Genomic DNA, 72,089 nt, shown 5'->3' with positions numbered 1-72,089 from the left:
GACTTTCGTCACTGTCTGGGACTTTCGGCCGCCGAAGGTGCCGCCGAACATGCATGAGTTTCGCCTCTGTCTGGGAGTTTCGGCCGCCGAAGGTGCCGCCGAACCTGCCTGACTTTCGGCTCTGGAGGGACTTTCGGCCGCCGAACCTGCCGCCGAAAGTGCCCTGTCCAGCCATTTCTTGCATGTTTTTATGTAATTGTTTCATGATGTTTTAGGGGGTTTTTGGGGAATAGTTTAGAGTTATGTTCAGGTATGTTTGGTCCCTCATTTGAGTCCACCTGTGTAGGTTCGGACCTGAGGAACCGAGGACCCCAGCAGTGAGTCCGTTGCCCCAGTGTCTGGTCAGAGCTATCCAGAGGTGAGTAGAATAAACCTTATGTTTTAAAGCAAATGAATTACACAGTTAAGCATGTTCATACATCATGAATGCCATGTGATGAATTAGGTTGTTTGCATTAGAATTCACGAATATGTTGCATTGCATTTATGATGTTGATGTGGATTGGTTATTGGATGACCCTTTAGTCCTCATATGATATGATGATGCTACGGCATGAGATGGTATGGAAGTCCAGGTTGTACCCATTCTACGTCCCTGGCACGATGTAAGAGAAAGTCCAGGTTGTACCCATTCTACGTCCCTGGCACATTGGTATGTTATGATATGTTATGTTAAGAGAAAGACCGGTTGTACCCATTCTACGTCCCGGCACAGTTGGACTATGTAGAGGACTATTGGTGACAATACCATCCGAGATGTGATTAATTGTGATGTGTTGCATTACATAATGGCATGAGATTTTAAATATTATTTTCTATTATTCTGCTCACTGGGCTCTTGTAGCTCACCCCTTTTCCCTAATCCCCCAGGATTGCAGGTACGGGCTAGACAGAGAAGTCAGGAAGAGTAAAGTCTTATGTTTGTAATAGATAGATAGTGGACATGATGAATTGTAAGATGATGTATAACTGAATAGTTATGTTACGTGTAAGGATATTGAAGTTTAGAAATTGTGCTTGACTATAGTTCATTGTAATCCCTTGTTGATACATGATCTTAGATATTTGATGATATATGTTAGCCAACTCAACACATGGATATCGCCTTTGAGGCATTGTTGAAATCCCACAGAGGGATTAATGTTTATGTATATGCTATGTATAGTGCATGCACAGGTTGAGCTTGGTGTATGAGGAATGAATGAAAAAGGAAAGTTTTAAATTTTATGTATGATTGTTGATCATGTATGGGATTAAACAGGTCTACAGGATACATGTCAGGCTTGCTACGGGTCCCGGCGGCCTTAAGCCGATCTGGATCCTAGCGCCGGTAGCGGTCCGATTTTCGGGTCGTTACACCTAGTCATTACTAGGAAAATCATTGGTGTCAATTCCCTGTGGTTCGACCCTATTGCCACTATCTACAAGTTTATTGTTGATTGTTTAATAGGTTTATTTTTGACGGCTTCGACAACCGCTTATCAAAAATTGGCGTCGTTGCCGGGGAATTGATCTAACTAACGTATTTTCCTTTTGTGACCAGGGCTGATCATAAAGAAGCTCTTCTTTACGATCCTGAAATTGAATGCACTGCCAAGACCTTACAAGCATGGCTACGGTAAGTATGTCTTTTCTCTCTTCTCAAATTTCTGAACTAACCTCTATGGTGAGAAATTATGGTATAGGTCAAGCCCAACAACTTCAACAAGCACATGCAGGATTCTATGGACAGCCAAGACATAATCCCTACCTTGACACATACAATTCAGGTTGGGGAGACAATATGAGCTATGGCTATACAAGGACAGACCACTACCATGACTACCAAAGAGATCTGCAATACAATCCATGTTGGGGGGACAATCCGAATTATGGCTATGCAAGGGCTGACTACTACCAAAACTATCAAGCCCAAGCAACACCTCAAAACTCCAATATGGAACTTGAAGAGATGGTAAGGAAATTGGAAATTTCTGGGAAAATTCTCCAACAGCAAGTGGATCAAGCGGTCAATTCAATGAACGCGCACATATTAAGAAGAGAGGAAGAGCTTTAAGATCTATGGGACGATGACGAAGAAACAGACCAAGCTACTGAGTCTGCTGCACAAATCACCACTACACTTGAAGCTGAACCAGATACCCGATTCCAGGTTACTGCAAAATTTTCTGCACCAGCAAATTCACCCAATGCCACACCTGCCACTGCTGAAATTGCACCGGCAATTGCTGAACTTGTTGTCCAAAAATCAGCAAGTGTTGAATCTGCCACCATTGCATCCCTTGTTGCTGTCCAAACACCAGCAACCTCAAAAATTGATACAACTGAACCAGAAGATGTTGCACTTACTGAACCGGCAACATACACCACTGAATCAGCCACTATTGCATCCCCTGCTGTTGTCCAAAATCTTGAGCAACAAGTGAGCCAAATGGCCACTTCAATGAGCAAATTTGAGTCTCAAGGGAAGCTACCCTCCCAAACTGAGATAAATCCAAGACAAAATGCTAGTGCCATCACATTGAGGAGTGGAAAAGAGCTACAAGACATCAAGGCTAAAAAATTGCAAAAACAGGCCATGGAAGAAATTCTGCCAGAAAGTGATCAGGGCAGTGATTTGCCCAATTCAGAAACTGACCCGATCGCTGGGCAAACTGAGTTGTCCAGCAGTGATTTGCCCAAATCACCAGAGAAGGCAGAGAGTGATCTGCCCAAATCAACAGACCAGGCAGAATCCAGTCAAAGGCAGAAACAACAACTTATGGAGAAATTCAAGGTACCTCCTCCCTTCCCAAAGAGATTTGCAAGATCCCTAAAGGAGAAAGAGGAAAAAGAGATATTGGAGACACTTCGCAAAGTGGAAATCAACATACCCCTACTTGATGCTATCAAACAAATACCAAGGTATGCTAAATTTCTCAAAGAGCTATGCACCAATAGGAGGAAACTTGCTGAACATAAAAAGGTAAGTGTGGGGGAGTATGTCTCAGCTGTCATTCAAAGGAAACTTCCCACCAAATGCAAGGATAGAGGAATGTTTGCCATTTCATGCAAAATAGGCAACATAGGAATAAAGAAGGCCATGTGTGACCTTGGAGCTTCAATAAATGTCATGCCTCTTTCTATTTTTGACTTGTTGAATGCAGGTACACTCAAGGGTACCAGCATTATGATCCAATTGGCTGATCGATTTGTTGTCTACCCCAAGGGAGTGCTAGAAGATGTGTTGGTGCAAGTGGACCAATTAGTCTTTCCAGCAGATTTTTATGTTATTGACATGGAGGAAGACAAGGGTAAAATCACCTCTGATATCCTACTTGGAAGACCATTCTTAAGTACAGCAAGAACTAAAATTGATGTGCATGATGGCACATTGACTATGGAGTTTGAAGGGGAAGTTATCAAATTTAATGTTTATGATGCCATGAAATTCCCCAATGATGTTTCTCCTGTTTATGGCCTTGATGTTATTGATGATTTAAGTCAAGAAATTTTTGATTTTGATCAAGAAAATTTACTTTATGATGGTCTTTGCAGGAAAGGAGAAGTGGACAGCAACATCACTGAAGCAGAAAAAACAGCAGACTGCTGTAACTTGCTGGATGTGGGTGATTTGCCCAGATCACCAGATAATCTGCTCAAATCACAGACCAAATCACTGGAGCAGATAGACTTGACAGATAGTGATTTGCCCATATCACCAGATAATCTGCCCAAATCACAGCCCAAATCAGACAGCAAACAGCAGAAATCAGCACAAACAACAACTGCACCAGAACTGAAACCATTGCCCAGCCACCTCAAATATGCCTACTTGGGAGCTGGAAATTCACTTCCAACAATTATTTCTAACCAGCTCAGCCAAGAAGAAGTGGAAAAGCTCCTTGATCTGTTGAGGAAACACAAGAAAACAATTGGGTGGACCTTGGAGGACATAAAAGGCACCTCAAGACCATTCGGTGGAGGCTCAAGACAGGATGCAGCACATAGAAAGCATGTTGCAGCTGCTGGTTCAACATTTTCTGCCCACAGACCAGCCACGACAGTGATTTGACCAGTGATTTGCCCAAATCACCTGCTCAAATCACCCACATCCCAGGCAGTCCCTTTCCTTCTCCTTATTAATTTTTTCATATTTATGTTTAAACATTGAGGACAATGTTTGGGATAGGTGTGGGGGTATTTGCTGTTAGGTTTAGGTTATATTTTTTCCGTTTACATTATCTTTTTGCTTTCTTTTTATTTCTTTTTGCATCTTTTTGCCCCATAAACACACACCAAAATTTTTTTCACACATTTTTTTCACTTTTTGCACACACACACAGAATTTTGACTTAGCTTTCGCTCTACTCAGCATAGATAACAAGGTTAAAAGAGCTTCCTATCTCATGACCCCATTGATTTTCCACCCCTTTAAGCCTAAATTGAATCAATTATAGTGTGCTACCTTCACTTTGGAAGTTCTTTTCTTAAATTGAATCTCTAAATTTGCATTGGTCAAGGGAAATAAAAATATAAATACATCCAAATAAAAAGTTAGTGTAACTCCCTATGAGGTGATTTGCCCAAACTGTCATGAAATGAAAAGAAAAAGAAAAACCAGCACAAAGCACAAATCATAAAACCTGTTCCTATGGCCAAATAAGCTATGAACAGAGCTAGTAGCCACTTGAAGAAGTGACTAACTGAGTAACTGGGGGTGGGTATCACCAATATGCACCTTCGCGTAAAAAGGTTAGTGACTTTTTCAGGCAAGAATAAAAAAAAAAGTGCTGCTGAATAAAATAAAATAAAATGCTCAAAGAAGGGCAAGTCTCTCTTAGAGGTTGCATTGAGCTTATACAAAGAGAATAAGCATGAATGAATCAAAAACCTTTCCTTTGACCATGATAGGTAAGGGGAAACAAGGAAAAGAGAAGAACAACCTTGGTGCATGTATTCTATACTGTGATACTTCAATTTAGGAGTCTAGGGGGGGCTGATTAAGTGGTACTTAGGCTCAAAAGAAAAAGGAGCTTAATTGACTAAGTTATTTGTTGCTTGAGGACAAGCAAAAAGCTAGGTGTGGGGGTATTTGATCAATCATAATTTAGCCACATTTTTATCATAATTATTATTGTTTATTTACACATTTTTTAGTTTAATTTATGGTTTTTATCTTGTTTTTACAGAAAAGGAAGAAATTGAAAAATTGGAGAAAAAGTGCAGAAAATTGACAGAAAAGTGATTGGGTCAGTGATTTGCCCAAAACACTCAAATCACCGGGCAAATCACTTTGACAGCAGAAACCTGGAGGCAACAGGCAGAAGTGATATGGGCAAGTGATTTGCCCAAGACACTCGAAGACACTGGCCAAATCACTCGCAGAAGACAGAGAGCAAAAAACTGGACTGACTCACAGAAAAGTGATTGGGTCAGTGATTTGCCCAAAACACTCAAATCACCGGGCAAATCACTTTGACAGCAGAAACTGACAGAAGAGCGGGAAATTGGGCAGAAAACAGAAATCTGAATTTTCAGAAGTCCAATTCCAACCCAATCACTACCAACATAAAACCAAGAGCCACGAAAGAGCTTCTCATCCAAGAAATTCCAATTGCAATTAAATTCAACATCAAAAGAGGAGTCAAACACCAAATCAAAAAGGGATTTTGAAACCCTAGATGGATGGAATTCTTCAGCTATAAAAGGAGAGCCTCCAAACCAGCAGAGCATCTTCTGATCATCTCTCAGCTTCAGAAACTCTCCAGAAACGCAGCAATCTCTTCTTTCTTTTTTTTCTTCTGTGATTTTGTCCACCATGAGTGGCTAAACACTTTCCTTTCTAGTTGAAGTTGGAAAATTCAGATTTGTGATGAATTGGGAGATTTAAATCTCCATTGTTAAACTTCTATTTATTTTCAATATTTATGCAATTTGATCTTTCTATAATTGTTGCTTTGATTTTAGAATCAATTTAGGCCTATTGCTTTTAATTGCTTGAGTAACAATTGTTTGAATAATTTAAGTCCGTAATTGCTTATATTATTTGAACACAAATTTAATCAAGTTGCATGATCTAAACTTGACCACGCGGTTGGCAAGGTTAGAATTAGGTTTCTCTAAGTCTTAATGCAGTTAACAGTTGTTCGATGCCAAAGGCCCCAAGGACGTTCCTTGGCAACTTGTTAACTAGTGTTTGATTAGCGAACGTTTCCTAATCAAACTAGAACTAAGGAGGAATTTGAACTGTGAGAAGCGTCTTCCATATCCTAAACTAATTTATTGAGATAAATAGGAGTATTAAAGAATCAATGATCAATTCTAAACAATCTGAAATAGATCCATACTTCAACTAGAAGCTTTTCTCTTATTGATATACTCATCTTTAAATTATTGCTTTCTTTTGTTATTTAGTGTTAATCCATCAACTCAAAACCCCCCTCTTTTAATTACTTGTTATTTACTTGACCTAGTCATTATTAGGAAAATCATTGGTGTCAATTCCCTGTGGTTCGACCCTATTGTCACTATCTACAAGTTTATTGTTGATTGTTTAATAGGTTTATTTTTGACGGCTTCGACAACCGCTTATCACAATGGAAAAGGTAAAATTGTTGGCATAGGTAAAGTCGGTAAGGAAAACTCTCCTATTCTTGATAAAGTTCTATTAGTTGATGGTTTGAAGCATAATTTATTAAGTGTAAGTCAATTATGTGATAAAGGTTGTAGAGTTATCTTTGAACCAAAATCATATTTTATTTCTAGAATGTCGGATAACAAAATATTGTTTGTTAGTGAAAGAGTTGAAAATATTTATCTTATTGACTTACAAGCTATGACTAACCAAGATATGAAGTGCTTTGTGTCTATTAGTGATAACTCTTGGATTTGGCATAGAAGGCTTTCTCATGCTAGCATGGATCTCCTCAAAAATTTAAGCAAAGATGAGCTAGTTGATGGCCTTCCAAAGATCAAATATGAAAAGGACAAAGTATGTGATGCATGTCAAATGGGTAAGCAAGTTAAGAGTTCCTTTAAAGCTATTAATAAGGTAATTTCTTCTAGACCTTTGCAACTCTTGCATATGGATTTATTTGGTCCAACTAGAGTAGCTAGTCTTGGTGGCATGCATTATGGTTTTGTTATAGTTGATGACTACTCTAGGTATACTTGGGTTGTGTTCCTTGCTCATAAGGATGATTGTTTTGATGCTTTTAAAAGTTTTACAAAGAAAGTTCAAAATGAAAAGGGTTTTCAAATTTCCTCAATAAGGAGTGATCATGGTAGAGAATTTGAAAATGAAAAATTTGAAGTCTTTTGTAATAAGTTAGGGATCACTCATAATTTTTCATCTCCTAGGACTCCCCAACAAAATGGTGTTGTTGAAAGAAAAAATAGAACTCTTTTAGATATGGGGAGGACTATGTTAAGAGAATATAATTTACCTACTTATTTTTGGGCGGAAGTCATAAATACGGCTTGTTATGTTTCAAATAGAGTTTTAATTAGACCTCTCTTAAATAAAACTCCTTATGAGCTTTGGAATGGAAGGAAACCTAGAGTTAGTTATTTTAGAGTTTTTGGTTGTAAATGCTTCATATTAAACAATAAGGATAATCTAGGCAAATTTGACTCCAAAACCGATTAAGGTATCTTCTTGGGATACTCTATTTCTAGTAAATCATTTAGAGTATTTAATAAAAGAACCTTGATAGTTGTAGAGTCAATGCATGTTGTTTTTGATGAATTTAATCCCTTTGCTCCTAGAAAGGAGGTATCTTGTGATGATGATCTTGTAGGTAACCTTGATGAGTTGACCTTTGAAGATCCTCAACCTCATGGAGATCAAAGTCAACCCAAGGAGGATTCAATAGAGGCAAAGGAAGATGAAGTTGGACTTCAAGAGCAACAAATGCAAATTACACAAAGTCAAGGAGTCCAACATGACTTGCCAAGGGATTGGGCCTACAAGAAGGATCATCCCAAGGATCAAATAATTGGTGATGCATCACAAGGGGTAACTACTAGATCTTCTATTAGACATGTATGTAATAATATTGCATTCATATCTCATATAGAACCTAAATCTATAGATGAGGCTATTAGTGATGAGAGTTGGGTTCTTGCTATGCAAGAAGAACTCAACCAATTTGAAAGAAACAAGGTTTGGACCTTAGTTTCTAGACCAAAACATCACCCCACCATAGGCATCAAATGGGTGTTTAGAAATAAGCTTGATGAAGATGGCAATATCATTAGAAACAAAGCTAGGTTGGTAGCTAAAGGCTATAACCAAGAGGAGGGCATAGACTATGATGAAACATTTGCCCCCGTAGCTAGATTAGAAGCCATTAGAATCTTGCTTGCATATGCATCATACATGAATTTTAATCTCTTTCAAATGGATGTGAAAAGTGCTTTTTTAAATGGTTTTATTGAGGAGGAGGTTTATGTTGAGCAACCTCCGGGGTTTGAAAATCATGACCTTCCAAATCATGTTTTTAAATTGTCTAAAGCTTTATATGGTTTAAAACAAGCTCCAAGAGCTTGGTATGAAAGACTAAGCAATTTTCTTTTGCAAAATGGTTTTTCAAAAGGCAAAGTGGATACAACACTCTTTGTAAAAAATCATGAAAATGAAATCCTTGTAGTACAAATATATGTTGATGATATTATATTTGGTGCTACTAATGTGTGTTTGTGTGAAGAGTTCTCAAAAGTTATGAAAAGTGAGTTTGAGATGAGCATGATGGGAGAACTCAAATTCTTCCTTGGGCTTCAAATCAAGCAAGCTAAGGATGGCATCTTCATCAACCAAGCCAAATACACAAAGGAGCTAATCAAAAGGTTTGGAATGGAGAATAGCAAGCCAAGTAGAACTCTAATGAGCACAAACACCAAGCTTGACAAGGATGAAAAGGGTAAGCCTATTGATGAAAAGCTCTATAGAGGTATGATCGGAAGCCTTTTATATCTCACCGCATCTAGACCGGATATCATGTTTTCCGTATGCTTATGTGCACGTTTTCAATCATGTCCTAAAGAGTCTCATTTGCATGCCGTTAAACGCATTCTTAGATATTTAAATGGTTCATTGCATTTGGGGTTATGGTATCCTAGAAGTACATCCTTTAGTTTATGTTCCTACTCGGATGCCGACTTTGCCGGAAGCATTCTTGATAGGAAAAGTACCTCGGGTACTTGTCAACTTCTAGGACAATCTCTTGTTTCTTGGTGTAGCAAGAAACAAAATTCGGTTGCACTTTCAACCGCCGAAGCCGAATATGTGGCGGCGGGTCTTTGTTGTAGTCAAATCCTTTGGATTAAGCAACAATTAAGAGACTTTGAAGTGTCTCTTGATCACATTCCTATTAAATGTGATAATACAAGTGCAATCAATTTAACCAAAAACCCCATTCAACATTCTAGAACTAAGCATATTGACATTAGACATTATTTCATTCGTGATCATGTGTTAAATGGTGATGTTGTTCTTGAATTTGTGGATACAAACAACCAATTAGCTGATATTTTCACAAAACCCTTAAATGAAGAAAGATTTAACTTCATTAAAAGGGAATTGGGAATGCTAGATGGTGTTGCTTGTTGAGTGTTTTTATTTTTTTTTTGTGTGTTTATCTCTTTGAAAGTTTGTCAGATTGTTTGACATAGTTTTTAATTATTTATTTTTAAAAATAAAAAAAAGGGAGGAAGCCCAAAAATTTCAGGTTCAGAGGCACATTCGGCCCCCTAACCTTCAATTTCAAGGGCAATATGAAAAGCGGGAAATTTTTTTTGTCTTTTTCTTTTCTCTTTTTCGGCCGCCTAACATTTTATTCGGCCGCCAAAACTTGTTAATTTTCGGCCGCCGAAGATTAAGTTTGGCCTCCTAAAATTGCCCATTTTCGGCCGCCGAAGCTTAGTTCGGCCGCCGAAACTGCGCGTGCCTTAAAAGCCCCCGCGACAGCTCATCGTCTTCCTCGCGCGACTCTCTCTCTCCCCCGAAGCTTTCTCTCTCTCCCCGAAGCTCCCTTCGTTCTCCCTCACAAAATCTGCTGTTTCTGAGCCTTTTCCCTCAAAAACCTCCATTTTTCATCTCTCCTTTCACTCAAACGCCTCAAAACGCCTTATTTTTCTTCTCAAGAAACCCATTTCGAGCTTTTTCATTTGGGTAAGTTTTCTGTTTTCTCTCTCCGTTTTTATGCGTTTTGGTTTATTTTGTGTTGATTTGATGTTGCTCTTAGCTCTCTAATCTGCCTAAGCTAGATTTTGATGTTATTGTTGATATTTTTTTTGGCATATAAAATCTGCTGGGTAAATTTTTTTTTCTTAATATATGCATGTTGTTAGCTGGGTTATGTTATTTGGTTTGTTTTGGGTTACTATTTTTGTATGGCTCTGCAAATTATGAATCGATCAGAATTTTTTTTAATATGGATATGGTGCAATAACTGGTTAGCTGGGTTATCCTATTGTTAGCTGAGTACATATATATATATATATATATATATATCAATGCCTGGTTTTGAATATGAGACTGTGATACTTATTGGTTGTGATTTAGAATTTTTGCTGTGATACTTATTTTTCTTCTCTTTGTAAGCTGGGTTATTGATAGCTGTGTATATATATATATTTTAACTGTTTTTGTTAATTGGGTTGTTGATAGCTGGGTTATTTTATTGCTGAGTTTTTGTTGATTATGGGTTGAGTCTGAGGTAATGCTGCTTATGGTTAGTTCTTTTATTTTTATTTTTTTTCTCATTTGCCTCTGTAGCTGTTATTTGGTTAAAATGGGTAGAAAATCCACAGCCCGTAGACACCCATACTTTAGAGGTCAGTCTAGTAGGCAGTCTGAGCCTCCTAGGTCCCCCTTTCCAGACCCTCCTGCCTCTCCACCATTTGAGTTTCCTGTAGTTAGAGAGGAGGATCCAGATTTTGAGCCTTTTTCTCTCAGGTTTGTTCATCCTGGGAGAACAGTTCATGCTAATAGTGTTCAGCTCTTTCGCTCTCAGGGATTCCTTCAGCCCTTCAGAGTCCAGGGTTGGGAGCACCTTCTTATCACTCCATCAGATACCCATCCTAGGATTGTTAGGGAGTTCTATGCAAACCTACACACCTTTACCCGTCACACTCCCCCCCACCTGGTCAGTTTTGTAAATGGTCAGAGAGTTTTCCTCACTCCTGACATCATTGCTCGGCATCTAGGTGTCTCCAACTCTGGGGCTGTTGTCTCTACCACTCATAAGTGGATCACTGGTGAGGTCTCTTCCCTTCACCAGACTAGGATCATTTCAGGAGACGTAGATCGTGAGGAGTCCTCTAGGCTTAAGGCCTGTGACCTCAACACTCTCCCTAAAGTTGTTCACCACATAGTCACCTATGAGATTCTCCCTAGATCGGGTCATAGGACTGCACTCTCCTACTCTGACATGTTTGTAGTATCTTGTCTGCTAGAGGGTCGAGCCCTTAACCTGCCACATATTATGATTCACTCTATAGCAGACTCCCTTAGGCTGAGTCGAGGTTGTCTCCCCTTTGGCCGTCATCTCACTCTTCTTCTTCGAGCCCTAGGGGTTGACCCAGGTACCGAGTCGGCCTTACCTTTGTCTAGTGAGTACACCCCCTATACTGAGGCTACCCTCCACCACATGGGTCTGACTAGGAGAGGCAATGAATTTTATAATTCTAGGAGAGATTTTGCAGCCCGCAGAGCAGCACATGCAGCAGCACAGGCACATGATGGTTCTGATGAGGAGTCAGATGATGCTTCTCCTACTGATCTTGAGACAGAGCGAGCTCCCCGAGGCGATGCTAGTACCGGGCGGTCCACCGAGCAGGGTACATCTTCACGGACTGCATCTGATCTGTATGATGCCATGGGTCGTCTGGAGCTGCAGGTTGCTCAGATGTTTGATCGCCAGGCTCAGATGTCTGATCACCAGACTCAAATATCTGATCGCCAGACTCAGATATCTGATCGCCAGACTCAGATATCTGATCGCCAGACTCAGATGGAGCAGCAGTTGGCACGACTTACCGACCAGCAGCAGACCCTGATCGAGCAGCTGTAATACCCGGCTAGACTCCGGTATCGGAATTCCTACCGTCCGGTGGAATCTCGGATGTCGGAAGCCTCTAATAGGGTAGAATCATGTTTTTATAAAATGTTTTACGGTATTCCACGGTTTTAAGTAAAATGGAAATGAGTTTTTGCATAAAAACAACCTTGGAGGAAAACTTAGGTTCGGCCGCCGAACATGCATGCCTTCGGGAGCGCCTTTAGGCCCCCGAAAGTATAAGTGAGGAAAGTCCAGGTTCGGCCGCCGAACCTCATGTTCGGCCGCCGAACATGGTATGCATGCGGAGGCACATTCGGCCCCCGAACGTGGCCTGGCCAGCCGCTATAAAAGGGTCCCTTAGCCGAAAACGGGCGAGTTTTTCCCCATTTTCGGCCAAGGTGAGCTTTCCGCCGCTCCTCACCGATCTTGAGTCTTTTCCTTCAGATCTTTCAAGTTTTTCACTAGTTTTCATCTTGTTTTGAAGATTTCCAAGTTTTGAGCAAGTTTAGGAGCTTTGAGGTTCAAGAACTCGAATCTCTTCCAACTCCAAGTTTGGTCGCCTCTACTCTCGATCTTCAAGAGGTAAGAGTCGATCTCTAGCTTATGTTATGTTTTAAGTAAGTTTTATGAAGTTCATGGGGGTAGAATGCATGTTTAGGTCATAGTTATGTTTATGGATTTTATTTGTGTTTTTGAGCAATGTGAGTTGCTTGTGTGTTGTAGTTGGGGTTTTTGATGGTTTGATGCCCCTAGGAACTTGTATGTTTGCTTGTGTATGTTTGGGAATGTTGTAGAATAGGTTTATGCATGTTTGGATGAGATTGGAGGCATAAATGCATAAGGGAGCTGAGTTTCTGCCATTCTGGGCGAAACCAGGTTCGGAAGCCGAAGGAACTTTCGGCCGCCGAACATGTTTGTGGAGGCAGCCTTCGGCTGCCGAAGCTTGCCCCCGAAAGGAGACTTTCGTCTCTGTCTGGCACTTTCGGCCGCCGAAGGTGCCGCCGAGCATGCATGAGTTTCGCCTCTGTCTGGGAGTTTCGGCCGCCGAAGGTGCCGCCGAACCTGCCTGAATTTCGGCTCTGGAGGGACTTTCGGCTGCCGAACCTGCCGCCGAAAGTGCCCTGTTCAGCCATTTCTTGCATGTTTTTCTATGATGTTTTAGGGGGTTTTTGGGGGATAGTTTAGAGTTATGTTCATGTATGTTTGGTCCCTTATTTGAGTCCACCTGTGTAGGTTCGGACCCGAGGAACCGAGGACCCCAGCAGTGAGTCTGTTGCCCCAGTGTCTGGTCAGAGCTACCCAGAGGTGAGTGGAATAACTTATTATGTTTTAAAGCAAAGAATGAACTTTTTAGCATGTTTCACGCATCATGAATGCCATGTGATGAATTAGGTTGCTTGCATTAGAATTCACGAATATGTTGCATTGCATATGTTAAATGTTGATGTGGATGAATGTTGGATGATCCATAGCCCTCGATCTATGATATGACGATATGGTATGTACGGTACGGAAAGTAAGACCAGTGGGACCCATTCTACGTTCGCTGGCACTATGTAAGGGAAAGACCAGGACCCATTCTACGTTCTGGCACAGTTGAACACTGTTATGTTATGATATGTAAGGGAAAGACCAGGACCCATTCTACGTTCTGGCACAGTTGGACCATGTAGAGGGCTATTGGTGACAAGTTCATCCTTGATGTGATTAGCTGTGATGTGATGCATTCCATGATTCATATGATTTAAATGTTTTATTATTCTGCTCACTGGGCTCTAGTAGCTCACCCCTCTCCCAATTTCCCCAGGATTGCAGGTACAGGGTAGACCAGGAGGTTTACAAGAGTAATGAAGTCGTTTATGTAATAGATAGTGTGGACATGATAAATGTATTAATGTTATGTAAGTACAGTTTCAGCCATGTATTGATATTGAGGAATAAATATTGTGCTTGACGTTGTGTATGAGGTATCCCTTTTATTACATGATCAAAAATGTTTTATTATGTTCATGAAAACCAACTCATCTCATGTTGTATCGCCCATTGGGGCATTGATGAGATCCCACAGAGGGATCACGATTATGATTATGACTATGTACAATGTATGTTCAGGTTGAGTTGGATGTTTGAAGAAAAGTTTTAAATTTTTATGTATGTTGTTGATCATGTATGGGATTAAACAGGTTTTCAGGATGAATGTCAGGCTTGCTACGGGTCTTGGCGGCCTTAAGCCGACCCGGATCCTAGCGCCGGTAACGGTCCGATTTTTGGGTCGTTACAGCAGCAGAGCCAGATTTTGCACTTCCTTCAGCAGTCATCTGGAGTGCCACCTCCCCAGCCTCCTCAGTGATCTTTTTGTTTATATAGTTGCTCTTATGTTTTTTTTTTTCTTTTTTTTTTCTCTCCTCTTTTGGTATTGTGATATTTTTTGTTTTTGATGATGTCAAAAGGGGGAGAATGGTATAATGGTATCATATATGTATATATTTGATGTTTTGGATATTGGCTATATTAGTTTAACTCTTTTGGTTTTATGGATCTATTCTTTTGGTTTTATGGATCTAGTTGACTCATGATTATTGTGCTTAATTATAGCTCTTCTTGAGATGCATTCCTTGTTAGCACTCATTCATTCATATAGGATCCACTCATTCATTCATATAGGATCCATTGCATCTCATTGCATTGAGTCAAAACCTCCCTTATGTGCCTTCTCTCATTTTAAATATGGCATAAATTATTTTTAACAGGGGGAGCACATTAAGGGGGAGAAATTTTTAAAATGCACACACTACACTTATGATTATTATTTTATTGTTTACCAATTATTTGTCATCATCAAAAAGGGGGAGATTGTTGAACCTAAATGTTCTAATCCTTGTTTTGATGATTAATAAACAATTGGTATGCTACTAATTATCTTCAAAGGTGTTTGTGTTGAGCTTGTAGGTCCCTTACCAACAAGAATGAAATTGCTTCTATCTCAAAAGAGAAAAGTGCCTAGTTTGGAAGCATACCACAAGAAAGGGATAAGAAAGTATTTTTATTTATACTTTGTTTAATTCTATTCATTTTGAATTTCAATTAATTAATTGTGATGGCTCAAGGTTGCTTTCATCTCTAAAAGTTTTTTTTAGATATGGCAAAATTTTAAGAAATTGTCTTTTAGGGACTAAAATGATATTTTCCAAAAGTAATGATTTTGGAATTATTTTTTATCAAAATCAAAGATCTAAAAATATGGGTTACAAAAATTCAAACGGATTGAAAAATGGATTTTTATAGCCTAAGTTATGATTTTTCAAAGAATTTAATGAAATATTTTTTGCCCCCTAAAGCCAACCTTCGGCTTCCGAAAGTCAGGGACAGAGACGAAAGTCTCACATGTTCGGCTGCCGAACATTGACTTTCGGCCGCCGAAAGTGTGTTTTCAGCTTGCCCCCTTAAGTGCATCCTTCGGCTTCCGAAAGTGAGGAACAGAGACGAAAGTCCTGTATGTTCGGCCGCCGAACATTGGCTTTCGGCCGCCGAAGGTGGTTTGCTCCCTAAGCAAAATGTTTGGCTTCCGAAAGTGAAGGACAGAGGCTAAAGTCACCTATGTTCGGCCGCCGAACATTACTTTCGGCCGCCGAAAGTGTGCTTTTAAGTCAGCCTCCGAAGCCTAAAGTTCAGCTTCCGAAAGAGAGGGACAGAGACGAAAGTCCCACATGTTCGGCCGCCGAACGTGGACTTTAGGCCGCCGAAAGTCCTTTTTCAAAGTATGATGTTCTTCACCTCAAGAGGTTCGGCCGCCGAACTTTAGCTTAGGCCGCCGAACCTGAATTTTTTCTGAGAACGATATAACCGTTATTTCTGAACATGAACGGCTCTATTTGCATTTAATGCATCCCCAACGGCCATATTTATGACTGAACTATAAATACAATGAGTTTTTGATGTGAAGAGGTTACAACAACCATCTAAGCAAATATTTATTGAGATCACAGCATTTTTCATTCTCTCTCTCTCAAAACCTTGAGCCAAAGTATTGATTTCTTGAAAGCTTATTTTGAGTTGTAATTGGTTGGCTTTTCAAAGTGAGTAAAGGTTGTTGAGAGATTCTGTTGTTGAGAGATTCTGTTGTTGTGAGTGTGGCATTGAGCAAAGAATTGCTCTTGAGTGAAAAAGAGATTTGTAAAGAGCAAAGACTTGCTCTAAGATTGTAAGGGTTTTATTCTTCACCCAAAGAAGAGTTGATAGTGGAGTTGAACTCTCAAGGTGGACCTTGAGGAGAGGACGTAGGCTTGGGATAGCTGAACCTCTATAAATTCTTGTGTTGATTATCTTCTTCTTTATTGCCTTCTAATTTGTGCTTTTTCCTTTAAATTTTTTATAAACCCAATTCACCCCCTCTTGGGTTGCGTCAAGGGACAACAAAAATATTTTAATTTTATTATGATTTAATTTCTCTATATTATTAAAAAAATATATTATATCACTAATTGGTTCGGTTCGATTTGTTCAGTTTTTTTTTGATTAAAATCGAACCAAACCAAAATAACCGAAATTCCTGAAATTAAAAATCGAACCGAACTAAAATGTATAAAAAATCGAATCAAATTTTTAAATCGATTCGGTTCGATCTAATTTGTGCTTTTTCCTTTAAATTTTTTATAAACCCAATTCACCCCTCTTGGGTTGCGTCAAGGGACAACAAAAATATTTTAATTTTATTATGATTTAATTTCCCTATATTATTAAAAAAATATATTATTATCAGTAATTGATTCGGTTCGATTTTTTCAGTTTTTTTTATTAAAATCGAACCAAACTAAAATAACCGAAATTTCTGAAATTAAAAATCGAACCGAACTAAAATGTATAAAAAACCGAATTAAATTTTTAAATCGATTCGGTTCGATCAATTTTTTCGATTTGAACCGAATACTGCTCATAATATTTTTATGTCATTTAACTACAAAGTTAAACCCACTATTAATAGTCTTTTTTAAGATTTTAATTGTGTATTTGGAGAAATTCAAAATATCCTCATTTAAAGAATTAATTTATTTATTTATTTATAAAATTAAGAAATGAATTAATATTTTTTTATGTTATAAAAAATAAATAATAAAATATTTAATATTTAAAATTAATAAAAAATTTATTAATAATTTTTTTATATTATAAAAATTAAATAATAAATTATCTTTAAATTTAAAGAATAAATTAAGGATGAATATGGTGGTGGAATGTAGATACACCTTAGGAAGTAAAAGGTCAAAAGAGTAATTTCCAATTTAACATTACGTGGCATTTCGTTAATCACGTGCGCACCATCCACAGGCTAAGTGTAAAACAAGAAGCAAGAATATATGACAATCGAGTCTGAGGGACAAAGAGTAACAGACTAAAAGGAGGAAACACAATGGGCATATCAGCTTCTAAACGAGTCAAAAGGACACTCGCCAACTCGCCTGAGTTCGACTCTGCCTGTCACTCAGCCTACACCCACTGCCTCTCTCTAACTCAGCACGCTTTCCCAGGCGCCCTGCCATACCAACTCCCCACAGCCTCCGATCAAATCTATGCCGCCGTCTCCACCACTCGTGAACCCCGTCTGATCATCAAGTGGGTACCTTCTCCTCCAACTCGGACCCAAATCGACTCGGCTCTCCGGGTCGTCGCTCGTCAACAGAACAAAAAGAGTGAAGAGGAGTTGATTCTGGGGCCGGCACAATTTAAGGAGTGGGCGCTTGTGCTGTACGCGGAGGCCGTCGTGGGCAATGCCGGCAAGGCGATTATAACCCGAGTTCCAATTGGAGCGGCCGGGATAGTTGGGATTGGAGCGGTAACGAGGTCCGGGACTGATTTGATCGGAGCGGCGATTGGAGTTTATGCGATTGGGGTAGCGATTTCCGTTTATCTTGGTTTGTCTGGTTAAGAATTTTTTTCTTTTATTTTCAGTTGTATTTTTCTAAAATATTCAATTTAATGCCGATTATATACATACAGATATCTTTTGCCGTCTACATCATAGCTGTTATACAAGTAAAATAACCCGCACGTTGTTGTAATTTATTTATTTATTATTTTTTAATATTATAATTACAAGAAAAATTAACTATTAGTTTCTAGCTCTTGAACTCATTAAATCAGTCATTACTTATCTACTAGGCAAATCATTTGCAAATTCAACTTAAGTTAATATCTCTAACTTATCAAAGGCGTGTTGATATGTCAATACAGATTCAAGATTAAATATATCCAATTTCATCTAATAGGATAATCTAATTATAAGTATGATATCGATTCAAATAAAAAAAATAATTAAATTAAATTAATTTATAAATTCGATTTGATTTTTTATTTATTTTGATTCGATTTGATTTTTAATTTAAAAATTTTTAATTATTTTAATTTAATTCGATTGTAATTAGAAAAAAATAAAAATTAAATCGATAATAGTATATTATTTTTAATAATATATATATTATATTATATTAAAATTTGAATATTTTAATTAAATTTTAAAATATTAAAAGTAAAGTATACAAAATAAAAAATTTATTAAAAATTTAAATTGATCAAATCGAATCAAATTAGATCAGTTTGATTTTTGATTAAAATCAGTTTGGTTTGATTTTTATAAATAGTAAAATTTTGATTTTCAATTTATTCAATTCGGTTCGATTTTGAATTGAACTGTGAACAGAATTAAAAAAATTAATATAATTGAATTAATTTAAAATTTCAGTTTGATTTTTTAATCATTTCGATTCGATTTAATTTTTAATTTTAAAAATTTAAGTTATTTAGATTTGATTTGATTTTAATAAAAAAATTAAAAAAATTGAATCGAACCGATTAGTGATAATAATTTTTTTAATAACACAGTAATTATATCATAATTATAAAATAAAAAAAATAAAAAGTTTATTAAAAATTTAAATTGATCAAATCAAATTGAATCTAGAGTAATTCGATTCGATTTGATTTCTGATCAAAATTAATTGAATTAAATTTTTATAAATATTAAAATTTTAACTTTTAATTTATTCAATTTAATTTAATTTTAAAACAACGAATCGAGCCGACCCAAATAAAAATATTTACAAAATATCAGTTAAACAAATTTCAGTATAAACTAAGGTATATTATTGTAAATATGTTTAGTTTGAATAAGTCTTAGTGGTTAGGATCCCACGGGTAATGGGTTTAATTACCTGAAATAGCTCAGTCATTTTCTCCACTTTCTTCGCTTTCTCCTATTTAGTTGCTACAGCAGTTGTTATTATTTTTTTATTTAAAGCAGTGTATTATAGCTCATTGGATTATTGGAGCTACATTCAATATTATATTATTCACTTCTTCATAATTTCTTGCTTGGTATCAGAGCAGGTTCTGTCCGCTCCCATGGCTTCTCCTACTTTGAATGTAGCTAATTTCGTAACTCTAAAACTTAAACAGACAAATTACCCACTTTGGAGAGAACAGGTCCTGAGTTTAGCTGAGAGTCAGGAATTATCCGATCACCTTGTGAGGGATTTTCCAGAAGATCAGAAGTTCGAACCTTCTCCAAATCCAGTTCCAGAAAATTATCAACCACAACAGTCAGATGCTTTTAAAACTTGGCAAAAGTCCGATCGATTGCTTCGAGGGTGGATCTACGGGACTCTCAGTGAAGAATCTCTGGGACTTGTCATCGGATTAGAAACTGTGAGAGATGTGTGGAGCGCTTTGAAAGAAGCCTATGCTCAAGACTCACAAAAGAGAGAGTTTACCCTTCGACAACAGTTAACGTATTTTCGAAAAGACGACAACAACTCTATAACAGATCACTTACGCTTGTTTAAAGAGATTTGCGACAATTTGACTGCAATTGGTAAAAAAGTGCCCGATGGTGAGAAAGTCTTATGTCTTCTCACTAGCTTAGGTCCACAATACGAGACCTTCACCACTACTATGCTCAAGCCACCACGACCTAACTATAATGAGTTAGTGTCACAATTGAAAAATCATGATCAACGGCAGAATTGGTTCATAAGTCAGACCAATACTTCGCTGGAACAGATCGCGTCACATGTAGCTTTCTATGGGAATCAACAGAAACACACAAATCCCAGCTCAGATCGACGCTCCAGTTTCGATTCGCAAGGACGAGGATTTCAAGCCCAGCAGACCCGAGGTCAGAATCAGAACAAAGGGGGGGTATTCTGCCCAACGCCGTCCACCACCACCAGGCCAGAGGCGAATGACACCGGCTAAACAGGAACTTTATAGGGATGAAATTTGTCAATACTGTGGCAGAGAAGGACATATTGCTAAAATTTGCTGGTGGGTTTCTAAAGGACAACGTGAAAGCCCTCCACAAGCTCTTGCAGCTCTCACACTCGACAATGGAGTTCACGATGCCGACTGGGTAGCTGATTCAGGTGCGTCCAATCACATGACAGGTAACAAACATTTGTTAAAAAATATTAGTAGTTATCTTGGGTCTGATTCTATCACAATCGAAAATGGTGCGTTCTTGCCAATTGATGGTATTGGTACATCTTTTTTGAAACAAAAGTATAATCTGCCTCTTTCTAATGTGTTGTCTGTACCTGATTTAAAACAAAACCTGTTGTCAATTAGTCAACTAACTGATGAGTATCCAGTAAACTGTGAGTTCTCTAATATTTCTGTTTGTGTTAAGGATCGGGAAACAAGGCAGGTACTTCTGAAAGGGCCAAGGAGGCGTAATCTGTATATATTATCTGGAATTCCTGAGGCCTACTTCTCGAATCGGTTTAAGGCTGGTACTGCTGAGCTTTGGCATCAGAGATTAGGACACCCACAAGCTTTGGCTATTTCTGTTTTATTCAATAAAAATCTAGTTAATGTAACAGGTTCTTTGTGTTCTAAGTTTTTGTGTGATAGCTGTCAGTTAGGCAAATTAAGTAAAATGCCTTTTAGTGCTTCTGAACATACTAGTTCTTCTGTTTTTGATAAAATTCATTGCGATTTGTGGGGACCAGCGCCTGTTATTTCTTTTGCTAAGTTTAAGTTCTATGCTTGTTTTGTTGATGATTTCTCAAAATATACCTGGATTATTCCTCTAAAACGGAAATCTAATTTCTTTGCTACTTACTTGGCATTTGAACAATTTATATTGCGTCAATACGGAAAACAAATTAAAGTTTTTCATTCAGATGGAGGAGGTGAGTTCGTTAATAATGCTTTGTCTTCTCATTTTTCTCACACATGGTATTAAGCATCACATTTCTTGTTCATATACTCCTGAGCAAATAGGTGCCGTTGAACGGCGACATAGAGTAATTCGTGAATTAGGATTAACTATGATGTACCATAGTCATGTACCTTTATATATGTGGGTTGAAGCATTTCAAACAGCTGTCTTTCTTTTAAATAGATTACCTACTACTGTTTTAGGAAATGAGACTCCTTTTTATATGCTTCATGGTTTTCATTTTGATTACAGTTCGTTGCGTGTCTTTGGTTCCAAATGTTTTCCGTACATTTGGGACTCTAAGGCACATAAGTTTGATCCAAAGTCTTGCTTATGTGTTTTTGTTGGTTATAGTGAGAAACACAAAGGGTATAAATGTTTTAATCCTAGAACTAAGAAATTTATTATAAGTCGTCATGTGTCTTTTGATGAGGCTGTTTTTCCTTTCAAATCTACTTCTGCTGATCCATCTTTTGCTCTTCAAGTTATGAATTCGTGGTTGCCTGCTTCTTCTAGTTTATGTACCGACTTTGATGAAAGTAATCAAAATGAGACTGTTTTTCCTTCTTTACAGGGGAGTGTGCCTTCTGAGATTGCTACCTCGCCAGACTCTTCTCATGCTCATAACACAAGTATTCTGCCGTCTGAAGGTGAAGCCACACAGGTCCAACAGCCTGCCGCAGTTGTGCCTTCTGCGGTGGTGTTGCAGCCCTCATCTACATCCTCAGTTCTGCAGCAAACAGCAGCTGATTTCACTGCTGTTCAGTCCCCAGTTCTGTCACATGTTACTGTTCCAGTGCCAACGGATGTTCCGGAGACTAGTTCGTCAGTTTTAAACCAAGTGGTGGTGGTGGCAGATTCGTCTGCTCCTGCACAAAGTTCCTATCAAGGTCCAGAGGAGCTTCGGATTGCAGACCAGGTGCAACAATGTTCAACAATACCAGACCAGCAATTGTTTGTCTCGAATGACCTTCCAGAGCAGCCCACAGAGACACATTCATTGGACAATGACCTTCCAGAGCAGCCCACAAAGACACATTCATTGGACTGTTCAGTAAGTGAGTCTCTCGTTTCTCAATTTGAAAAATTATCATTAACTGCACCAGGTAATTCTGCTTCTCTTGATGATACTATGTTTGATGAACATGCTTTGAATTTACCTTCTTCACATACTATGATTACTCGGTCGAAGTCAGGAATTGTTAAACCCTCTTTGCCCTTTCTTGAGCTCTGTCCACCAACTTTCTAAACCTTGGAGCTAATCCACAGACAAAATCTTGAGCTCTACGTCCCTCCCCAGAAAGATCTGTCAGCTTGTCAACTTTCCATCTTCTCACAAGGAATTCCAAAATATCAGCATAATCTTTAGCAGTGTAGACTCCAAGACGCTGAGCAACAGCTGAGTAGTGGTTGAAAAGGTTGTAGTCCTCGCCATCGTACATCAACTCAGCTGGCATTGATACTTTTTTCCTCATCATGTTAGCAAATGCCAAGATAGTAGTGTCTGGATCGATCTCAAATAGCTTCTCTACAATCTTAACATATGCAGTTTCATGGCGTTTCTCATCTGCAGCTATGGTTCCACAAATCTGTGCCAGTTTAATATCTCCCAGTTCTTTAGCTAGTTTTGCTGTGTTTCCATGGGAGATAAATGTAGCTCTCTCCTGGAACGAAGTGTAAATGAATCCAAAGTATGGGTTGCTCTCAAATTTAGAATCCATTCCACAGCCTATGAGATACTGAATTGTCTTCTCATCAATCAGAGAACATAAATACAAGTTAAGAATGTTTTATTTGGAAATGATCCACTTACGAGAACACTACAGGATTTTTCTCATGTCTACACGTCCAGAGAGATAAAGATACTTGTTGAGAAGATCTCCATGTCTATTCTCTTCAGCAGTCCATGCCCGAGTCCAAATTGCCCAAGGAGAGAGAGATGCACCAGTCTTATCTTGAATTCCATCCAGGGAGTTAAGTATTGATGGGTATGTTGGGACTGCTTCTTCTGTGATCATATCTCCAACTAAAACAACAAAATATTCATCAGAAAGTTCCTGAGTTCTTTCCCTTAGCTCCTTAATCTGATCGTAGAAGCCTTCAGAGTCAGGTTCCGGCAGAAAATCCTGCGGCTGCCAACATTTCTCAACAGGCTTTAGAAGGTTCAACAAGTTCTTCTCAGCCCAACCCTCCAAGGATTTGAAAATCTCAATCTTTTGAGGTGGCAGAGAATGAGTGACTTGAACATGCACCTTCTCTCTTGCAGCAGTAGTGGCCATCCAGATTTTGCAGGACTTAGCATTTTGGGTTGAGAAGGCTAATGGGTGGAGATTTAGAATCATTTTTTCTTCCTGATTTTCTGTCTAGATATGTGCTAAAGCTAACAATTTCTTAGAAAGAGAAAACTGATTTTTGTGATTGAATAAAGAAGTTGAACATGTCTTGTAAAGGAATGTAATAATAGTGAAAATTAGACGCAGTAATATTGTAATTTAATTAAAAATTAATTTAAACTATTCGAATTCATTTCAAATCTGATTATTATTATTTGAATAAAATTCTAATTCATTTAATTTTATATATTTTAATTAATAATTTATATAAAAAATATTTGCTTTAATAATTTTTATTTAAAAAATTTAATATTTCTAAAAAATATTTAAATTTTAATTTTTTATATTAAATTAATTATTTATATAAATGGATTCAGATACTGAATTTCCTACATATAAAATTCCAATCCGATCCGAACACATAATGAATATTAATTTTTAAATTTAAATATTTAAAATATAATTATTTAAATTCGTCCTAATAAAATTCAATCGAATCGAATATCTAAAAATATCAATCTGTTACCATCCTAGTCTTATATAAAGAGCAACAAAATTGGGAAGAAAGAAAAGAAATTATACAAGTCTTCTTTTCCATAACAAATGTTCTTAAATAAGTTATTCAACTCATCTCACTCTTCTTCAACTCTTTCTCCATGTGTTGTAATAAAAGCTGAAAGAAAGACAATTTTATATCCATCTTCTCCCTATAAAGGTTTGTATTAATTTTAGCCATTTAAAATTAAAATTGCTGACATGTTACTCACGTGGCTTTGGTATTATTTAATATATGGTTGCCCATGTGTCTGATAATAAAAAATCTAAACCATGTCAATTATAGTCCAATTTAAAAATTTCATCCCTTTTATTTACGGATTTACTAATTAAATTAATATTTTATTACTCTATTCAATAAAATTAATATTTTATTTCATTTTTTAAAATAAATTCTTATTATAATTAACATAATAAACAATATTATAAATAAATTTCCTATTATAAATTATTTTATTCAAAAAATAATTTTTATTTTCTCATTAGGTATCCAGCTGTTCTTAATTTGTTAAAAAATTGCCAATCAAGACTTGATACCAATTTTTATAATATATAATTTTAATCATTTCGCTAAATTTTTTTTGATAAATTATTATATAAATATGGTTTGATTCAGGTGAAGCTAACAATTTTAATAAAATTAAAAAATAAAATAAAATGATAAATTATATAAAGAATTAACTAAAATATATGATTTAGCTTTGATAATGGTAATATAGGTTTCATAAATAAAAAATAATTATTTTCCCTATTAATCGAGCAACCATATTAATATATTTTATTTCCTTTTCATCAGTTAAAATTATAAAAAAATTAGCTAAAATTATAAAACCACATGTATATTTAGCTAATAATATAGTTTATTATTATTATTATTTATAATTATATAATTAATATAATTAGCCGTTAAAGATTTTTAATTATATAATTTAATTAATTATATATGTTCAAAATCAAATCGAACTGAATAAACTAAAATTTTAGTATTTATAAAAATCGAATCGAATTAATTTTAATCAGAAATTGAATCGATCTGATTCAGTTTGATTCGGTTTAATTTGATCGATTTAAATTTTTAATAAAATTTTTATCTTTTACACTTTATTTTTAATATTTTAAAATTTAATTAAAATATTTTAATCTTAATATGATCTAATCTCTCAATATTATTATTACTAATCGGTTTATTATTTTATTTTTTTTATCAAAATCGAATCAAATCAAAATAATTAAAAAATTTAAAATTAAAAATCAAATCAAACTGAAATAAATAAAAAATTAAACTGAATTTTCATTCTATATATAATATTTTTATTTTAATTTTAATTATAAATATATACAAAATCAAGTTGTTTAGATTTGTTTAATTAATATGTATAATAGCTTTATATAATTTAAATTAAAATTAAATGATAATATATTAAGTATAAAATAATAATATATTAATAATTTGATGCAAATAATATTTTCTTTAAGAAAATAGTATCATAATTCTAGCAAAACAAAGTAGTTTTAAAGATTTTTGTAAGTTGCTATAGCAAGAAATTATGAAGAAGTGAATAATATAATATTGAATGTAGCTCCAATAATCCAATGAGCTATAATACACTGCTTTAAATAAAAAAATAATAACAACTGTTGTAGCAACTAAATAGGAGAAAGCGGAGAAAGTGGAGAAAATGACTGAGCTATTTCAGGTAATCAAACCCATTACCCGTGGGATCCTAACCACTAAGACTTATTCAAACTAAACATATTTACAATAATACACCTTATCTCTCCACAGCTCTAGCACATGGCATCCAGCCTTATAACTCCAGAGGAATATTTGCATCCTTATAACCCCTTAAGTCATTATCCCCCCTCAAACTTTGTCGGGGCTGTAGACAAAGTTTGTGACGAAATTGAGCCAGGCGAGCCTTTGTCATGGGCTTTGTAAAAATGTCAGCCAGTTGTAATGACGATGGAATATGCTTAGTAGTTAAAACCCCTTGAGCAACGCATTCTCTTATATAATGATAGTCCAGAGCAATGTGTTTGCTACGAGCATGTAGTACAGGATTAACAGTAAGATACAAGGCACTTAAATTGTCACCATGAAGAACCGGAGGATGATGGATGGGAACTCGTAAATCAGCCAATAAATAGCCCAACCATGTGAGCTCAGCGGCAGCATGAGCCATAGCGCAATACTCCGCCTCGGTGCTGGAACGAGCCACTGTATTCTGTTTCTTGGCACACCACGAAAGTATATTTGAACCTAGAAAAGTACAGTAGCCGGTGGTGGATCTCCGAGTAGTTGGACAACCAGCCCAATTTGCATCAGAAAAAGCACTAAGAACAAGTGAAGTGTTAGCGGTTAGAGATAGGTCGTAGTGAATAGTGCCTTTTAAATAACGTAAAATCCGCCGAACAAATTTTAAATGGGAGACGTCAGGTGTGTGCATAAACTGAGAAACGTAATTCACACTAAAAGAAAGATCAGGCCGGGTCAGTGTAAGATACTGCAAAGAACCAACAAGGCCCCGGAAATAGCGAGGATCAACAGTTGTGTCATCTGGAGTGGAAACTGTGTTTTGTACCGAAGGCATAGGCATAGGTCGACAATCTAACATTTGAGCACGCTTCAGAATAGAATGAGCATAATGAGTCTGTGATAAATGGAGCCCAGTGGGTGTAGTGTGAATCTGAATGCCCAAGAAATGATGTAACGGACCGAGGTCCTTCATAGAAAATTCAGAATTTAAGACCTACAAGAATGATTGAACTAGAGGAGGGGAAGAGCATGTGAGGAGCATATCATCAACATAAATTAAACCAAAATTCCTATCGATGAGTGAAAAATGAAAAGAGAAGGATCGGCAAGACTGCAATAGAAACCATATTTAATTAAAAAAACACTTAATCGATCAAACCAGGCACACGGTGCCTGTTTTAATCCATACAATGCATGCTGAAGCTTACAAACATAAGAGGGATGCGCAGAATCAATCATTCCAGGAGGTTGTTCCATATAAATATTCTTAGAAATGAAACCATGCAGAAAAGCATTTTTAACGTCAAGTTGACGAATAGGCCAACCCCGAACTAAAGCAACAGTTAAAACTAAACGGATGGTACCAGGTTTTATAACGGGTGAAAAAGTTTCAGTGTAATCGACACCGTCAAGTTGATGGAAACCCTTAGCAACTAAACGAGCTTTCAACCGTTCTAATACACCCTCGGTTCCATTTAGCTGGATTTTTGGCAGAGAAATTTAAATATCAACACTTCAGCCATCTGCATTTGTTATGTATGTTTGAGCTGATAAGCATAATTCATCATCCTCATAATTTCACTACTTGTTTCTATCAATAAGGATGTTAAATATGCATTTAAAAGAAATAAAGGAAAAAGAGAACTTCAGGCTCTGGAATTTCTAGTTTCATCAATCTTCTAGCCACAAGGAAATTACTACCAGTCAATACCAGATGAGATATTTACTCAACATGCCCTTAGAGTAATATTCAGCAATACTAATACCCTTATTAAAAAGGCGTAAGATGTTGTTTAGCCCTTGAATTATATTTAAAGGTAGAATTAAATCTCTAAACTTTTTAAAGGGATAAATACATTTTTGAATTAATTTAAATAAATATAAATAAAATATAAAAAAAGTCTAAAATTAATTTAGAGATATGATCGTTAGCCACATGGACAATAACCATTAACGAACGTTTATGGCTAAAAAATATAGCCGAAACCATTCAGTTCTCCCTTCTTTTAAAATTTTACCGTCATAGACAATCCATTTTTATCTATCCCATAACTTTTCACTATTCAATTTTTGCCAAAATCTCTCATATTCAAGATTTAGAATACTTTTTTTACCTAGAAAATTAGTGAATTTTTATTTTTCCAGAATTTTATGTGTTTGAAGAGAAAATCGAGATGATTAGTACTTGGAGCGAAAAAAGGATTTTTATAGAAGCTAGATGATTTGCCTCGATAAACTAGAACACATTTGTAACGAGAGCCAATTTGATCGGGTCATAATAGAAGTACAATAATTTGAGAAATCGATTATTATTGTTCTATTTTTTTTAGAAGGTGATTTTTCTTCATTGATTTGTTTAAATTTTTATTTTTATTCCATCATTTATTTAAATCGCTTTTCATTTATGATTTTGTGAATTTTATTTTTCCTTCTTTTACGGATGACTTTATGTGTTGTTTATTACCTTCATTGTATTATTGCATATGGGATTTGCAGCTTTACATATTTTCTCAACACGAGTTCATCTCTTCTATTTTAATCTCTCTCAAACGTTTGGCTTGCATGAAGTCATCTTTCTGGATTTTCCAATATTAACTCCCTTATTTGCTTTGATATCACCATATTAGAGAAAGCACAGTTGTGCTTATGCCGGAAAGCAACCCGCTTGTAGCTCCTTGGTGGGACCACATCTTTTTAAGCTAAATTTTGTTTGTCGTTATGTTAATTTTATTTTATTTATACCTATTTAAATTAAATTGGTTTAGGAGTGTCACTACAAAATAACAGACTATCAGCGACGAATTTTTCCGTCGCTGATAGTCTGAAATCCGTCGCTAAAACTTTCAGCGATGGATTTCCGACGGACTCAAATCCGTCGCTTAAAGTCATGTCGCTAATTTTTTTGACGGACCAGGCTTCTGTCGGAAATATTAGCGACGGATTTCCGACGGACCTTAACTCTGTCGGATAAATTTGCGACGGATAATTTCGTCGGAAAAGTTTAGCGACAAACGTTTTTCGTCGCTAAATCCGTCAGAATATCTAAATTCATCCGATGAACAATCCGTCGCTAATCTGTCGGAAACAATTAGCGACGGAAATTTTCCGTCGGAAATCCGTCGGAAATATTAACACGTTTTAATAAATATTCTCACAAATCCGTCGCTAATCTGTTAAAATTCGATCACAAAAAAAATTTCCTGCTTTTATTTAGATATTTCCTGTATAATCAAATAATTTATAATTAAGAATCATATTGAATATAAATCAAATATCATTCATAATAATTATAATCAATGTTCATAATACTTAACAATATTCATAAAATTTAAAATAAATTCAAAATATTTAACAATGTTCATAAAATTTAAAATAAATTCATAATACTTAACAATGGTTATAAAATTTAAAATAAATCCATAATACTTAACAATGTTCATAAATTTTAAAACTAATCTATGAATTTGTTGAACCATCTGATAGAGAAGTAGGATCTGCAGTTGTGTTATGCGGTGAAGATATTTTTTTGTTCTTCAATGATTTCATCTGATCTTTTATTTGCTTTTCTATCTGCACTCGCATTTGTTCTTGTATTTGCTCTTACATTTGCTCCATGTCTTGTTTCATTTTGATCCGGTTTTGCTCTAATATTTGTTCAACCTCCTCTAAAGAAAACATAGTTTGAGAAGGTCCTCCAGGATGAGCTGATGTGCATGAGAAGGAGGTAGTTGGAGTTCCTGATTTTGCAATATCAGAAAATCTAAAATCATAAACTCTTCCTTTACTACTTCCAGAAATTTCAATTCACTTATTCAAATCAAAAGCAAACTGACTCTCACAATTGTCATTCACATTTTCAGCAATAGCACTCAAATAAGCTTCCTAAGTAAAAAAAGAAAACATAATAAACATTTCATTAACCATACACAACTAATGATAACATAACAAATAGAAAAATAATGTGATAACAATAAATAAGCAAAAAAAAACTTACATCAACTCGTCGTGATTTTTCATCAATGAAAACACCTTGACTCCCCTTTTTTGTGTGAGTTGCACGAAATAGTTCAAGTTGAGTTGGTTGCCTACCCAACTTCTTTGCCTACGAAAAAGAAATAATCACACAACACAAGATGCATGGATAATTTCTAGCCATCTATATAAAAACTGAATTGTATAAATAAAAGTAAGAAATAAAAGAGTTATACCAATCTATTCTCATGAACCTCCAGTTTTATTGAACCATCAGAGTGTTTCGTAATAGTCCCATCTTTTTCTACATTTCTATTTGCTTTACCAACTTCTGATTTCTTTCTCCACTCTGGTGTACTCCAATATGCAACAAGTTCATTCCATATCTCTGTCTCTATCCAATCTGGTCCTAAATTGTATAGATAAGCAACATCTGTCTTCTTGTGCTTACGCAACAATTCGCTCCTAACTCTATTAAGAATGTCTCGTAGTCTTTCTTTACCTACCTTTTCCCAAGCAATTCGAACCATATCTTCTTCACTCGCATACCATACATATCGACTCTACAAATAACAATCAGTGTTATGTAAATTTAAAAAACTTAAAATGCATATTAGAAATTTTAGAATATAAGATGTATTTACCCCAAAAAGTCCGAAGAGCTCGTCTTTTATCTTTAAAGGTATTTCTGACCAAGTTTTCCATGGAGCAGTGTAGCGCATCTTAATGTCATTAGTGATTGATCTAGTAACTGTGGAATCTAAAAAACTACAATATTTTTATATATAATGAGTAGTTGTAAGTAATAATACATATTAAATCAATAGCAAAAAGTTGTATATGACTTACATATTTCCTTTCAATCTAATCAATTATATATTACATCTCTAGTTACGATACGTAGCTACAAAAAAAATTATTGTGGCTAATATATTTATTTTATTACGGCTAAAAACCTATTGTGGCTAATTTAAACTATTTAGTAACAAAAATGCAACAATTATAACTAATATGTATTTTTTGTTTTATTTTATATATAATGTAACTATTTGTTGACTATTTGCCACAATTAATTTTAGCTACAAAGTAATATCATAGCTAATAGATATAATAGCTATAAATTTAATTTTTTTGTAACAATTACTACCATTGTAGTCACAACACATTAATATTATAGGTAATAATTTTAATAGCCACGAAGCTAATATGATTGTAGTAATAATTATTTTATTAGCTACAGTTTATTAGTCATTACAAAAAATTTGTGGCAGAAACATAAAAATATTAGTCATGTAATTATGTTTGTCATAACTATTACTAAATCATTAGCCACAACATCGTAGCTAAATGAATTGTATAAATACTATGATACTTTAGTTATAATTATCAAAGAGTCATGGAATTAGTTATCAAATTAGCCACAATTATATAACTACGATAGAATACTATAACTAATAAAATAATTTGAAGAATTACTCTGAGGTCCTCTAGGTATTATATATTGATTTATCAAGTTCAAAAAATATGCTTAGAGGTTCTAAAAAATTTCATATAATATGTTTTTTTTTTGTCTCTCAATCAATTTTTCTTCTATTGTCCATTTGTTTAGATAGAAAAGTTATTGAGAATTATTTTCTAACTTAAAAAGTTACATATTAATGAATCAATTTTAGTTATAATTATCAATTTTAGTTTTATTTTAATTGAAAATTTGAATAAATAATTTCTAATAGATAACAAGTTTGTTTATAATATATAAGTATAATATTTTGGGGTAAAAAAAACATTGTTATTTATTTTACACCCATCATTTCTTTTGTAATGTTTAGACACTGTCGTTTATTTTGCGCCCGATTGTTTCTTTTTTTATTGTTTTTGTCTTTAAACTAATTAAAGTGGATAATTCAAGTTTTATTTTAATTGAATATTTGAATAAATGATTACTAATGAATAACAAGTTTGTTTATAATGTATAAGTATAATATTTTTGGGGTATGAAAGACACTGTCGTTTATTGTGCATCCCATCTTTTGTTTTTTAATATTCTTGACTTTAAACTAATTTAAGTAAAGAATTAAAGTTTTATTTTAATTGAATATTTGAATAAATGATTACTAATGAATAACAAGTTTGTTTATAATGTATAAGTATAATATTTTGGGGTATGAAAGGCACTGTCGTTTATTGTGCGTTCCATCTTTTTTTTTTTAATGTTCTTGACTTTAAACTAATTTAAGTAAAAAATTAAAGTTTTATTTTAATTGAATATTTGAATAAATGATTACTAATGATTAACAATATAATATTTTGGGGTAAGAAATGCACTGCCGTTTATTGTGCGCCACATTATTTCTTTTTTAATGTTATTGACTTTAAACTAATTAAAGTGAACAATTAAAGTTTTATTTTAAATGAATATTTGAATAAATAATTACTAATAATTATTATATTTTGTTTATAATATATAAGTATAATATTTTAGGGTAAGCAATTCACTGTCATTTATTTTGGCCCCATTATTTCTTTTTTAATGTTCTTGACTTTAAACTAATTAAAGTGAACCATTAAAGTTTTATTTTAATTGAATATTTGAATAAATGATTACTAATAAATAAGAATTTTGTTTATAATGTATGAGTGTAACATTTTGGGGTAAGAAATGCACTATCGTTTATTTTGCGTCCCACCATATGCTTAAAGGTGAGCATTTTATAACCATCACCGTGACCAATTAGCAAATTTGGAAATTATGGTAATTAAAAATTTCTTACAGAATTACTAATTACTGAACATAATTACTAATCGGTAATCAAAAAAACCAAAATTCTTTATCCACAATATATAAATTAAATTTATACCAAAATTATTCCAAATTTTTAACCAACGATCTAACACCTTTAGGGTCTTATTCCATCAAAAAACACAATCATGCCAAATTTGGCACACTTAAAATTTTTTTTTTACGTACTTGAATTTTTTTTATCTACATATTTGTATTTTGCGTATAAATTAATTTTGAAATTTTTTTTTTAAAATAAATTTATTTTGATGTTAAAAATACAGTTCTACAAAGGTGTGGTCATGATTTTTTTTCTTTGAAAAAACAATTCATAGCGTTGATTTTGAATCTGCTTAAACAAATTAAAATTATTTTATTTTGCTTATTTAATTAAAAATATAAAATATTTTAATTACAAAAAAGTAAAAATAAATAATATTATATTAATTAATAAAGGGAACCCTATCAATTAGCGGCGGCAATATAATGATAAGCTTGCTAATATATATATTTTTGGCTTGGAGGAATGAAAACCTTAAAATTAAAAATTCCCTCCCTACAGCCGCTACTGATTCATTCTCACTCATGATTCATTCAGTTTTCAATTTCTGTCCACTATCAAAAGGAGAAGCTTCCACTATCAAATCCAATCAGGTACGTTTAAAATTACGTTCTAGGTTAAACACGTGAAAGGCATCTGATATTTACTTTTCATTCGTTTTTCATCTGTTAAAAAGCTTTGATTCACTATTTTTATATTAATTTATCCCCTATGTGTAATATTCAATTTTTTCCATGAAGTAGAAGCAAACATCATGGCTCGACGATGCAAGTTGCGGAAAGGGAATTCCATCAATATTAACTTGGAAAATGAGACTGAAAATAATGTTAACCAGAACTTTCAAGAAACTCAAGAGTTACACCAAAATCAGGCTTCAAATTTTCAAGGTAAATAATATTTATGTGATTTATAAATTTTAAGTTGTTTTGATAAATAATTAGATGGCTAACTTCAATTTTTTTTTTTAGGGAATACTAGTCAGAAGACAATGAGGTATCATTATGAAGGCCATTTTATATTTTCACCAAATAGAATATATGAAAATGGTAGGTTCATGGAGAAACCTAATTTTGATGTTGATTTCATCTCATTTTTTGATATATTGGATGATTTGAAAAAGGATTGTGGATTTGATGTTATAAAAGGAGATAAATTTTATTACTTGAAGGCTAATAAAGCTCTTAGTGATCTTGATGCATTGATAGAGGTTAAAGATGATACAGATGTGAAAAATATGATGGCTAGTTATAAGAAGTTCCCTTCGAAACCCATTGATATATACACTCTAAGGATATGGATGTAAAAGATTGGAAGTATTTGGTTAATCTTTGGACAGAAAATGCATTTCAGGTATTAAAAATTCGTGTAAAATTTAATAATTTATTTTATATGAATTCAGTTTCTGTTAGCTAACATAAATTCTGAAAATTTTTCATTGTTTTTTTTTAGGAGAGAAGCAATAAAAATAAGACAAATAGATGCAAGCGTTCTATGCCGCCATACACGGGGACAAAAAGCTTTGCTCGGCTGAGAGATCATATGGTATGAGTTTGTTTTTATTTTATTAGTATTATAATGTTTTTTATTAATTAAATGATACATAAATAATCCCTTTTTACTGCTGTCATTTTGTGGACTATGGCTAGAAAGAAACAAAATAGTATTTGATAATTCTAGTTTAGAGCTTGAGAAAGTTTATGATTTGATCTTTTATGGATCTTTTGTTTGGTTTAAGATGTGCTTAGCTTTCCTTATTCCTTAATCCAAATTCTTTTTAGTAGCTCAACAATCAAGAACTGGTCAACCTGTAATGGTATAAGCTAGCTGCTTGTTGTTATTCTTTGTATTCTGCTATAACTCTCAAAGTTCTAATAAAAGCTATTTTTATCAAAAAAAATAATAATAATGACTTTTGAAGTTCATATGATTGTTAGAACTTTTTGATATGCCATTTACTATTTTTTCTATAAATGCCTAATTAGACTCAGACTGCCGTTATTAACCTTCAATTCCCACATCAAAACAAATCCCCTTTTTCTTTATGCTCATTAAAGTTAAACATGGCAATTTTTTAGTAGTATTAGATTAGACAGCAAACACCATTAATAACTCACTCATTTAATGGTAGAATTTGACCATGTTTAATATTCTAAATATAGGAATGAATTATGATTGGTCAACCCTATGAGCATCCAAACTTGTAGAGTAAATAATAATCAACAGTATTATGAATTTTAACGCTTGAATTGATATCATTAGCTGTAAAAATGTTAGCTCTTTTATACAAGTTTTGTTTATCTGCAGCATATTTGTAATTAAATCAATTGACTCTTTTACGGAAAGTTTGGTTTTGCTTGAACTCAAATTTTTATTGATATAGATCTATGATAAACTAATACTAATTGTTATATTTATTTGAACAGAAGAAAAAAAATGGAGAAACATCTTCTCGCTTAGAGCTTTTTCTTGAATCCAGAAAGAGAAAGCCAAGGCAAAGAAATTGATCCAATATCACAAGAAGCCATTGTAATACTTTTTACATATGTTTTATTTATTTGTTATGTATTTTATGCTATATTTTGATTTTTTTAATATCAATCAATATAAATATCTCTATAGGAAAAGTTTCAGCAACTAAAGAAACAACGAGAAGAAGGACAAATTTCACTGGATGATGATACTATGTTTGCTGATGTACTTGGGCCAGAAAAAAATGGTTATGTACGTGTTTATGGTCCTGGAAAAAATGTCACGGAATATTTTGGTGCTAGACCTACAAAGACAGAACTACTTAGACAACTTGATACTTCAAGAAGAGAAGCAAACGAGAGTGTCCAACAAATTCAAAAAGAAGCAAGTGAACAAGTAAATGATGTTAAGAAGCAAATGGATGAGAAACTTGCCGAGATGAATAGAATATGGGAGCAGAAATTCAAGATACTTTTGGAGAAAAATAATAATATTGCATCGGTAAGTGATTAAAAACTAAGTCTCATTTTCTTTCTAATATAAGAATTTTTGTAAGCTATATAACTAGTATGAACCTTATCTATTTTATATAATTTTGTTATTAATATTTTCAAATAAAATTTTATACAGCCTATGGAGGATTCCCAAGATGATGAAATTGGAGGATGATTTGCAGTATATTTGAAGTTTTGGATTTTGAAGCAGCCAGCAGCCTTATAATACTACTTTTAGAAAATTTAGATATTAATATTAGTGTTAGTATAGTATTATAATTTCAAGTATTTTTAGTGTGATTGCTTTATGACTTAAATTAGTTTATTTTGGATATTGGTTATTTTGGATTAAATTTATTGTTATTTTATAATTGTCATTCTGATTGAGTCTTAATATTAATATATAATTATTTTATAAATTTAAATTTTAGCTAAATTTTTTATATAAATTTTATATTCTATTATAAATTTTATCAAAATTATTAATAGATAAATAACATATGTAATAGTAAATTATAATATAATCCCATTAAATAATAATAAATTAAATAAATATTACATTTTAGCTACAAATAATTAATAGTAGCCGTATGTAGTATATTTAGAATAGCTTCTAATTTAATAATTTTGTGGCTTTATTCAATAGTTATAAAATAAAATTAAGTGTAACAATTATACTATAACTTGTCACTTTCTTATTTTTGTGGCTATAAATTTTATTCTTGCCTTATAATTATTTAAATGTGGCTAATAGTCAATATTTTTTGTCATACAATTAAGTTTATGACTAAATTTAGATATGTTAGCCATAAAATTAAATTTGTAACTATACATAAGTTTAAATTGCCACATTATTATTTTTGTAACATAATCATAGCAAAATCACTTACAAAAAAAGTTGCTGTGGCAAAAAGAAAATGTGGTTACAAATATTCCATTCTCGTGGCTAATAACTAGCCACAATATTTACTTTTAATGGCAATATTTTTAGCTAATAAATATTTATTATAGCCACAACATAGGTAAATCCTGTAACTAAACTTTAGTTACGCCACTTCTAGCTACGGCATGTCACGGGAAAAATATGTTGTGGCAAAAGCATCTAGCCACCAAAATTCTATTTTTAGCTACAATTTATTTTGTGACAAGATATGGATAATGTTGTAGTATATTGTCGATCAGAAGGGTTTGATGGGATAGGATGTTCCAAGTTCGGACCTCTAGTTCGAACTGATGATGATGAGGATGCGTTTGCTTGCCCCCCTAATACTTGTGGAGTGTGCTCCAGTGTTTCCTCCTGCACCTGTACTGCCTCATCTGTTTTATTCATAGAGAGCTGCTGGCTATGTCCTCTACCTCTAGATGATACTGCTCTTCGAGGCATCTGAAAAAATAATTATCTATTAGTTTAAATTAACAATAAAGACAAACAATATATAAAACCTTAATCAATATACAAATTCAACTCTAATTATATACTAATTTAACAAATCAAACACACTAATCAATTTAACAATACATATCAAAATAGAGTTGAATGTTTACAATAATTAAAAAAAATTAGAAAATGAAGATGTAAAACAAACAATACCTTTTTTTTCAACTTCTAATTATAAAAATTAAAGCTGTTGATGCTTGAAAGCTAACTTGGACACTAAAGCAAACCAATTTATTAATAAGTTTTGATTTAATATATTAAAGTAAAATAAATTAAAAAAATTAAATTCAAACATAAGACAAAAATTTAATTATAAACAATTTAAAAAATTTTAATATCAAATTAATTGAATTATTTCAAACATGCTTCCTGCTGCACAGCAGCATGCTTGCTGCAGCAGCAAACTTGCTGCTCAACAACAGTTTGAAATAATTACCTGATAGGCAATGGCGAGCGGCAATGTTGTGGCGGTGGGAGGAGCGTCCAGCAACAGCGACAGAAGCGTCCAGTAGCGGCAAGCGTCCAGCAACACAAACAGAATAGTCCAGTAGCGGCGACAGTGGCAAGATCAGTGGCGACGGCGACGATTGCGGCAAGGAGAAAGGTGTGGCATCGGGGAGAGGAGAGGAGAGGAGAGGAGAGAAAAACGGCGGCTAAAATCAAAAGAGATATCAAAGAAATTATTAGGGTTTTTTTCTTTTATATTTGCATTTTCTGACGGATTAGCGACGGAATAAATTCCGTCGCTAATATTTTAAAAATCCGTCACTAATCAGTCAGAAATATATTATTCATCGCTGCTCCGTCGCTAATTTTTTTTTCCGACAAAAGTATTTTCCGTCGCTAAATCCGTCGCTGATAATCCGTTTTTTTGTAGTATTTATTCATCTAAAATGTTCAAGAGTTTAAATGCACGTTTAAGTACTAGCTGCTAATATTTTAATTAGAAAATCTATTAAATATAATCTAATATTTTAATTAAAAAATTTATTAAATATAATCGTTTCTATGTTCAGAATAATATTTCTCATGATTTGATGAAATATTCATATTTTAATTAGAAAATTTATCAACTTTTCTATTTGAGATGATATTCCTCTTGTTTGATAGAATTTTATTAATATAATCAGTAGTTTTGCTTTTAAAAAAAATATAACTCAAGGGCTAAATAATATTTTATGCTCAGAAATGACCAGTATTCGATTCAAATCGAAAAAATCGATTGAACTGAATTAATTTAAAAATTTAGATCGATTTCTTATTTATTTCGATTCAGTTTAATTTTTAATTTTAAAAATTTCAATTAATACAGAGAGATTAGATCATATTCATATTAAAATATTTTAATTAAATTTTAAAATATTAAAAATAAAATATAAAAAGTAAAAATTTATTAAAAAAATCAAACCGATTAAATTAAATTAAATCGAATTGAATTAAATTGATTTGATTTGATTTAATTTTTAATTAAAATCGATTTGATTTGATTTTTATAAATACTGAAATTTTAATTTTTAATTTAATTTTAAACCCACTAAATCGAATGGTCCCTTTTTATAAATATATATATATATATATGAAACTAACAATAATAAATATTAAATATTGCTATTGAATCAAAATAATATGATTTTTGGAAAACAATTGGCAAAAAGTCAATGATTGGATGGAGGCATTGAATGATGTTTTAAATAAAGATTTTAACGATGAAATGTCGGTGCCCTGGCCTATCAAAGGCAAGGGCCTAGGGCTCCTAGGCATCAGTGGGGTAAAATAGAAGTCATTCGTGTATTGGGGGAATATGAGTTAGAGCAGCTTAAGATCGTTGATGTGAGATTGGAATTTACACTCGGAATTTCTTTTAGGAGATTTAGAGGATTATTTGTAAGGGGTTTAGAGGATTAATTAATTAAGTGGGTGGTTTAAAAGCTAGGTATATCAACGTGAATTTTTTTCTAGGAACCTAAATAGTTATTTATTTTGATAAAATTAACTTAAATATTGATTGTTTGTGAGTGAGTTTTACTATGGTTTTACTCTATGAATTTTTTTCTAGGGAACCTAAATAGTTATTTATTTCGATGAAATTGATTTAAATATTAATTATCTGTGAGTGAATTTTACTTTCGAAATATTTTTTTAGAAGATTTAGAAAGTTATTTATTTAGTAGGAATGACTTAAATACAGGGAATGTGAGAGTGAAATTTACTTTTGTTATACTTTTTTTCTAGATAATCTAGAGGTTATTGCTTCAATGGAATTGGTATTAACTCTGAGAGGTTTACTTTTGTTATATTTTTTTTCTAAATAATTTAAAGAATTATTGCTCCGATGGGGTTGGTATTAACTTAGAAAGAAGAGAAAAGAAATACGGTACAACTCATGCATATATCACATAGCACGCATATTTTAAAGAATAATTAGTTAGTTAATCATACGTTATTGAAAACCTCCTGTATAAAAAGGAATTGCTTAATCTAAGAGAAACATTTTCTCTTCTTCTTTCGCAATATTTGTTTTCTTCACATTCATTTTATGGTATGATAGAAAGCAATTTGTTTGGCTTCCTCAAATCTCTTACGATACTTTCTTGATTCTCAAATGGCCACTCAGCAAGCTGCTGCAAACCAGATTAATGATCATTTTCAAAACCCTTCCAATCCTTATTTTCTTCATCCTAATGAGAATCCATCCATAGTCTTAGTCTCTCCTGTTCTTGATGAAAAGAATTATCATTCTTGGGCACGTTCTATGAAAATGGCTTTTCTATCAAAGAATAAAGTGAGATTTATTGGTGGTACATTAGTAATGCCTGCTCTAACAGACTCAATGAGATCTGCCCAGGAAAGATGTAATACAATTGTTGTTTCTTAGATGACAAGATCATTGTCACATTCCATTGCTCAAAGCATCAGTTGAGTTGTGGAAAGATCTGAAAGAAAGATTCTATCAAGGAGATATTTTCAGAATTTCAAACCTATAAAAAGAAATATATGGCTTCAAACGGGGTGATTTATCAGTTATTGAATATTTAACTCAATTAAAAATACTTTTGATGAATTGATTAATTTTCGTTCTATTCCTATTTGTTCTTGCCCAAATTCTTGCATTTGTGGTGCAGTAGTCAGTTTCAATACTTATCAAAAGAATGATTATGTAATACGTTTTCTTAAGGGCTTAAATGATAGGTATGTTACTGCAAGATCTTGTATTATGATCATGGACTCCTTGCCTTCCTTGAACAAAGTCTTCTCATTGATAATTCAACAACAAAGACAAATGGCTCTTGATGAAACTGTAAAAATATTTGCTAGAACAAAGATGCATAGTGTAGAAATAATCTTCAAAAAGGTTTTGACAGAGGATAAAGTTATAGTCAATTTACAAGAAATTTTTCTGGTAATGTAAAGAACTGCACATACTGTGAAAAACCAAGACATACAGTAGAAACTTGTTATAAAAAGCATGGATTCTCTTCTGATTACAAGTTCAAGAATTTTGAACTCAAGAAATCAGGTTCTTCTATAAATCAAGCTTCTGTTCAAGAAAACTTAGAAGCTTTTAAAAACAATCAACCTGAGATTAATCAATCCAATTCTTTCGAGCAAACATATGGAGCTCCTTTTACTCAAGGCTAGATTCAACAACTACTGGTATTAATTCAACCAACAACGGCTCCATCTTCTCATGTAACAAACCAAGTTAGTTCTATTAACACTAATGTTTCCACTGGAAAAGTTAATTATGTGTCACTCAATTGTTCTTCTAGTTCTCAAGATTGGATTCTAGATAGTGGAGCCACAGATCATATATGTTTCTCCATGGCATATTTTACTTCTTACAAAAATTTTTTACCTATTTCTGTCAAGCTACGTAATGGTGATAGTCTCGCTGCTAATTATTCCTGTAACGCCCCGAAAATCGGACCGCTACCGGCGCTAGGATCCGGGTCGACTTAAGGCCGCCGGGACCCGTAGCAAGCCTGACATATAACCTGTAAACCTGTATAATCCCATACATGATCATCAACATGCATAAAAATTAAAACTTTTCTTCATACATACTGTCATCAACTAACTCAACCTGTGCATACTCTGATCATATACATAACATAGTCCCTCTGTGGGATCTCATCAAGCCTTAAAGGCAAAACAACCTGTGTTGAGTTAGTTTATATAAACATCATAACATAAGATCATGTATATACGAAAGGGATTAACAATACATTATGGTCAAGCACAACTCTATCCTCAATAACCTCATTACATAACATTCTGAATATTTTTACATTTCGTCATAATACAATTGTCATGTCCACAAACTAACTATTACATTCATATGACTTTTTCTTCTTGCCTTCTCTATCTATCCTGTACCTGCAAACCTGGGGGTTAGGGGAGAGGGGTGAGCTAGATGCCCAGTGAGTAGAACTGTAAAAAGAATATTTAAAACATGCTATCATGAAATGCGTCACTGCACAATTAAATCACACCACGGATGGACTGATTCAAAAATCCCTCAACTCCATGCCCGGCCCTATTATGGGCACCACAGGACTTCGTACTCAGAGTTATTGCCCGGCCCTATTATGGGCACCACAGGTCTTCGTATTGCCCGACCCTATTATGGGCACCACAGGACTTCGTATATAGAAGGCTAATGAATCATCCTAATGTCCATCCACTATCATCTATCACAACAATACAATGCGGCATAGTCGTGAATTCTAATGCAAACAACCTATAATATGATCATGATGCATGAAGCATGATAAAAGCATATCATTTCTTAATTTAAAAGGTTAAGTTTAGATCCACTCACCTCTGGCTGACTCTGACAAATTCTGTAGCAGCTGGCTCACTGCTGGGGTCCTTGGTTCCTCGGGTCCGAACCTACACAGGTGGACTCCAATGAGGGACCAAACATACATAAACATGACTCTAATATATTCCCCAAAAACCCCCTAAAACATCCTGAAAACATCACATGAAAATATGCATGAAATGGCTGAATAGGGCACTTTCGGCGGCACCTTCGGCGGCCGAAAGTCCTGGACAGAGACGAAACTCAGGTAGGTTCGGCGGCACCTTCGGCGGCCGAAAGTCCCAGACAGAGACGAAAGTCTCTTTTCGGGGGCAACTTCGGCAGCCGAAAGGCCTGCCTCCCCAGCCATGTTCGGCGGCCGAAAGTGCCTTCGGCTGCCGAACCTGGTTTCTGCAAAAGGGCAGAAACTTGGCTCCTTTGTGCATTTTTGCCTCCAAACTCACCAATCATGCATATACCTCACTTAAAACATGCATACAAGATCCTAGGGGCCTCAAAACATCATATACCCCAACTACAACACTTCAAGCATACTCAAACATGCCACATTGTTCAAAAAGTCATCAAAAACCCATAGGTTCAACATATACCCTAACATGCATTCTACCCTTTAAAACTTCATAAAACTTGTTTAAATCATACATTGAGCTTAAGATCGGCTCTTACCTCTTGAAGATCGAGGGTTGAGGAGATCTAAACTTGGAGATGGGAGAAGTTCCAACTTTTGGTCTCCAAGCTCCAAAACTCGTTTTAAGCTCAAAGATCTTCAAAACCAAAGTTATAAACTTGTAAAGATCATGGAAAAAGGAAGGAAAGACTCAAGATTGGGGAAGGATGGCGGAATGCTCACCTTGGCCGAAATGGGAAGAAAAAGCTCGCCCATTTTCGGCTAAGGGACCCTTTTATAGGTGGCTGGCCAGGCCACGTTCGGGGGCCGAATGTGCCTCCGCATCCATGCAATGTTCGGCGGCCGAACCTGACTTTCGGCGGCCGAACCTGGATTTTCCTCCAATGCTATTTTCATGCAAAAACTCATTTAGTTTCATACTTTAAAACATTAAAATTCATGAAAACAATTTATAAAACATGTCTTTACTCTTCTAGAAGTTCCCGACATCCGAAATTCCACCGGACGGTAGGAATTCCGATACCGGAGTCTAGCCGGGTATTACATTCTCCCCCCCTTAAGAACATTCGTCCCCGAATGTTCCTCACTAGCACACATAGCATGGCAAAGAACATAACACATATACAAGGCACATAAACACATAGGGATCTAACCTTAAAAGAGCTGAGGATATTGCTGGAGCATAGACTCCCGTGTCTCCCAAGTGCATTCTTCTAAATTGTGGTGGTTCCACAGAACCTTCACCATCGGGATTTCCTTGTTTCTTAACTTTCTGATCTGGGTGTCTATGATCCGTACTGGCTGTTCAACATAGGTGAGATCCTCTTGGACCTCCATATCAGGCTCACTAAGAACCTTGCTCGGATCTGACACAAACTTCCTCAACATTGAAACATGGAAAACCGGATGGATTCTCTCCATCGAAGCAGGTAAATCCAGCTTGTACGACACATTCCCAATCTTTTGCAAGATTTCAAAGGGTCCGATGTATCATGGGGCTAGTTTACCTTTCTTCCCGAAGCGAACCACTCCCTTCATTGGAGACACCTTGAGCAATACCAGATCCCCCTCCTGAAACTCTAACTGTCTTCTGCGGACGTCTGCATAGCTCTTCTGTCTGCTTACAGCAGTCTTGATTCTTTCTCTGATTATGGGTACCACCCTGCTGGTGATCTCTACTAACTCAGGCCCTGCCAAGGCCTTTTCTCCAACTTCCTCCCAGCAAACCGGTGATCTGCACTTCCTTCCGTACAAAGCTTCATATAGAGCCATCCCGATGCTAGCATGATGGCTGTTGTTGTAGGCAAACTCCACCAAAGGTAGATGCTGCCTCCAAGAACCGCCAAAGTCCAGCACACACATTCTGAGCATATCCTCGATAGTCTGGATGGTCCTTTCTGACTGTCCATCAGTCTGGGGGTGGAAGGCAGTACTGAAATCCAACCTAGTACCCATGGCATTCTGCAGACTCCGCCAAAATCTGGAGGTGAACTGGGGCCCTCTATCTGACACTATCGAAACAGGAACCCCATGCAGCCTGACGATCTCATCGACATACACCTGTGCCAACTTGTCCACAGAGTAGCCACTCCTGACAGGAATGAAGTGAGCAGATTTGGTGAGTCTGTCCACAATCACCCATATGGAGTCCACTCTGTTGGACGCCGCCGGTAACCCCACTACAAAGTCCATAGCTATATTTTCCCATTTCCATTCTGGAATAGGTAGCGGGTGTAATACCCGGCTAGATTCCGGCATCGGAATCCCTACCTTCCGGCGGAATCTCCGTTGGAATCTAGAATTCTGAAGATGTCAGAGGCTTCTAGAGGGGTAAAATGTGTTTTCTAAAATGTTTTCACATGATTTCATGGTTTTAAATGAAAATGAATTGAGTTTTGAAGAGAAAAGGCCAAGGAGGAAGAACCCAGGTTCGGCCGCCGAAGGTGATGTTCGGCCGCCGAACATGAGATGGTTTCGGATGGACTTTTGGCTTCCGAAAGTTGAGTTGGGCAGAAACCAGGTTCGGCTGCCGAACCTCAAGTTCGGCCGCCGAACATGGGGGACTTTAGGGTGCTAGTTTGGCCGCCGAATGTGGCTCAGCCGGTCGCCTATAAAAGGCCTCAGACCGAAAATGGGCGAGTTTTCTCCCCATTCTCGTGCCCAGGTGAGTTCATGTCCTCCCTTGGTCGATTTCACGTTTTCCTTCAATCTTCTATGGTTTTTATGAGTTTCATTCTTGGTTTTGAAGAGTTTTAAGCTTGGATCAAGGATTTGGAGCTTGGAGACCCGGAGTTAGATTTCTCCCCATCTCCAAGGTTCGGGTCACACCAACCCTCGATCTCCAAGAGGTTAGTGTAGATCCTTGCTTTTCCTCATGTTTAATGAAGTTTTAAGTAAGTTTTATAGAGTTTGATGGTTGAGTTTGGGTAGAAATGCATGTTTAAGGATTATGTGGGTTTTGTACCAATGTATGTTATATGTATGTTTTTATGATGTATTGTTGAGGTTTAAACTAGTTGATACATGTGGGAGTGAGTATGCATGATTGGGAGAGAGTATGTAAGGATTTGGGGTGTATTGAGTTTGGTTTTTGGCTTGGCAGAATCGGACCTGTCGTCCAGAGGGGACCAGGTTCGGCCGCCGAAAGGAGTTTCGGCCGCCGAACCTGCATGGGAGGCAGTCTTTCGGCTGCCGAACGTGCCCCCGAAGGCTGAGTTTCGTTTCTGTCCAAGGGTTTCAGCCGCCGAACCTGCCGCCGAACCTACCCGAGTTTCGTCTCTGGAAGGGACTTTCGGCCGCCGAAGGTGCCGCCGAAAGTGCCCTGTCCAGCCGTTTCTTGGGTGTTTTCCATGCATGTTTAAGTGATGTTTAGAGGGGTTTTTGGGGAGTTGTTTATGAGTTGTTAGAATGTGTTTGGCACCTCATTCGAGTCCACCTGTGTAGGATCGGACCCGAGAGACCGAGGAGGCCAGTAGTGCTAGTAGTTGCAGAGTCAGTCAGCGTCTGCCAGGAGGTGAGTAGAACTAAACTTAATCTTTATCTTATGAAATCAAATGCCTAAAGCATGCTCATGTATCATGTTTATATGAAATAGGTTGATTTCACTAGTTACACGAATATGAAGCATTGCATTATTTACTGTTGATGGAGATTGGACCAAGGACGACCCCACTAGCCCTATGGTTAAGACCTGGCTGGGCCAGGCATTACGAAGTCCTGTGGTGCCTTTATGGTGGCCGGGCAAATAGCTTAGGGATGTTTTGGGGTTGGGTCCAATCCGTGATATGACTTGTTTGTGCTGTGACGCATTTCATGAAAGCATGTAATTAATGAACTATTTTCTTTGTTTCTACTCACTGGGCTTTTTAGCTCACCCCTCTCCCCTAACCCCAGTGTTGCAGGTTTAAGTCAGAGCTCAGAAGTCAGCAGGGTAAAGATTAAGAGACGTGTGTTTTATGTAATAGTTTATGTTTATGTATCAGTTTAGTAGTTTTAGAAGTGGACATGTAATATAAGATGATGTAATGTAATAGAAGATAATGTATGTAACTGATAGTAGAGTAAATGTTTTTGGATTAGAGTGTGCTTGGCCCTATAGATTGGTTAATCCCTGTTGATGCATGGTTATGTAATGTTTTTATGTTGAGATGAGAACCAGGCTTGATGTCTGTAATGTTGACCCAGTCAGAGCATTTGATGAGGGCTCTAGCATGGGAAGGTTTATGTTCATAGTTACGTTGTAGCATACGGATCAAGCTTGGTGTATGTTCAGATTTCAGGCTTTATGTTTAAGTTTTGGTTCATGCACGGGATTTTACCAGGTAATAGTATGTATGTTGGCTTGCTACGGGTCCCGGCGGCCTTAAGCCGATCTGGATCCTAGCGCCGGTGATGGTTCGGGCCGTTACAGAGGGGTATCGGTTTCCGGGTCGTTACAGAATGGTATCAGAGCTTTGGGCCTCGAGAGTACGGTGTGTTGCACATCGGAAAGAGGTTGGCTTAGAGGTCATAGAAGGGCAAGCACAATAAGAAAGATCAAGAGTAAAATCATGTCCACTAGGATAGGATGTAGAGTCCTGTCTTGTTTGATGATGATGTGTAATGCCATGATTTTATGCATGTGCGTTAATGTTATGTATGATATGCTATGTATGTATGTATGACATGTATGTAGGTTCATGTGTTTTCATATGAACCGTATGATGCTAATGATTGATTGTATGCTTGTGTGTTGTTCTTCAGAGGAGCCAGAATGCGAGGTGCTCGTCGATCTGTGGAATCGACTGGAGTTCCATCTGAGAGGGAAGGTTTGGACACCTTTCCACCTGCTCTGCCAAGAGCGCAGTCGTGGGGAGTCAACAGATGGGGAACATCAAGGGACCCTAGTAGGTCTTTTGATGCAAGCAGAGAAGGAATGGCTCCAAGAAGGATGTCAGCTAGTATGAGGGAAGTAGAGTCGGATGTTCAGAGAAGGGATGTTAGTTTGGGAATCAGAGTACCTGAAGAAGGTATGGGAGATTCTCAGGAGGATGCTCAGACTCAGGATTCCAGGATCTCAGGTTTAGGAGGGATTGATCCCTCCACTTTGAGTACAGCCTCCACGAAAAGTAAGAAGTGGGGCAGAGGCCTCAGAAAGTCGAAGAAGAAGTTTTGGCAGAATTTGAAGGCTAGTCTGGGTTTTGGTGGTTCGAGCTCTGGCTCAGGCAGTTCGAGGTGCTTGAGGTGCGGAAGGCCGCACAAAGGAGTCTGTCGAGTAGGGACTACAGCTTGTTTCAGGTGCGGACAGGAGGGGCACATAGCACGTGAGTGTCCCACTGTGCCTAGGTTGGCTCCGTCCCAGCCAGCAGCTCCAAGTAGAACAGCTCAGCCAGTAGCTCCAGCCGTGTTTCAGGTTGGTGGTCGAGGCAGAGGAAGAGGGTCAGCCCCTCATTCCTCAGGTTTCCGTGGAGAAGGTCCGTCAGCTTCAGCTCGGATCTTCACCCAAGCTCAGCAAGAGGCAGACACATCGAACATGGTGGTGCCAGGTATGCTCACTTTTGAATGTTCTGATGTGTATGTTTTGTGAACTCTGGTGGTTCTCTTTCTTTAGTTGCTCTAGGAGCCGTCGAGAGGTTGAGTTGATAGCTTCTGGGCTAAAGTGTTCTTTTTGGGTCAGTGGACTCGAGTGTGATCCATCTGTGGCAGAGTCAGTCTGCCGGTCCAGTTCTGTGTCAGCTGAGGGTAGATGCCTTCCACCCGACATTGAGGTCCTAGACTTGACTGTCTGGACGTCAGTTTAGGGTTGGACTGGTTTTCTACTCGTGGTGCTACCTTGGTCTGCAGAGACAAGGTAGTCAGGTTCAGAGGACAGGATGGGTCAAAGATTTTCTTCTGAGGGGACACAGTAGGGATGCCTAGAGGTTTGATGTCAGCCTGTAAGGTTCGTAGGGTGCGTAGGAGGGGTTGTCAGAGGGTTCTAGCTCTTGTTTGAGAATGTAGCAGTCGGGTCGGGGAACCAGCCTCAGTGCCAGTTGTAGAGAGAGTTCTTAGATGTCTTCCCAGGCGAGTTGTCAGGTTTACCATCTGTTAGGGAGTTAGATTTTGGTGTAGGAGTGGTGTCTGGATGCAGAACCATTTCTACCCTTCCCTACGGGATGGCGCCTGCATAGAGAGAGGTAGTAGTCAGAGTAGGGGCGAGATTTGGTAGACAAGGGGTTTTATCCGACCTAGTACCTCACTCTGGATTGTTCCAGTGTGGTGTTGGGAAAAGAAGGATGAATCCTTGAGACTTTGTAACGACTGTAAGCAGTCGACCAAGGTCACTACCAAGGGCAGGTGTTTCCCATGCAGGATGGATGATCTATTGGGATAGCTAGTAGGAGCTGTTTGTTTTCCCAGATAGATCTGAAATCCGGGCACTACCTGTGAGAGTTAGACTTAGATTGGGTTAGCAGTGAGAAGAAGCCAGTTAGGTTAGATGAGAAGAGAAGAGAAGAGTAAGGATCAGAGTAGCGCAGCGGAAGCCAGTGGAGTTCAGGAGTAGGTTGGGTACTGCTAAGGTGTTTCTTTTGGAGACCCTGGAGTTTTACTCCAGCAGTGCCTGTGTCTCTCTTTTAGGAGAGAGAGTTTTAGGTTTTGCTTGCTGGTTTGCTTGCATGTTTAAGTATGATTGATGTTATGATTTGAGATGCCTGTTTGTTGTGGAACATTCGAGGACGAATGTTCTTAAAGGGGGGAAGAATGTAATACCCGGCTAGATTCCGGCATCGGAATCCCTACCTTCCGGCGGAATCTCCGTTGGAATCTAGAATTCTGAAGATGTCAGAGGCTTCTAGAGGGGTAAAATGTGTTTTCTAAAATGTTTTCACATGATTTCATGGTTTTAAATGAAAATGAATTGAGTTTTGAAGAGAAAAGGCCAAGGAGGAAGAACCCAGGTTCGGCCGCCGAAGGTGATGTTCGGCCGCCGAACATGAGATGGTTTCGGATGGACTTTTGGCTTCCGAAAGTTGAGTTGGGCAGAAACCAGGTTCGGCTGCCGAACCTCAAGTTCGGCCGCCGAACATGGGGGACTTTAGGGTGCTGGTTTGGCCGCCGAATGTGGCTCAGCCGGTCGCCTATAAAAGGCCTCAGACCGAAAATGGGCGAGTTTTCTCCCCATTCTCGTGCCCAGGTGAGTTCATGTCCTCCCTTGGTCGATTTCACGTTTTCCTTCAATCTTCTATGGTTTTTATGAGTTTCATTCTTGGTTTTGAAGAGTTTTAAGCTTGGATCAAGGATTTGGAGCTTGGAGACCCGGAGTTAGATTTCTCCCCATCTCCAAGGTTCGGGTCACACCAACCCTCGATCTCCAAGAGGTTAGTGTAGATCCTTGCTTTTCCTCATGTTTAATGAAGTTTTAAGTAAGTTTTATAGAGTTTGATGGTTGAGTTTGGGTAGAAATGCATGTTTAAGGATTATGTGGGTTTTGTACCAATGTATGTTATATGTATGTTTTTATGATGTATTGTTGAGGCTTAAACTAGTTGATACATGTGGGAGTGAGTATGCATGATTGGGAGAGAGTATGTAAGGATTTGGGGTGTATTGAGTTTGGTTTTTGGCTTGGCAGAATCGGACCTGTCGTCCAGAGGGGACCAGGTTCGGCCGCCGAAAGGAGTTTCGGCCGCCGAACCTGCATGGGAGGCAGTCTTTCGGCTGCCGAACGTGCCCCCGAAGGCTGAGTTTCGTTTCTGTCCAAGGGTTTCGGCCGCCGAACCTGCCGCCGAACCTACCCGAGTTTCGTCTCTGGAAGGGACTTTCGGCCGCCGAAGGTGCCGCCGAAAGTGCCCTGTCCAGCCGTTTCTTGGGTGTTTTCCATGCATGTTTAAGTGATGTTTAGAGGGGTTTTTGGGGAGTTGTTTATGAGTTGTTAGAATGTGTTTGGCACCTCATTCGAGTCCACCTATGTAGGATCGGACCCGAGAGACCGAGGAGGCCAGTTGTGCTAGTAGTTGCAGAGTCAGTCAGCGTCTGCCAGGAGGTGAGTAGAACTAAACTTAATCTTTATCTTATGAAATCAAATGCCTAAAGCATGCTCATGCATCATGTTTATATGAAATAGGTTGATTTCACTAGTTACACGAATATGAAGCATTGCATTATTTACTGTTGATGGAGATTGGACCAAGGACGACCCCACTAGCCCTATGGTTAAGACCTGGCTGGGCCAGGCATTACGAAGTCCTGTGGTGCCCTCTATGGTGGCCGGGCAAATAGCTTAGGGATGTTTTGGGGTTGGGTCCAATCCGTGATATGACTTGTTTGTGCTGTGACGCATTTCATGAAAGCATGTAATTAATGAACTATTTTCTTTGTTTCTACTCACTGGGCTTTTTAGCTCACCCCTCTCCCCTAACCCCAGTGTTGCAGGTTTAAGTCAGAGCTCAGAAGTCAGCAGGGTAAAGATTAAGAGACGTGTGTTTTATGTAATAGTTTATGTTTATGTATCAATTTAGTAGTTTTAGAAGTGGACATGTAATATAAGATGATGTAATGTAATAGAAGATAATGTATGTAACTGATAGTAGAGTAAATGTTTTTGGATTAGAGTGTGCTTGGCCCTATAGATTGGTTAATCCCTGTTGATGCATGGTTATGTAATGTTTTTATGTTGAGATGAGAACCAGGCTTGATGTCTGTAATGTTGACCCAGTCAGAGCATTTGATGAGGGCTCTAGCATGGGAAGGTTTATGTTCATAGTTACGTTGTAGCATACGGATCAAGCTTGGTGTATGTTCAGATTTCAGGCTTTATGTTTAAGTTTTGGTTCATGCACGGGATTTTACCAGGTAATAGTATGTATGTTGGCTTGCTACGGGTCCCGGCGGCCTTAAGCCGATCTGGATCCTAGCGCCGGTGATGGTTCGGGCCGTTACAGAGGGGTATCGGTTTCCGGGTCATTACAGCGGGTTAAGCATTCCAGCCGGCTTCTGATGTTCCAGCTTCACCCTCTGACACACTTCGCAGGCTGACACGAACTGTGCCACTTCTTTCTTCATCGCTGACCACCAATAAACTTTCTTCAAATCTTGATACATCTTGGTGGCTCCGGGGTGAATGCTGTATCTTGCATTATGAGCCTCCCTCATAATGTCTCCTTTTACCCCAATGTCATCTGGTACACATAGTCTGCTCCCATAGCGGAGGATCCCCTTACTGTCGAATCTGAACTCGCTATCATTGCCTGACTGAACAGTCCTGGCAATCTTCACTAACTCCGGGTCCTCATGCTGTTTCTGAGCCACCTGCTCCAGAAACACGGGTGCCACTCTCATCTGGGCCACCAAGGCACCTGTACCAGACAACTCCAACTGTAGACCTTCCTCAATAAGCTTGTAGAACTCCTTCACCACTGGTCTCCTCTCTGCCGTGATGTGGGATAGACTGCCTAGTGACTTCCGGCTTAGGGCGTCTGCCACGACATTCGCCTTACCCGGATGATACTGAATTTTGCAATCATAGTCACTCAGCAGCTCTACCCATCTCCTCTGTCTCAAGTTCAAATCCCTCTGACTCAAGATGTACTGCAGGCTTTTATGATCCGTGAAGATCTCACATTTAACCCCATAGAGGTAGTGCCTCCATATCTTGAGTGCAAAGATTACTGCTGCCATCTCAAGGTCATGTGTGGGGTAATTCAACTCATGCTTCTTCAGCTGCCTAGAAGCATAAGCGATCACCCTCTCATTCTGCATCAGCACACAACCCAGTCCCACACGGGACGCATCACAAAAGACTATAAAGTCCTCATCATCAGATGGCAGAGCTAACACTGGTGCTGAAGTCAACCTCTTCTTAAGCTCTTCGAAACTCTCCTCGCACTGGTCGGTCCACAGAAACTTCTAATTCTTCCTGGTTAGTCTGGTCAGAGGGGCTGCTATCTTTGAGAAGTCCTGAACGAACCTCCTGTAGTAACCTGCCAAACCCAAGAAACTCCTGATCTCTGTTACTGAAGTGGGTCTAGGCCAGTTAGCCACAGTTTCTGTCTTCTTGGGATCTACCTCAATACCATTCTCTGACACTACATGCCCCAAGAACGAGATGCTCCTCAGCCAGAACTCACATTTAGAGAACTTGGCATACAAGCCATGTTCCCTCAAAGTCTGCAAGACCAACCGCAGATGATGGGCATGCTCCTCTGCATTCCTGGAATACACCAAGATATCGTCTATGAAGACAATAACGAAGTGATCCAGGTACTGGCTAAACACTCTGTTCATGAGATCCATGAATGCTGCAGGGGCGTTAGTTAACCCGAACGGCATCACAAGGAACTCAAAATGCCCATATCTGGTCCTGAAAGCCGTCTTTGGCACATCCTCATCCCTTATCCTTAGCTGATGGTACCCCCATCTTAGATCTATTTTGGAGAAACAACCCGCTCCGGCTAGCTGGTCGAATAGATCATCGATCCTAGGCAATGGGTACCTATTCTTGGTAGTGACTTTGTTCAACTGCCTATAGTCGATACAAAGTCTAAGGGATCCATCCTTCTTCCTCACAAACAAGACCGGAGCACCCCAAGGTGAGGTACTCTGTCGGATGAAACCCTTTTCTACCAGCTCTTGCAATTGCTCTTTCAACTCCTTTAACTCGGCTGGAGCCATCCTGTAGGGAGGGATAGAGATCGGTCTAGTTCCAGGCACCAACTCTATCTCGAACTCTATCTCCCTAGCAGGTGGTAAACCTGGAAGCTCATCAGGAAAGACATCCTGAAACTCTCTGACAACTGGCACCGAGGCCGGCTCCCTGACCTGACTGTCTAGCTCTCTCACATGAGCTAAGTACCCCTGACATCCCTTCCTAAGCAACCTACGAGCCTGAAGAGCTGATATCAGACCTCTAGGTGTGCCCCTCTTGTCTCCTCTGAAGACGACCTCTGACCCGTTCTGATCTCTGAACCTGACTACCTTGTCCCTGCAGTCCAAGGTAGCACCATGGGTAGATAGCCAATCCATCCCTAGAATGACGTCAAAGTCTGTCAAATCTAGAACCACAAGGTCGGCGGAGAGGCATCTTCCCTCAATAAAAACTGGACTGTACTGGCAGACCGACACTGCCACTGACGGGTCACACTTGGGTCCACTGACCCATAGGGGACACTCTAACCCAGAGACTATCAGACCTAACCTCTCAACGGCTCTCGGAGCAATAAATGAATGAGATGCACCCGGGTCCATTAATGCATACACATCAGAACACCCAATGACGAGATTACCTGACACCACGGTGTTGGATGTGTTAGCCTCCTGCTGTGTCATGGTGAAGATCCTGGCTGGAGCTGATGGACCTTCACCTCGGGAACCAGAAGAAGAGGCTACCCCTCTCCCTCTACCTCTGCCACTGCCCTGAGTTGTGGCTGGAACTGCTGGCTGTGCCACACTACCAGAAGCTGTCTGCTGGGGCTGGCCCATAAAAGGCGCTCTAGGACAATCCCGAGCTATGTGTCCCTCCTGTCCACATCTGAAACATGCATTAGTCCCAGCTCGACACACTCCCCTGTGTGGTCTTCCACATCTCTGGCATTCTGTACCATCTGAGCCTGAGCTCGAGCCACCGCCAAATCCCAGACCGGATTTCAATTTGTTCCAAAACTTATTCTTCTTCGGCTTCTTGGTGGTGCTATCCCACCTCTTCTTACCTGAACTCTGAGAAGAGAAACCTGGTCCTCCTCTGTTTGGGGTCTTAACCCCTGAAGACTGGGTCACTAACTGCTTCACTGACCCCTCAACTATAGCACTTGCCTCCATTCTTCGAGCCATATCCACCACAGTGTGGAAACTTTCTCTCTCAGCTGACTGAACCAACGAGGAGTACCTGGAATGCAGCTTCATAACATATTTCTTGGCTTTCTTCGTATCTGAATCTAGAGCTTGCCCTGAAAAAGGCAATAGCTCCAAGAATTTATCCGTGAACTCCTCTACACTCATGTGCTCTGACTGCCTCAGTTGCTCAAACTCAATCATTTTCAGTTCTCTAGAATTGTCTGGAAAAGCCCATCCAGCGAACTCATTCGCAAATTCTTCCCATGTCATACCGTCTAGTCTCGGGTCCACATAACACTTGAACCATTCCCGTGCCTTCTTGCACTTTAAAGTGAACCCTGCCATCTGAATGGCCCTGCTGTCACTTGCCCCTAGCTCATCAGTTATTGTCTTCACTACTCTCAGATACTCAAAGGGGTCATCCCCTGACTTGTATTTGGGAGCATCTAGCTTGAGGTAATCTGTCATCTTTACCTTGCTCCCATCGACTGAGCTAGGTCTAGGAGGTTGAGTAACTGGGGCTGCTGGTTCTGTAGGTGGTGGAGGTGGAGGTGCAGCATTCCCCGAGGTGGGGTTTGCTGGGTTTGGATAGAAGGGTGAGGGTGGATAAGCTGGGTACTGTGTATAGGGTGGATAGAAAGGTGGATAAGGCATGTAGGTAGGGTAGGGGTGAAAGCTGGAGTAATCCGATGAGCCTCCCATCGGATACCCTGAACCCTGTGGGAAGGGTGGATAATGGGGTGGAAAACCATACCCCGAGGCCTGAACGCCTCCCTGAGACTCCCCTGTCCCTTCTTCCTGCATGCTCACATCCAGGTTCCCATCCCTCCTCTGATCCTCTTCCATAACCTCCCTCACATCTGAAGAACTTCCTCCTCTATCCGTTCCCCTCCTGCTAACATCAAAAGACCTTCTAGGGTCCCTTGACACTCTTTCTCTGTTGGCTCTACAAGACATTGCCCTAGGCAATGTAGGAGGACGGGCGCTCGTGCCCTCATCCTCAGGTGGCACTCCAGTCAATCGCGCAGATCGACGAGTTCCTCTCATCCTATTCTCTGAAAAACAGCTCATAACAAGCAAACATTAGCATCATATGGTTCATGTGGGCACACATGAACCCTCATCGTATACATCACATAGCATATCATATCATTAATGCACATGCATAAAGTCATGGCATTTCACATCATCATGCAAGACAGGACTCAACATCCTATCCTAGTGGACATGACCTTCCTATTGTGCTTGACCTTCTATAACATCTATGAGCCCGACACTCTAGGTCCGACCATATGAACCTAGGGCTCTGATACCATTCTGTAACGCCCCGAAAATCGGACCGCTACCGGCGCTAGGATCCGGGTCGACTTAAGGCCGCCGGGACCCGTAGCAAGCCTGACATATAACCTGTAAACCTGTATAATCCCATACATGATCATCAACATGCATAAAAATTAAAACTTTTCTTCATACATACTGTCATCAACTAACTCAACCTGTGCATACTCTGATCATATACATAACATAGTCCCACTGTGGGATCTCATCAAGCCTTAAAGGCAAAACAACCTGTGTTGAGTTAGTTTACATAAACATCATAACATAAGATCATGTATATATGAAAGGGATTAACAATACATTATGGTCAAGCACAACTCTATCCTCAATAACCTCATTACATAACATTCTGAATATTTTTACATTTCGTCATAATACAATTGTCATGTCCACAAACTAACTATTACATTCATATGACTTTTTCTTCTTGCCTTCTCTATCTATCCTGTACCTGCAAACCTGGGGGTTAGGGGAGAGGGGTGAGCTAGATGCCCAGTGAGTAGAACTGTAAAAAGAATATTTAAAACATGCTATCATGAAATGCGTCACTGCACAATTAAATCACACCACGGATGGACTGATTCAAAAATCCCTCAACTCCATGCCCGGCCCTATTATGGGCACCACAGGTCTTCGTATTGCCCGGCCCTATTATGGGCACCACAGGTCTTCGTATTGCCCGGCCCTATTATGGGCACCACAGGACTTCGTATATAGAAGGCTAATGAATCATCCTAATGTCCATCTACTATCATCTATCACAACAATACAATGCGGCATAGTCGTGAATTCTAATGCAAACAACCTATAATATGATCATGATGCATGAAGCATGATAAAAGCATATCATTTCTTAATTTAAAAGGTTAAGTTTAGTTCCACTCACCTCTGGCTGACTCTGACAAATTCTGTAGCAGCTGGCTCACTGCTGGGGTCCTTGGTTCCTCGGGTCCGAACCTACACAGGTGGACTCCAATGAGGGACCAAACATACATAAACATGACTCTAATATATTCCCCAAAAACCCCCTAAAACATCCTGAAAACATCACATGAAAATATGCATGAAATGGCTGAACAGGGCACTTTCGGCGGCACCTTCGGCGGCCAAAAGTCCTGGACAGAGACGAAACTCAGGTAGGTTCGGCGGCACCTTCGGCGGCCGAAAGTCCCAGACAGAGACGAAAGTCTCTTTTCGGGGGCAACTTCGGCAGCCGAAAGGCCTGCCTCCCCAGCCATGTTCGACGGCCAAAAGTGCCTTCGGCTGCCGAACCTGGTTTCTGCAAAAGGGCAGAAACTTGGCTCCTTTGTACATTTTTGCCTCCAAACTCACCAATCATGCATATACCTCACTTAAAACATGCATACAAGATCCTAGGGGCCTCAAAACATCATATACCCCAACTACAACACTTCAAGCATACTCAAACATGCCACATTGTTCAAAAAGTCATCAAAAACCCATAGGTTCAACATATACCCTAACATGCATTCTACCCTTTAAAACTTCATAAAACTTGTTTAAATCATACATTGAGCTTAAGATCGGCTCTTACCTCTTGAAGATCGAGGGTTGAGGAGATCTAAACTTGGAGATGGGAGAAGTTCCAACTTTTGGTCTCCAAGCTCCAAAACTCGTTTTAAGCTCAAAGATCTTCAAAACCAAAGTTATAAACTTGTAAAGATCATGGAAAAAGGAAGGAAAGACTCAAGATTGGGGAAGGATGGCGGAATGCTCACCTTGGCCGAAATGGGGAGAAAAAGCTCGCCCATTTTCGGCTAAGGGACCCTTTTATAGGTGGCTGGCCAGGCCACGTTCGGGGGCCGAATGTGCCTCCGCATCCATGCAATGTTCGGCGGCCGAACCTGACTTTCGGCGGCCGAACCTGGATTTTCCTCCAATGCTATTTTCATGCAAAAACTCATTTAGTTTCATACTTTAAAACATTAAAATTCATGAAAACAATTTATAAAACGTGTCTTTACCCTTCTAGAAGTTCCCGACATCCGAAATTCCACCGGACGGTAGGAATTCCGATACCGGAGTCTAGCCGGGTATTACAATTCCAGAATTGTTCAGCTTAGTTCATGTCTTTACTTAACAGATGTCCTTTACAGATGTGGCACATCTACTATTATTGTTGCTTAATATTTTGTGATAAAATGTGTTTCATCTATGATCTAAATACCTGAAAGAGGATCGATACAGCTAAAGAAAAGGGAGGTTTATATGTCCTGCACAAGTCTAAATTTCCTAATAAAGTTGCTACTGCAGTAAATGCTAGGCCTTTACCATTTAATATTTGACATTATAAGCTTGGACATCCTTCCCATAGTAAACTATCTATTTTGCATTCTATATATCCATAGATGTAGGCTAATATTTAGCCGAACCACGTTAAAATTGAATTTCATTTATTTTTATATTGTAATATTTATTTTTAGAGCAATCAAGAATTTTCCACTAAGATAAAGTCATAGGCTGATTTAAAAGGGATAAGGTCAGAGTTTAGTTCACATATACAATATTTATATACGAATGTCATTGCGGAGAAAAATATAAAAGTTTAAAAAATACAAAGCAGTTCATTAATACAAAAATTTAAAAGATGACAAGCAGCTTGTCATACTTCATGTAGAGCAGTTTGATGAAAATTGAAAATATAAAGTTTACTCTTAGACAAGAAAGAGAAAAAATCTGAACTTTATTATTTTTATAATTGCACCTAATTTTTTTTTTTTTAATAATTGCACTTCAAATAAATTAATTGTACACTGTTATTATCAATTGTCTTTAAACTTAGCTGCGGGTAATCACTCCGTTAACGAAAAGGTGAAATTGTTAAAACATAAAAATTTATAATATAATTTTAAAAATAGTAAAATTTGAAATTTTTTAATTTTTTTTAAAAATTCAAGACTCAATTTAATTTTTCATTTTATAAAGAAAGGTAGAAGAAGAGCCGGCTGGAGGCGCGTGATGAGGCTGGAGGCGTGTGAGGCTGCTGGCCTTGATTCCTAAGATTGGAGAGATCTTTGATTGCTGGTTTGTTGTCTATTTATAGATGAAGGGCTGCCCTAGTTTCCTTGTTTGGATTGGATTCATTTTCCCAATTGGAGTTGAATTCTTGGAAGGTAATTGTATCTTGATGAGATTTGGCTTCCTAAATATGTGAGATTAAGCATTGAAGTGCCTTGAAGGGTTGCTGAGCTGTCTTCACGTGTTTAGTGTGAAGAAGACTTCTTGAAAATTCAAAATTTGAATTTCCCATAATCTGCTGTCTGCTGGTGCAAGTGTTGTTTGCCCGGATTATTTAGGCAAACAGTCTGTTTTCCCTACTGTCTGTGCATCGCTATCCTGCTAGTCTGTTTGCCCAGTCTGTTTGGGCAAACAGTATGGTCAAACAGTAGATTAGTCTTCTTCCATTTCAGATTCAACTCGGATTTGGGTAAACGGACTTGGGCACACTAGCTTGTTCTCTTTTGCTCTCTTTTGGATAGTTTTAAGGCCATTTTTACCAAATTGCCTTTTTACTCCATTTTCTGTAAAATAAGGTCAAAACCACAAAATTAGATAGAAAATGTGTAAATTAACATAAATAACAATATGAAAATTGTGTATAAATTTAGCTCTATCAGTTGCATTGTTCTTAAAAATTATTTAGTAATCTCAAAGATTAAATAGACTTTTTGAAAGAATTTAAGATCAGAATAACAAGATGATTAACCCAGCAGAGTAGAGAATAAGTAAAGAGAAACGAAAAAGACAAGATCTGATTAGACTTCAAGGTTCAGTGCACTATAACCACCGGCCAGGGATTAGTCCTTGGTTGTAACGACTCGGAAACCGGACCGCTACCGGCGCTAGGATCCAGATCGGCTTAAGGCCGCCGGGACTCGTAGCAAGCTAAACATACATCCTGTATACCTGTTAAATCCCATACATGATCAATCATATACATAAAACTTTAAACTTTCTCTTCCAATTACCAAGCTTAACCTGTGCATGCACAAACTTATAAACATAAAACCCTACACTGGAGCCCTCAACAAATGCTCCAATGGGGCAACATATCATACATTAAGCTTGGTTTACATAAACATCAATAAAAACATTTTACAGATCATGTACCAAAGGGATTAACCAACATACTAGGGTCAAGCACAACTCTAAACCTCAATAACCATCATTACATTACATTACTATACTTTACATTACAATGTCTTTCTCATGTCCACAGCTAGCTATTACATAAAACATGACTTTACTCTTGATGACTTCCTGATCTATCCCGTACCTGTACACCTGGGGGATTAAAGGAATGGGGTGAGCTACTAGAGCCTAGTGAGCAGAATGGTAAAACATTATAATAAAATTCATGCTTTCATGAAATGTATCACATCACAAACAAATCACATTAAGGATGAACTTGTCACCAATAGCCTTCTACATTTCCATTAGTGCCAGAATGTGGAATGGGTCCTGGTCTTTCTCTTACATAACATATCATAACATTCCAAAGTGCCAGGACGTAGAATGGGTCTTCCTGACTTTCTCTTACATAGTGCCAGGGACGTAGAATGGGTCTTCTTGGACTTCCATACCGTATCATCATCATATCATATCATACCATACGAGGGCTAATGGATCACTCAATGTTCATCCATATCAACAACATAATATGCAATGCAACATATTCGTGAACTCTAATGCAAACAACCTAATATATCTCATGGCAATCATGATGCGCGAATCATGCTAAAACTTTCATTATTTGCTTTGAAACATAAGGAGTCATTCTACTCACCTCAGGCTAGCTCTGAAAAGACACTGAAGCAGCTAACTCACTACTGGGGTTCTCGGTTCCTCGGGTCCGAACCTACACAGGTGGACTCAAATGAGGGACCAAACATACATGAACATGACTCTAAAATACTCCCCAAAAACCCCCTAAAACACCTTAAAACAATCACTGAAATCATGCAAAGGAAGGCTGAACAGGGCACTTTCGGCGGCAGGTTCGGCGGCCGAAAGTCCCTCCAGAGCCGAAACTCAGCCACTTTCGGCGGCACCTTCGGTGGCCGAAAGTGGTTCCAGAGCCGAAACTCGTGCATGTTCGGCGGCCGAAACTCCCTTCCAGAGCCGAAAGTCCAACTTTCGGGGGCAGGGTTCGGCAGCCAAAAGCTTGCCTCCACAGGCAGGTTCGGCGGCCGAAAGTCCTTCGGCTGCCGAACCTGAGTTCTTCCAAAGGGCAGAAATCAGCCTCCTCATGCACATTTTTGCCTCCCAAACCATTCAAACATGCATTTAGCTATTTTACAACATGCATACACATACCACCAAGCACATAGGGGTCTCAAACTATCCTAAACCCCAATACAAACACAAATATCAACTCAAACAACACACATTGTCCATAAACTCAATAATAACCTAAACATGCAATTCTACCCCATAACCCCTCAAAACTTGTTTAAATCATACAAGAAATGTAGGATCTAAGTTTACCTCTTGAAGATCGAGAGGAGAGACGATCCTAACTTGGAGATGGGAGAGATCTAGCTCCTTGGACCTCCAAGCTCCAAAATTCCGTTTTTAACTCAAAAATCTTCAAAATAAGATGAAAGCTTGTCAAAACTTGAAAGATTTAAAGTAAATCATTGAAACTAACCATGGGAGGGCATGGACTCAGCTCGCCCATTTTCGGCCATGGGGCCTTTTATAGGTGGCTGGCCAGGCCACCTTCGGAAGCCGAAAGTGATTCCAAAACTCATGCATGTTTGGCGGCCGAACATGAGGTTCGGCGGCCGAATCTGGATTTCCATCAATGGTCTTTTTCATTCAAAACTCAATTTCTTTCTTATATAAAACCATAAAATACACGAAAACATTTTATAAAAATATGATTTTACCCTTCTAGAGGTTTCCGATATCCGAGATTCCACCGGACGGTAGGAATTCCGATACCGGAGTCTAGCCGGGTATTACATTCTCCCCCCTTAAGAACATTCGTCCCCGAATGTTCCTCAAACTAGCACATGCATAGCATAAAACATAAACATACATACAAAACACATAACACTAACCTTACAAGTTCAACTCAAGTGGGCCTGGGCTTAATTATCTTTAATAAGCATGTTGACCTCTTTTAATTATGATTTGGGCTTTATTATGGGCTGATATGTAATAAGTATGCATGTATCTCATTAATGTGTCATATGCTTGCTTATTCTAATTTATAGCCAAGCGTGTGAGCCTATGTTTAAGCCCAATCCACCCCAAATATTAAGGATTGTGTATTACTTATTTTTCTTTATATATTAGGATTAGATTTAAAACTTATTTAAGGATTTTAAGTCCAATTCATGTAGGACTCATTTTGGGCTAGATACTCTTTAACTAGTTAAAATTAGCTTATTTTGTCTATTGGGTTTAGGATTAAGTATTCCTATTAGGGTTAGGACGTGGTAGGGTATAAATACCTTCTTTTATCCTTATAAATGATAGATTTATTGTGATTAATATTATTGAGAGTTTTTCATTCAAGAGATAAATTCTTACTGATTTTACCTTAGAGCTTGATTCAACTTATCAAGTACATACTTGTGGCGTTAATTCAATTTTCGTTACCTTATTTTTGTTACCAATTCCTTGCTAACTTGGGGTGAAGGGTTTTGTTAGATTGGTTGAATTCAGGTTTGGGAACATCTATTGAAACGGAGGTAATTCTTACTTTGTTCTTAAATTATTGCCGTATCACAATCTAGATTTTAAATTCAATCTTTATCCTTAATTTTTTATTTGATTTTAATTATTTTTATTAGTTATCACTCTATTTTGAAAATCACAAAAAAAAAAAAAGAAATGATTCTTGTTCTTATTTTATCTTTTGGCTGAAACTTGAAATTGGTATATCTCCTAAAGTAGAGCATAAATCGGTTTTAACCGAAAAACTGAACCAAACCAATCAATTTCGGTTTAATAATTCGATTAATCGGAATATTCAATTCGGTTCGGTTAATATTTTTCAGTTTATTCAATTTTTTGTTCGGTTGGGTTTAAACGTGTTAAATAACCGACAAACTGAATAATCGATTTTATACATACTTTTATTATGTGAAACACTGATTTTATACGTATTTTTATATTTTACATGGATTTATATGGATTTTTTTAAGTATTATCATTATGTATTCAGACAATATTTCTTGGCAAATTTATGTAAAATATTTATTAAATTATTCTACTAAAATTAAAAGCAGAAAATTAAAAAAATTATAGATTTCAATTTGAAGTAATCGAATCGAACCAAACTGATTTTTATCAGTTCGATTCGATTCGGTTATATTTTTATAATGGGTTTTTTCAATTTTTAATATTTTTACAATTCGATTTTTGGTTTTTTCGATTTGGTTCGGTTTGAAACCGAACCGACCGATTGCACAGCCCTAATATCTCCATCAAGTCCTATTTGTTTCATGTGATTTTATGTCTTTGGAATTGTTAAAATATCAATTCTGATATTATATAAAAAAAAAAGAAGAAAAAAAGAAAGAAGAACGAAATTCCTTCTGTGCACAAAACTTGAGAAGTGCACAAAACTACTGTTTTGATTCCATTGATTTTGTTCTTGTTTGTTAGTATCAAAATCTCTTTGAAGAGTCCTAATTTGCTTTTAAAATTTATTAATTGAGTGGTATTTTTTGGGAATCATTGTTCCAAGTTGATTGAGTTTAAATTCCTAGTTATGTCTTTTCTTGCATTCTTTGTTTTCTTTTTTATTGTTTGCTGTCCTATTTGCTTCTAATATATTTGATTTGAGTAATCTTGCTTCATATTGCTCATATGCATACAAAAATTCAGCCACATATGCTTTGTGCATCTTGTATGTGAATAAATTCATCTTTCTTTCTTTCTTTACATTAATTTGCATTTAGTATAGCTTGATAGCTATTTTCTTAGGTTTTTCTTTATTTATTCCATTGAATTAAGTTGTTGTTTAACTTATTTTGGTTGGTAGTGATTGATCCAAACAAGTAAAATTGTGCTCAAATCTAGAGTGGTAAAAGGCAAGAGTGTGTGAGCTCATTAGAGTTTAAAAGCCATCTTACTGAGTGAAATACGAGCGCTTCCATTTTGATTTTGAGAGACACACGTGAGGAAGTGTGTGAGGTACTTTCCTAACATGTTTTGTAGGTTTACATCATGTCTAATTCTAAGGATAGTAAAGGGAGTAAAAAAGATGAGAAGAGTAGTGATGCTGAACAAAATATATTCATGAATCTAAAGGCCATGTAGCATCAATTTCAGAAAATTGAAAACTTGTTTAGAGATGTTAGTGACAAGCTTGATAAGCAAGATCAAACCATTCGAGACTTACAAAGGGAAGTTTCAAATAATAGCACAACAAAGAGGCAGAATAGGAGAGGAGCAACACCTTCGCAGTATGAATATGTAGATGACATTGATGATGAAGAACATGAAGGAGAGTGGCATGGGGTCAAATTTAGTAGAAAAAAGGGATAAAATGAAAGAGGTAGAGGAAGAGGCTAATTCAAGAAAAGAAGAGAGAGCAGACTGATAGAAACTTGAAAATCATTAAAATGAAAATACCATCTTTCCAAGGCAAGAATGATGTAGAGGCATGCTTGGAATGGGAAAGAAAAGTAGAGATGATATTTGACTGCCACAATTATTCAGAAGAGAAGAAAGTGAAGTTGGCAGCTGTAGAATTCCATGATTATGCATTAGTTTGGTGGGTTCAGCTTGTGATGAATAGAAGAATGAATGGGGAAGACCCTATAGATACATGGGTCGAGATGAAGAGGGTCATGAAGAAACGGTTTATGCCGAATTACTTTTACAGGGAGCTACACCAAAAGCTCCAAATTTTGAAATAATGAACAAAAAGTGTAGAAGAATATCATAAAGAGATGGAAATAGCCATAATTAGGGCTAATGTGGAGGAAGAAAGGAATGCTAAAGATAAGCCAAAGGAAGAGAAGAACAAGGCTAACTCAAAATAAGGAGAAGTAGTATCTAAGGAGGAGGGAAGTGATTCGAATTCCAGGCATGAATTAGAGTCTTGTACTAATGAAAAGGCTAAGGATGCACCGAAGGGTGATTTATCAGTCAGAAGGAGCGTGTTGAATGCTTAAGTGAAAGAATAAGAAGAAGAGCAACATGAAACTATTTTTCACTCTCGATGCTTGGTAAAGGGTAAGATTTATAGTCCTATTATTGATGGGGGGTAGCTACTAATCAAACCAAATTTAGGCCCATTTTTCATGTTATTCTTGATGTTAATTTACACATTTTCTACCTAATTCTGTGGTTTTGATATTATTTTGCAGAAAATAGTGTAAAATGGTGATTTGGTGAAAAAGAAGCCTAAAAACCACCCAAAGAGAATGGAAGAGATTAAGCCTGGTTTGCCCAAACCAAGCCGCAGTAGAAAAGGGAGAAGGATGAAGAATAATGCAAACTTGTTGTTTGACCAATTGTTTACCCAAACAACTGGGTAAACAAATCCCGCACAACAAAGGCAGAATAACAGACAGCACAAAACAGACTGTTTGACCGATTATTTGCCCAAACAGTCGGGCAAATAGATTTTGCGATAGAAAGCAGCAGAAAAGCGGGAAACTAAAAATTCAAACTTTCAAGAAATCTATCCTATTCCAAACACTTAGAGATAACTCAGCAACACACAAGGACAGCTCAGCACACTATCCCGCATATCAAGAAAATCAAATCTCAAGGGAATTCAATTGCCATCAATGAATCCAACTCCAAATTGGAAAATAACTTCATCAAATCAAAGAAACCTAGGGCTTCACATTCAGATATAAATAGAGAGCCAAACCAATAATCAAGGAGACTTCTTCTTTTCGGAGATCATCACACCAGCAGCTACGCACATCAGCAGCCGCCCGGCTGGCCAATCCCTTCTTCTAGCTTTCTTTCTTTGATTTCAATGTTAGTTTCAGCCATGAGTGGTTGAAACCCCTTTTTCTCATTGAAGATTAGGTGAAACTTCAGTTTGTTAATAGATTGGGAGATCTGAACCTATGATGTTCATTTTTTATTTATCAATATTTATGCAATTTCATGCTTAATTCTATTGTTACTTTGTTGTTTAGATCAATAGAGCCCATTGATTCTTGATTGCAAAGTGATAATTTGTTAGTTTGGATAGTTGGAAGTCCGTAATTGCTTGAATTATTCAAACACAAGAAACTCTTAGTGTAAAATCCAAGGAGATTGCATAATCTAACAACATCACCATACATTTGGGTAGTGTAACGACCCGAAAATCGGACCGCTACCGGCGCTAGGGTCCAGATTGACTTAAGGTTGCTGGGACCCGCAGCAAGCCTAACATGCAACCTGTATACCTGATAAAATCCCATACATCATCAAACATTTACATTAAAAATTTAAACTTTTCCATATATCAAGCCTGTCTCGCATACATAATACCTGTAACATATAAACCCCATACTAGAGCCATCATCAAATGCTCTAGTTGGGTCAACATCTCTTAAGACGAGCTTGGTTCAACATCAATATCATTAAAACCTTAATAAAAACAGATCATGTATAAAAGGGATTACAATAGACCATAGGGCCAAGCACAATACTATACTCATATCTTTACATTACATTACACCTTATAACATTTACAAATCATGTCCACACTAAAATATTACATTAACTACCCCCTTACCCTTGCTCACTTCCTGATCCGAATCTGACCTGCAAGCTTGGAGGTTAAGGGAGGGGGTGAGCTAAAAAGCCCAGTGAGTAGAACAATAAAACATTATATAAAACATGCTTCATGGAATGCATCACAACACAATTAATTCACATCACGGATGGACTGACCCAAAATTCCCTCCACTCTGTGCCCGGCCCTCGAAGGAGCTCCTCAGGACTTCTGTTACATACAATAAGCTCTGTGCACGGCCCTCGGTGGGGCTCCTCAGGACTTCTGTTACATATAATTAAAAATCTGGAGGGCTAGTGAGTCGTCCTGTTGTCCATCCACATCCACAATGAATAATGCAATGTGGCATATTCGTGAGTTCTAATGCAATTAACCTATTATACATCATGATGCATGAATCATGCTTAAAATATTTAATTTCTTGAAATAAGAGATTAGTTAGTTCTACTCACCTCTGGCTGACTCTGAACTGACTCTAAAGCAGCTGCCGAACTGCTGGGGTCTTCGGTTCCTCGGGTCCGAACCTACACAGGTGGACTCAAATGAGGGACCAAACATACACTAACATAACTCTAAACATCTCCCCAAAAATCCCCTAAAACATCACAAAACATTTATAGAAAATATGCAAAGGAAGGCTGAACAGGGCACTTTCGGCGGCAGGTTCGGCGGCCGAAAGTCCCTCCAGAGTCGAAAGTCATGCACCTTCGGCGGCCGAAGGTTCCTTCCAGATCCGAAACTCATGCATGTTCGGCGGCACCTTCGGCGGCCGAAACTACCCTCCAGAGCCAAAAGTCCAAACTTTCGGGGGCAAGCTTAGGCGGCCAAACATGCCACCACAGGCAGGTTCAGCGGCCAAACATGCCTTCGGCTGCCGAACCTGAGTTCTTCCAGAAATGGCAGAACTCAGCCCTCACATGCACATATGCCTCCCTAAACCTTCCAAACATACATTAGCTATTCTACAACATGCATAAACTCATTCTCAAGCATATAGGGGCATAAAACTAGCCTAAACCCCAACAAACAACAACATAACATCACATTACATACATCTATTCTCAAATCTACATAAACCCTAACATTTTTTACAACTAGCTTAAACATGCATTTCTACCCCATAAACCTTCATAAAACTTGTTTAAAACATCAAAGATGATGAGGATCGATGCTTACCTCTTGAAGATCGAGAGAAGGCGTGACCCAAACTTGAAGATTGAGAGGATTTGAGCACTGGGGTCTCCAAGCTTTTCAACTTCGATTTTGAACTTAAAATCTTCAAAACCAAGATAAAACTTGTTAAAAACTTGAAAGGATTAAAGGAAAACCTCAAAACCAACCATGGTAGGGCATGAATTCACCTTTGCCCGAAAATGGAGGAGAAAACTCGCCCATTTTCTAACATGGGGCCTTTTATAGGTGGCTGGCCAGACCACCTTCGGAAGCCAAAGGTGACTCCAAAACTCCACCAAGTTCGGCGGCCGAACATGAGGTTCGGCGGCCGAACTTGGATTTTCCTCCATGGTGTTTTTCTTTCAAAACTCAATTTCTTTCATACTTAAAACCTTGAAAACATGTAAAAACATTTGAGAAAAACATATTCTTACCCTTCTAGAGAGTTCTGACATCCGAGATTCTGCTGGACGGTAAGAATTCCGATGTCGAAGTCTAGCCAGGTATTACAGGTAGCTAGAATTAGGTCTCTCTATTTCTTAATGCAATTAATAGTTGTATGAATCTAAAGCCCCAAGGACGTTCCTTTGCAACTTATTGATTAGCAATTAATTAGATAACGTTTTCTAGTTAATCTATGCTTAAGGAGGGATATGGAGGTGAGAAGTATCTTCCACCCCTATAATTAATTTATTGAGTCAAATAAAAGTACCTAAAGTGTCAATGATCAATCCCAACAACTGAAGAGGATCCGATACTTCAACTAGGCTTTTCCTATTATTGAATTTCGTTATTTTATTATTTGCTTTACTTTATTGCTTTTTCAGTTTAAGACGTCAAACTTCAAAACCTCCCCTCCTTTTTTGTTAGTTATTTTTAGGTTATTTACTAGCCATTGATAGAAAAATAGGTGAGTATCAATTCCCTGTGGATTCGATCCTTTTACTACTATCTACAATTGTAAAATTGTGGATAACCAAAAAGGTTATTTTTAATAGGTCTCGACAACCGTACAGTCAGCTGCACTATTGTAGCTAGTACCATGATGATTGAAAAGCTAGGGCTGTAGTGCTTGAGACACCCAGGGCCATGTAGGCTGCAATGGCTTAATGACATGGGCAAAATCAAGGTGAATAAACAAGTATTTGTGTCATTCTCGATTGGCAAGTATATTGATCAAATTCTATGAGATGTGGTGCCTATGCATGCTGGTCATTTATTGTTTGATAGACCATGGCAATATGATAGAAAAGTAATCCATGATGGATTCAAAAATAGGTATTCATTTATTTTTAATCATCAACGTATTGTACTTACTCCACTAACTCCTAACTAAAGAAGTTTATAATGATGAATTGCAACTTAAAAGGAGTTTGAAAGATGGAAAAAAAAAAGAGAGATTGAGAAATCAAATGAAAAACAAAACGAAAGGCCAAATGAGAGGAAGGTTGAGGGTCTTACAAAAGGAGAGTTTAAAATAAAAATAAATAAGAAAAGCACAAGCAAGGCCGAGAGTGTGAGAAGAAAAGAGGGCAAAGAGGCCTCAATAGAAATGCATTTGGCTGGCCCAAAAGAGGGAGAGAGAAGAAAGAAAATAAACTTCAATGTAAAAATGAGAGATGTGAGGGTTGCTTGTGAGGAAGAAAAATGCTTAATTGTACTTGTGTACAAAGAAGCATATTTTTCTAATGCCAACTGACTCGCGGTTGTCGAAACCGGTAAAAAATAACCATTCTGGTTATCAACAATTTTACAACTGTAGATAGTGGTGAAAGGATCGAATCCACAGGGAATTGAGAATTTATCTATTTTCCTTATCAAGACCAAGAGAATAAACTGAAACAAAAATAAACTGAAAGCAAAGTAAACTGAAACGAGATAAACTGAAAGCGGAATAAACTGAAAGCGAGATAAACTAAAAGCGAGATAAATGGAAAGCGAAATAAACTGAAAGCGAAATAAACTGAAACGAGATAAAACTGAAAACGGAATAAAAATAAATTGCAGTAAAAGTAAAATGGGGGGTTTGAGATTGATTTAATTAACAAACTACTGAAAGCAATTAAAATAAGCGAATAATAAAATAAAAGAGAAATAAATAATAAGAAAGTTTTAGTTGAAGAATTGGATCCACTTCAGTTGTTGGGATTGATAATTGACACTTAGTTTCTTTTGATTGATTCAATAGATTAGTTATGGAGATGGAAGACGCTTCTCACCACCATGTCTCTCCTTATGATTAAACCAATTAGGAAACGTCCTCTAATTAATTACTAATTAACAAATTGCCAAGGAACGTCCTTAGGCCTTAGACATCAAACAATTGTTAATTGCATAAAGAAAGAGAGAGAGATCCAATCCTAACTACTCAAACGCATGAGATGTTGCTAGATCATACAATTTCCTTGGTTTTTACACCAAGTGTTTTTATGTTTGAATAATCCAAGCAATTACAGACTTAAATCACCCAAACTAACATATTATTACCTTGCAATCAAGAATCAATTGGCCATATTGATCAAAACAATAAAGCAACAATGGAATTAAGTACGAGATTGTATGAATATTGAATAACAAAAGATAAACAATATTTGATCAAGTCTCCCAATCCATAAAACAACTAAAGCATCACCTAATCTTCAACTAGAATAAAAGGTTTCAGCCTCTCATGGCTGAAACAAAAACCAAAAATAAAAGAAAAGAAGAAAGGTAGAAGAAGAGATGTGAATCCCGTAGGTGTCTCTAAGGGGGCTTGAAAGGGCATGGGGAGGCTCCTTATGTGTCTTTTTATACTTGAAAAGTGTTGTCCTAGATGATATTTGCTTACTAATTAGTGAAGAGTGTAACGACCCGAAAATCGAACCGCTACCGGCGCTAGGATCCAGATCGGCATAAGGCCGCCAGGAACCGTAGTGTAATATCCGGCGGAATCTCCGTTGGAATATGGAATTTTGATGATGCCAGAGTCTTCTAGAGGGGTAAAATGTGATTTCTAAAATGATTTTTTTTACTGATTTCATGGTTTTAAATGAAAAAGAAGTGAGTTTTGAAAAGAAAAGACTAAGGAGGTTTTTGCCAGGTTCGGCCGCCGAAAGTGAAGTTCGGCTGCCGAACATGAGTTGGTTTTGGGAGCGCTTTTGGCCTCCGAAAGCTATGTTTGAACAAACCAGGTTCGGCCGCCGAACCTCAAGTTTGGCCACCGAACATGGGGGTGTTTTGCATGCACGTTAGGCCGCCGAAGGAAGTTTGGCTGGCCACCTATAAAAGCCCCTCAGACCGAAAATGGGCGAGATTTCTCCCCATTCTCGAGCTCAGGTGTGTTCACGTCCTCCTCTAGTCATTTTCATGTTTTCTCTTCATCTCCTTCATATTTTTATGAGTTCCATGGTCGTTTTGAAGAGTTTTCAAGCTTAGATCAAAGTTTTGGAAACTTGGAGACCCAAGGAGTAGTTTCCTCCCATCTCTAAGTTAGAGCTCGCACAAACCCTCGATCTTCAAGAGGTAAGTGTGGATCTATGCTTTTCTTTACGTTTCATGAAGTTTTAAGTGAGTTGTAAGAGGTTTTGATGGTTGAGCATGGGTAGATATGCATGTTAGGGTTTATGTGGGTCTTATGCCCAATGTATGATAATGTGATGTTATTTTTGGGAGTTTAAGCTTTGTTTGAGCTCCTTTGTGCATGGTTAAGGATGTATGCATGTGTTTGAGAAGTTGGATGCTTGTTTTGGGGTGTTTGGAAGGTTTGGGAGGCTTGAAATGCACAAAGGCTGAGTTCTGGATGAACTCAGGTTCGGCCGCCGAAGGTGGTTTCGGCCGCCGAACCTGCCTGAGGATGCAGGGATTGGCCGCCTAACCTTGCCCCCGAAAGTTGGGTTTTGGCTTGAAAGCAGACTTTCGGCCGCCGAAGGTAATGTTCGGCCGCCGAAAGTGCCTGACTTTCGTCTCTGGAGAGAGAGTTCGGCCGCCGAAGGTGCCGCCGAACCTGTCTGACTTTCGTCTCTGTTTGGGACTTTCGGCCGCCGAAGGTGCCGCTGAAAGTGCCCTGTCCAGCCTTTTCATGAGTATTCTGTATGCATGTTTAAGTGATGCTCTAGGGGGTTTTTTGAGGAGTTGTTTATGAGTTGTTTCGAGTATGTTTAGCACCTCACTGGAGTCCACCTGTGTAGGATCGGACCCGAGGAACCGAGGTGTTTAGCAGTGTCAGCCATTTCAGAGTCGGCCCTGAGCTAGTCACAGGTGAGTGGAACTGGACCTTATGTTTTAAAATAAATCAAATGTTAAGCATGTTCATGCATCATGATTACCATGTTATGTAGTAGGTTGTATTGCACTAGTATTCACGAATATGATGCATTGCATATTATGTTGTTGATGCGGATGAATGTTGAATGATCCTCTAGCCCTCACCATGATAGTATATGATAATGATGATGATGATATGATATGAGATGAAAAGACCAGGTCGCCCCTGGTACTATGTTTATGCAAGCGAACACTAGGTGAGGCCTAATCGCCCCTGGTGTAGTCGGACATGTTATGATATGAGTTATGTAAGTGAACACTAGGTGAGGCCTAATCGCCCCTGGTGTAGTTGGACATGTTATGATAAGTAGAGGGCTAGTGGTGACAAATTCATCCTTGATGTGATATGTTTGTGCTGTGGCGTATTTCATGAAAGCATATGTTAAAAATGAATTGTTTTCTTTTTGGTTTCTGCTCACTGGGCTTTTTAGCTCACCCCTCTCCCCTAACCCCAGGTTTGCAGGGTCAGAGATAGTCAGGAGATCAGCAGGTTACGTTCATGGTCATGTTTATGTAATAGAATAGTAGTGGACATGATGTAATGTAAAGTTATGTAAGGATGTAAAAGTGTTATGTTGTAATATGACATTATGTTATATGTTCAGAGTTATAGTATTGTGCTTGGCCCGAGTTGGATAATCCCTTTGTACATGAGTTTTATTTTATGTTGTTTCATGTGATGGACCAAGTTTGACA

At 37.5% G+C, this 72,089-nt stretch overlaps 1 protein-coding gene, 1 long non-coding RNA gene and 1 pseudogene across 2 annotated transcripts; 2 read left to right on the top strand and 1 right to left on the bottom strand.

The window, feature by feature from the left end:
- Window positions 1-17,389: 17,389 nt before the first annotated feature.
- Window positions 17,390-18,055, top strand: LOC110613137. Its single transcript, XM_021754102.2, has one exon. It carries the CDS (start codon window positions 17,452-17,454, stop codon window positions 17,965-17,967), a length of 516 nt encoding a protein of 171 aa, XP_021609794.1. The 5' UTR covers window positions 17,390-17,451; the 3' UTR covers window positions 17,968-18,055.
- Window positions 18,056-22,452: 4,397 nt separating this feature from the next.
- LOC110613358 lies at window positions 22,453-23,597 on the bottom strand (annotated as a pseudogene).
- Window positions 23,598-33,283: 9,686 nt separating this feature from the next.
- LOC110612748 lies at window positions 33,284-33,821 on the top strand. Its single transcript, XR_002487503.2, has 3 exons — window positions 33,284-33,304; window positions 33,455-33,598; window positions 33,680-33,821. It is a non-coding gene; the product is annotated as an uncharacterized LOC110612748 (long non-coding RNA).
- Window positions 33,822-72,089: the final 38,268 nt, after the last annotated feature.

This window comes from Manihot esculenta, chromosome 4, assembly GCF_001659605.2.
Source record: "Manihot esculenta cultivar AM560-2 chromosome 4, M.esculenta_v8, whole genome shotgun sequence".
Classification (NCBI taxonomy): Eukaryota; Viridiplantae; Streptophyta; class Magnoliopsida; order Malpighiales; family Euphorbiaceae; genus Manihot; species Manihot esculenta.
The sequence above is the reverse complement of the archived record's forward strand: the minus strand, read 5'-3'. Positions and strand labels throughout refer to the sequence as shown.

Bases quoted from the DNA above. Each gene is read 5' to 3' on its own strand.
- LOC110613137 (XM_021754102.2), top strand. From the start codon at position 17,452: ATGGGCATATCAGCTTCTAAACGAGTCAAAAGGACACTCGCCAACTCG.